At 43.2% G+C, this 72,089-nt stretch overlaps 3 protein-coding genes across 3 annotated transcripts in view; 1 reads left to right on the plus strand and 2 right to left on the minus strand.

Annotated features, from left to right (window-relative positions):
* gcm2 (glial cells missing transcription factor 2) overlaps positions 1–2,918 on the minus strand; it is a gene marked incomplete at both ends in the record, with an annotated part of 14,557 nt that extends 11,639 nt beyond the window's left edge. Inside the window, one exon of the mRNA XM_079259773.1 lies at positions 2,826–2,918. Coding sequence (XP_079115899.1) covers positions 2,826–2,918 — 93 coding nt within the window. The remainder of the gene's footprint in view (positions 1–2,825) is intronic.
* Positions 2,919–5,152: 2,234 nt separating this feature from the next.
* sycp2l (synaptonemal complex protein 2-like) lies at positions 5,153–57,430 on the plus strand (the record flags this gene model as incomplete). Its single annotated transcript, XM_079260007.1, has 22 exons — positions 5,153–5,176; positions 6,620–6,739; positions 8,252–8,365; positions 9,459–9,563; positions 18,323–18,347; positions 18,450–18,529; positions 18,991–19,079; positions 22,690–22,858; positions 22,927–22,979; positions 23,350–23,395; positions 23,660–23,752; positions 25,678–25,818; positions 26,651–26,774; positions 51,666–51,715; positions 51,783–51,849; positions 52,241–52,407; positions 52,484–52,517; positions 54,208–54,386; positions 54,474–54,568; positions 55,647–55,746; positions 55,905–55,967; positions 57,389–57,430. 22 exons carry the CDS (start codon positions 5,153–5,155, stop codon positions 57,428–57,430), a joined length of 1,980 nt encoding a protein of 659 aa, XP_079116133.1.
* Positions 12,295–14,778, minus strand: LOC306770671 (uncharacterized protein; the record flags this gene model as incomplete). Its single annotated transcript, XM_079259568.1, has 1 exon — positions 12,295–14,778. The coding sequence occupies one exon, from the start codon at positions 14,776–14,778 to the stop codon at positions 12,295–12,297; it is 2,484 nt and encodes an 827-aa protein (XP_079115694.1).
* Positions 57,431–72,089: the final 14,659 nt, after the last annotated feature.

The raw sequence follows: 72,089 nt of genomic DNA on the forward strand, positions 1-72,089 counted from the left end.
CTGTGGAGAACATCGTTCTGTTCCTCTGCTCTGGGTTGGGAAAAGGAGCGGACCCGACCTGTCAGTCCCTTCCCTTTGGAAGGTGCCGGACTGGAGTCCAGAGTCTCCATGTTCCATGTCCACCAGCAGGGACAGATAAGCCACGTTGGGGAGCATTTTATATCCAACCATCACTTCATGTTCTGTATCTGCAGGTGGAGGAACCACCTGAGCAGCCTGATGATGGGCTGTTGTCATGGCAACCGCTTCCTTTTACCTGCAGGTCTTCATTTAGACTTCTGTATGACTTATGTGAAATGGTTTTTATAACATGTAGAACTGCTTCGTTTCAGAACAGATTTATTGGTTGATGTTTTACGTGATGGAGGAACAATATCAATACGCTTTTTCTTAATCTTTATAGATACTGTTTATGTTAAATATTCTGTGTAAAAGTTTATATTTAATTTTGAACAAATTTCTTAAATTTCACACCATTTCTTTGGTTTTATTTTCTGCCTTTGGTGTCGCCGTTTCTCCAGATGTTGTTGTACACCAGGGTCAGAGTTGGCGTGGAGGTCGGGACGTTTTACCGCCAGGTCCTGGTTTTATAAATCCTTGGGGGCTTGTGGGGACCCCACTCACCCTGCCGTGGACTGGAGGGTCCGCAGCTCGGTTCCCACATCCTTCTGCTGAACACAAGACTGTAAACATGACACGAACACGCTGTTCGTCACAGAGAGAAATGTGACGCAACAACTCTCTGTTCTGATGTTTACATGTTTGTTTTATTTACATGTTTTATTTACATGTTTGTTTTATTTACATGTTTAATCACATGTATGTTTTATTGACGTGTTCTGATCACTTCAGGTGTTTCGTATCGATCCTGCATCTCTGACGGGATTTTTTCTGAATCAGGATCAAAAATGAATCGGAATCAAAAACTTAAAAGATTCAGATTTTAAAAAACGATCAGATAAAATAGAATCTACAGTAGAAACCTTCCCAAGCTTCACTGTAACTGGATTAAATAGAAACATGTCTGATGTGAGTCTGATTTATTAATCCAGATGTTTATCAGGGTCCCAGAAGCTGGTTTGGGTCTGGAGATCAGGTCCCAGCAGTGCGGCCCTCAGCCCACTGGGAAGCTTTATTTTATTTTATTTTATTTTATTTTATTTTATTTTATTTTATTTTATTTTATTTTATTTTATTTTATTTTATTCTTTAGTTTTATTCGGTGACAGATGCTGCATGTCTTTATCTGTGGGAAGTTCATGATGGTTCGGTTCCGTTCTGCAGTGGGACGGGTTCTCTGCGCGTGCACGCGCCATCAGCTCAGAGGTCAGATTATTATGACGCCATAGCGGGTGATTTGTTGCAAACAAACAAACAAAGCGCCTCCTGAGATCAGATCGATGCTTTGATCCATTGAGCTGATCATTTTCATCGATCAGAGATTTTCACTCAATCAAAACTTAAATCATCATCATTGATTTTAATCTACAGAGTTTTTTATTTCATTCATCTCTCCTCATCATCCTCGCGCTCATGGTGGTCTGGTGGACAAACTGCTCCACGCGGTGGCTTCTGGTTACTGATCAGTGATCAGTGATTAATCATTCGGAACAGGATGAGTCTGACATGCGCTCTTCTTCTTCTTCTTCTTCTTCTTTCCAAACATGAAAAAACGGATAAAACTCTTTCCAGATGTTTTTCTTTAAACATAAAATCTTCTTGTCAATGTTGTTTTTATTGACGCCAGATTAATAATAAATATGATCAATAAAACAAATTATTTCTGATTTTCTGTTTTTTTTTTTTTTTATAGGTAAAATAATAAATAAATAAAATTATTTATAGGCCTATAAAATATCCAAGTTAAAACTTTCTCCATGTTCAACGAGTCTAAGCCTCAGGAAAATAATGATAATAATAATAATAATAATAATAATAATAATAATAATAATAATAATAATAATAATAATAATAATAATAATAATAATAAAAACATCTGTAGTTTTTCTACACATTAATAATAATTTTTAAAAAAAATTCCTCCAGTATCTCAAAAATCGGTCCATATGAAAATTATCAGGAATTTAAAGAGAGAAAAAAGTGAGTTTTCAGAAATTTATTGATGAATTTATTACAACAAAGTTTTTTTCTTTGGATCTTTCATGGATCATTTTCTTTCAACATTTTTCTTTTTTCTGGAAGTTTTATTCATTAATCATGTTTCACGATATTTTCAACTGATTATTAAACATGAATTCAATCATTTTTAATTTTTAATTTTTAAAAGTTAAAACAATTTGATTCTCATATATTTTCCATCAGAAGAAAAACCCAGATTGTTTCATTCCAACACGGCGCGCGCTGCGATCGGGACAGTTAGGTAATCAATATTATTATTATTATTATTATTATTATTATTATTATTATTATTATATTATTATTATTATTGTTGTTGTTGTTGTTGTTGTTGTTGTTATTATTATTATTATTATTATTATTATTATTATTATTATTATTATTATTATTATTATTGTTCTTGACAAACTAAACATATGACGTATTTTCAGAGGTGAATGAAACATTTTATTTGTTGCATCAGTTTTTCTGATTATTGATTATTGATCAGATTTATTTAGAATAGAAATATTTTCATGTTTGTTTACAATCTTTTTATTTTTATTGTTATTAATTAAAAAGTAACGGAACCTAATTAGACTAATAACGTCAGAATGTAATTGATCAGGTTCTGTTGGGATTGACGGGTCCGGGGATCCGCGAGACCCGGTCCGGTTCTGGTCGGTCTGTCCGGTTCCGGTGGATGTTACCTGCGGCAGTTTGGGGTCGTTGATGTCCCACGTTAACTTCATCCCAACCGAACACACACAGTCCGCCTCCTCGCGCTCCGCTGCCCGGGACATGCTCCTGGTCCCGGTACTGGTCCTGGTACTGGTCCCGGTACTGGAACTGGTCCCGGTACTGGTCCCGGTCCTGGTCTTAGTCCTGGTCCTGATACTGGTCCCGGTCCCAAAACTGATCCTGTTTCTCGTCCCAGTCTTCAGTCCTCCTGCTGATTCTGACCCGCTGCTCCAGGTCCAGGTTCGGCTCAGACAGAACCGGAACCAGAACAGTTTTCTCTAAAACTAACCTGGAACATTTCTCCAGTCAGACATTAAAACCCGCGCGCGGCTCCAGGACGGCGCGTGCAGCTCCGCGGGGACTCAGGTAGGACTGAGAGAACAGGTGGGACCTGACATGATCCTCGCGAGGAGGAGGGAGGGGGGAGGGAGGGAGGGAGGGGGGGGGAGGAGGAAAGGGACGGAGTGATTTCATTATTATAATTTACAGGGATATAAAACAAATGTGTCATTTTTATTAAAGAAAAAAAGGTGGAAATAAAATAAATATGATTAAAAGAAATTTAATCTATAATTTTATTACAATTATTAAACAAAATAAAGTAATATGAATAAATACATAAAATACAATTATTAAACAAAATAAAATAATATAAATATATACATAAATAAATAAATAAATGAAGACACAAGTGGTTTGCTGCACATTTGTGACATATGAAGGAATCAAACTGATTTACAGAAACTCTCTGATATTCGGTGTGTGTGTGTGTGTGTGTGTGTGTGTGTGTGTGTGTGTGTGTGTGTGTGTGTGTGTGTGTGTGTGTTGTGTAAACATCACTGTGTTTGTCCCTAAACAAACAAACTCATTAGTCAGCAATCAGAGACGCTGGACTGGTCTCTGTCTGATGGGAGGTCCACGATCAGGTTCTCTCTCATCTGGGTTCTGGTTCTGGTTCTGGTTCCAACCCGACCCCTGAACGTGAGCCCCGCATTGGGGCTGGATTCAGGTCCATGTGGGCCGGACTCTATGAAGGTCCAGATCAGTCGGGTCCTGCAGACTCCTGGTCTCAGCGCACATCCTGGTCTTGTTTCAGTCCATTTAGAACCCTGCTGCCTCGGAACCAGCCGGTCCAGACAGACTGGAGTCGGACCAACAAATGGACAGAACCCAGTTTGTATCTCAGATGAGGTCCAGATGGATGAGGGAGGGTGGTCTAGGCCGCCACCTGCTGACTGCTCCTGGTACCGACCATCACACCAGTAAGGGTGGACTTCAGGAGGAACTGGAACCAGTGATGGAGCCACCAGACTGGTTTCATGTTTTCCTGCGTTTTTCTGACACTTTGTTGCGTGTTGAAGCAGAAACTGAACAATTATTATGATTTTTTTTTCTGTGGACTTCTGGTGGAAGGAAGGCGGAAAATGCAGGTTTTCTGCTGCAGGACATCTGACTGATAACTTTATTCACACACAACCTCCAGCTGATGCTCCAGTAGTTTCTGTTTGGGTTTTACACAACTTTATCTGATCATTTTAAGTTTACAAAAGTACATTTTCATGTATAAGTTTCACACCGGACGGAAAACGCGACACGCGAGGCTCCACGTCGCGTGGGAAATTTCACCCTCGTTCATGCAGACGTAAACGTGGAAGCTTGCTACGTTCCGCGAGGGTTTCAGAAATTTTCTGGATCAAATGTAAAATGATGATTTTCAACGTGTTGTTTGTTTTTAAACGGAGACGAAGCGATTTGTTTGTTTTGTTGTTTTGTAGATTTAACAGCAAAACTTCTGTCAGTTCGAACAAAATCTTTCATTCTTATCAGTCACTGCAGTGAAAAGTCCCGTAAATATCATAACCAATCACATTGGAGACAAGCGATGCACGCGCGCGATGTGCGACACTGCCGTGCGCGTGTGTTGAGCTGTATGGGTTTTAAATGTGATTTCTGGCACGTTGTTCCGCATCAACAACGACAGTGAAAGGAAAGGAGGATTTTTCATCTAAATTTTTTATATGTAATAAATGCTTTAAATGCGCGTGACACAGTTTGTAAAGTTCTAATTACTTTACAAAGTATTTGTACACGCTGCGGGCTGATAAAGTTCTAATTACTTTACAAAGTATTTGTACACGCTGCGGGCTGATAAAGTTCTAATTACTTTACAAAGTATTTGTACACGCTGCGGGCTGATAAAGTTCTAATTACCTCAGGATCTGCTGCAGAAGCTCCACAGCGAGACATGATCCAGTTTTGGGTTCCAGTCTGCTGACTGGTGGAACCTCATGCGGACATGAATGTGTTGTTAACCCTGCAGGTCAGATCCTCTGGTTGTAGAACCACTGACCAGTATCGAGTGCTTCATTTAGTTGTTTGATTTATTTACTTATTAAATGGAAGAAAGAAGAAAAACAACAGTAAGGATAAAAATAGTAGTTAACTGGGACCATTTTAAAGCTTGCAGAGTTTGTTCCTTTAGTTCCCAGCTTTGACTGAATAATGGTTCTGCAGTTCCAGAACAAATCCACTCCTGGTTCTTGTTCTTGATGAGCTGTAAGCAGCAGGAATAAACATGGCGTGTCTCATTACACGCTTCATGCAGAATCTGGGTGCTGAACTGCATGTTTCACAGTTACATCCATAAAGTTTTTACCACTTCTTTAATCTTTTCTACAAATACAAAACGCTCATTTTTAATCATGAATCATTGTATCAAATCCTTTACCGAAAGCAATAAACAGATTATAATATAATATAATATAATATAATATAATATAATATAATATAATATAATATAATATAATGTAATATAATATAATATAATATAATATAATATAATGTAAGATAAGATAAGATAAGATAAGATAAGATAAGATAATGACATATTTACTATGATAATTAACCAGGAGATAATGATTTAGGAGTTAATAATATAACATTGTCAGTGTGATGTTGTAAAACTGCTCCTTCCAGGTCTGACTCCTGATCACTCTGATTGATATTCTGAAAAAAGCCTTTTAGCCCAAACTGAAGCAGCTACTTTGGCCTCATTGTTCAGCCTCCAGTCCTTCATCACACCTGGCTTCAGGTGAAGCTCTTCCTCTACAGGAGATCTGATGTCAGCAGGTAAACCTGTTTGTTTATTTCATCACATATTGATATTTTCATATTTTCCCTCCTTGAAGAAACGCAGAGATATAATCCTGGACTGATACGTCACAGGTGTACCTTACCCACGGCCAAACCACTCTGCGCGTGCCTGATCCCGTGCGGAGACTTGGCTTATCACGTGACGTCACTGTAAAACATGTTACTCCGCGCGGTCGGAACTATTTAGTCTCTGCCGCTGCTGCGCGGCCACGGCGCTGATGAGTTAATCAGCTCCAGCTGTGCGCGCTCCCGACACGCCGAAGCACGCTGTAAGACGAGGAGACACGCGCGATGGTAAATAAAGTGTTTACATGTAAACAACCCTGATCAGAGCAACAGATTTGTTCTTTGTGGATCAGACGGAACCGAAGTGGACGGACATTATAGATCCATGATGACGTCATTGCAATGGTCAATAATCAGCAGATAATGATTTAGCACATCTGTCTTCAGGTGTTTGAGCTCTGATTGGTTATTTTGACAGGTGGACAAATCGATAAAATCCCTCCTGACACGTTTTGTTTAGATGAACGAAGATGACGCAGAATGACGTCACACGTGATGACATCACGTGCTGGTTTGCAGTCAGTTTCTTCTTCTTGTGTTCCAGTTTGAGGTTCAGGTGGACGACTGTCTTCTTCACGGAGACGGTCCTCGTCTGGTTTCTCTGCTTCATTACGAAGGACTGAGCAGCTTCACCATCACCAGACTGGACCAGCTGGTTAAAACGGTACCGGGCCAGAACCACCACATCACTGCAGGTTTACACAGCAGAGCACATCAAAGAACTGATTCTGAACTGGTTCTGAGACGGTCCAGTCACTTAACTCTGGTGCTGGACCAGTTCTGGGCTGGTTCTGAAGTGGTCCAGTCACTTAACTCTGGTGCTGGACCAGTCCTGGGCTGGTTCTGAGACGGTCCAGTCACATAACTCTGGTGCTGGACCAGTTCTGGGCTGGTTCTGAGACGGTCCAGTCACTTAACTCTGGTGCTGGACCAGTTCTGGGCTGGTTCTGAGACGGTCCAGTCACATAACTCTGGTGCTGGACCAGTTCTGGGCTGGTTCTGAGACGGTCCAGTCACTTAACTCTGGTGCTGGACCAGTTCTGGGCTGGTTCTGAGACGGTCCAGTCACTTAACTCTGGTGCTGGACCAGTTCTGGGCTGGTTCTGAGACGGTCCAGTCACATAACTCTGGTGCTGGACCAGTTCTGGGCTGGTTCTGAGACGGTCCAGTCACATAACTCTGGTGCTGGACCAGTTCTGGGCTGGTTCTGAGACGGTCCAGTCACTTAACTCTGGTGCTGGACCAGTTCTGGGCTGGTTCTGAGACGGTCCAGTCACTTAACTCTGGTGCTGGACCAGTTCTGGGCTGGTTCTGAGACGGTCCAGTCACTTAACTCTGGTGCTGGACCAGTCCTGGGCTGGTTCTGAGACGGTCCAGTCACATAACTCTGGGACTGGACCAGTCCTGGGCTGGTTCTGAGACGGTCCAGTCACATAACTCTGGGACTGGACCAGTTCTGGGCCGGTTCTGAAGTGGTCCAGTCACAGAACTCTGGGATTGGACCAGTTCTGGGCTGGTTCTAAGACGGTCCAGTCACATAACCCTGGTACTGGACCAGTTCTAAGCTGGTTCTAAGGAGGTCCTGTGATGGACCTCCTGGTACTGGAGCAGTTCTGGGCCAATTCTAAGGAGGCCCAGGTGACAGAACTCTGGTACTGGAACAGTTCTGGACTGTGTCTGAGGAGATCTGGTCCAAGAACTCTGATACTGGACCAGTACTGTACAGGTTCTGAGGAAGTCTGGTGACAGAACCCTGGTACTGGACCATTTCTTGGCTGGTTCTGAGGCGATCCGGTCACATAACTGTGGCACTGGACCAGTTCTGGACTGGTTCTGAGGAGATCCAGTCACTTAACTCTGGTACTGGACCAGTTCTGGGCTAGTTCTGAGGCGGTCCATTAGACCTACTGGACTGATGGCTTATGTGTTTCCATGGTAACATGACATCACACCCTCATCACCACCATGCAGGTTTCTTCCAGAACGTGTTCTTTCAGTCAGAACCTTGGTTCTGGTTCTGGTTCCAGTTTCTTCCAGATCTGAACATGTGCACATCTTCCTGTCTTTTCCATCAGAACCAGAACCGCCGCCGGAGCTGCGTTGGTTTCCATGGTGATGGAGCTGAGCCTGCTTCTCTGAGTGAATCTGCTTCGTTGTTGTTTGTTTTTTGTTTCAGAACCTGTTTGGATCCGGTCCTGGGAAAGTTCTGGTTGTGCTGAAGGCTCTGGGGATGGTGTCGGAGAACAAAACGGACCTGCAGATGCTCGTCAATAACGGGCTGACAGCGAAAGTAATCACCAATCTATCAGCGACATTGTTTGATCTGATATTTAGAAGCATGATGGAAACGGTCGTCCAGCGGTCGCTCAGCGCCGAGAGCTTCGTGTGGTTCCGTCACGACCCATCACAGGGTCTGTCTGGCTTAGAACCCAGCACTGCTGGTTCTGTAAAAACCCGGCTCAGTTGTGAGGTTTCAGACACATCACGTGATCCAGTAGGTCGATGATGCTGAAGTCCTCTCACTAGATCATCGGAGGGCTGCAGCATCTGTTGCCATGGCGACGGTATGTTTCATTAAGCTGAAAATTCAGGGCTGAACCATAGATTGTATATGTAAGATGGACGGAGCCTCCGGCGGCAAAAAGTGAACCCTATGCAGAAGTGTATAAAACTGCAGTTCCCCCTTCATCCACTAGGGGCTCCTAAACAAAGCAAATCCCCATAGACTCCCATGTTAAAAAGACCAACTTAAACACGTTTACAGCAGGAATAAACATGTTTACAGCCTGGTACAAAAATCCATTTTAGGTTTAATAGGTCAGGTTTATCTTCATGACAACTGTGGGGGGAGTGAATTTTTTTCTAATTCGCCCTTTTAAAGTAATTTAATCTCGAAGTCCGGCATATTTAGGGGCGTGTCCTTTTGATTGACGTGACTTAGCTTTAGCCCCCTTACCTCCATTAGCCGGTTAGCTCCTGTTATCTCCGGGTTAGCTCGGTTAGCTCTTAGCTACAGAAAGCTCAGAGTTCGCTCGATGTCAATCATCCACCATGATGCTCACAGCCCCCTTCTCAGCTCCACCTCTTTGCCCATATTTGTATTTTCTGGGAAATACGACATGCATGCCCCTGCCAAGATGGCGATGGTAGGAACCGCCCACCGAGCTTCAATTCAGCTCTTCAGAAACCTACGGGTGACGTCATGGAGGCTCCATCTATCTTTCTATATACAGTCTATAGTTTGAACCCTGGTAGTGACCTCAGTCAGACCGTGATTCTAGTCCAGATTTCATCTTTCTGCACACAATAATGGTTTGTTCATCAGGTTGTTTTTTGTTTATGTTGAGGTGGTTTTGTTGTTTATCAATCTCGCCATTGGTTAGGTTGTGGCGTGGTTCGAAGCGGTTCGAGACCTGCTGAGCTCTGACCTCCACAGAGGCTCCGCCTCCTTGATCAACCTCTCTGAGGAGTTCTTGGACTACTTCCTGGTGAGTGGCATGCTGGGAAATAAAGTCTGCAACTGACACACTTTACTCTGGCAGACGTGCTCAGCCAATCAGGAGCCATCAAGGTAAGGTCATGTGATCCAGCAGGCCAATGAGCTTCAGACATCTTGGTGTGGCTGTTAGAGGATGAACTCCTCCCATCCAGCTGCTTCCTGACTGAGACGAAGTTTTTAAGGCCTAGTCGTGTCCACCGGCGTCTCAGTTTGTCCCTTCTCATACAGACGTGGCATTTGGAGGGCTGACGGTCAGTTCACGCAAGTCGTCGTGGAAACAAGGCTGTTTCTGTTAGACTAAACACAGACTGACGATGATGATGGAGAATGCATGGTCAGGTATAGGAACTTCCACCGAGCACCGGGTAAACGTGCTGCATAATGTTCCCAGCTGATCCCGCTGAGGACGTTTCCTTTCAGCACGTTTTTACACAGTTTATGTGCAACAAACCTGAACAGGAAACGGTTGCCATGGAGAAAATGCATGTCCACCAGTTGTCCCAGTACATAAACAGAGTTCAAAAGATACCTCAACATAGGTCCAGAAGAACCGCGGTCCTGCGAGTGTTAGGAGTTTCCCTGCTGCAACACACCTGACACACATCCAGCTTCACATCACTGATATGTTGCAGCAGGGAAACTCCTGACAGAACATGCCAAACACGTAAGAGTTCTCGTATCTACAGTTCTGCTGTCACTTTAACGGTCCGGTTCTTCATGGTCTGCAGTAAAATTGAGTTCTGATGCTCTGAGTGACTACCTACAAGTCGTGTGCTCATAAAGTGACACCTTGTGATGACATGTTCAGGAATGTCAGAAATGGTGTGAGGAGCATGTGAATGGATGTTGCCTCCTCCGTGTGCGAGAAACTTCCAGAACTTTTTATCTCTTGAAATGCACAAAACCTGCAGCGCTGGATCCGTTTGGGGACTTGAGCCCATCAAGAGGTCCTTCCACATCTGAGACATCAAAATAACACAGGACCAGCAGAACCTGTAACTGGGGAGACTGGTCCAGAACCATAGACTGTATATAGAGATAGACGAGCCTCCATGAGGTCAGAAATAGGTTTCTGAAGAGCTGAATTGAAGCTTGGTGGGCGGTTCCTACCATCACCATCTGGGCAGGGGCATGCGTGTCGTTTCACCCAGAAAATACAAATATGGGCAAAGAGGTGGAGCTGAGAGGGGGGCTGTGAGCGTCATGGTGGATGATTGACTTCTAGCGAACTTTGAGCTTTATGTAACTAAGAGCTAACCGAGCTAACCCGGAGATAACAGGAGCTAACCAGCTAACAGAGGTAAGCGGGCTAAAGCTAAGTTATGTTGTTAACCGGCTAAAAACCGCGGTTGTTCTACGTTCTTCTGACTTGAAGCAGGAGATCGGGTACCTGTCAATCAAAAGGACACGCCCCTAAATATGCTGAACTTCGAGATTAGATCACTTTCACTTCCCCCACAGTTGTCATGAAGGTAAACGTGACCTATTAAACCTAAAATGTTTTTGTACCAGGCTGTAAACATGTTTATTTCTGCTGTAAACATGTTTATTTCTGCTGTAAACATGTTTATTCCTGCTGTAAACACGTTTATTTCTGCTGTAAACATGTTTATTTCTGCTGTAAACACGTTTATTTCTGCTGTAAACATGTTTATTTCTGCTGTAAACACGTTTATTTCTGCTGTAAACATGTTTATTCCTGCTGTAAACACGTTTATTCCTGCTGTAAACACGTTTATTTCTGCTGTAAACACGTTTATTCCTGCTGTAAACACGTTTATTTCTTATCATCTTTCATATTCGGTCTATGTCCAGAACACATACGTCCAACCTAAATGTGAAGTGATGTTGGAGAACTGCTTGGATTACAGAACCAACAGAACCTTTAAATGAGAACTTTCCAGACCTAAAAGCAAAAATCTTTTGGTGGAAAGCTATTTGGATCAAAGAACCAGCGTAACATTTAGCTGAGAACAATTCTGGACCTGCAACAAAAAGCTGGCTGTGGAGAACTGTTTGGATCGCAACACAGAACCTCTAAAGGAGAACCTTTCAGACCAGAACCGGTAAAACAGATTGCGGAGAACTCTTTAGATCTAAGAACCAACAGAACCTGTACCTCAAAAGATCCACACACCAGTTGGACCGCACATTTGGAAACACACATCAGTCCCTTTCAAAAGAAGAACCTTCTCGACCGGAAATGGTGAAACTGGTGTGAAAAACTGTTCCATTTAGAAGACCAAGAGAACTTTGAAATGATGACTCTGATCCATCACCAATCCTTTATTATATTTAGAAGTGAAACAATCAGCATGTTAATGAGACGTTAACAACATGTCAATAACGATCACCTGCTATTCGTATCAATGACTGAATCAATCTGCTGCCCGTTAGCATCAATAATCGAGGATAAATTTGATCAGCAGGACGCGGACAGCTAAACAGCTTTTACTACTGAAAGGTGGTAAATGGTGGTAAATCCACCTGTGGTCCAGGTGGATGTAGACGTGAACATTTCAGATCTGACTCTAGAAGGTGTAGATCTGGACCCCTGGCAGCAGTTTATCTGCAGAAAAGGTGGCTGTTGCAGAAAATGACAAACATGGCGTCCTGAAACTCCAGAGTGAAGACGATGAGGTTGATGTCCGACACCAGAGTCTCTGGAGGAGGTCCGGACTCTGCTGGACCCTTTCCGGTGCTGCTTGAAGGACTTCTGTTTACAGGAGCTGAAGTATCTCAGCTGATCCAGAACCGACACATAGCCCGACGTACAGGGGCTGCGTGAACGTGGTCTGGATTGTTGAGAGGAGCGTCATGGTTTCGGAGATGCTGTAGAAGGACAGAATACCTGCCCGGTGGTCCACGTACACCCCCACCCTGGAGGACTGTGGACCCGACAGAACCGTGATCTGCCTGTTGTGGATGAATTTATTGTTGTGACAATATAACGCCCACGACTTGTCGTTGTCTCCGAATCCACTGATCATTCCGGTTCTGCTGATACTCCTGTAAGAGACGGCAATGGAGACGACACCGGTCCATTCCACCTCCCAGTAGCAGCGCCCAGTCAGGCTGTCCTTGCTCAGAACCTGAAGGCGGTCGCTGAATCTGTTGGAGTGGTTGAAGTACCATTGCTTCCTCTTGGCCCGCGTCACTCTGCGGTTGTCTCCAGACAAGACCAGCAGTCGGTTCAGTGTGTTCGGATCCAGCGTGATTTGACAGGCGTACTGCAGGAAAGCAGCTGTGGGGTTGGACTTGGCAGGGGGGGTCGGGGTTGGGACCGGGACCGGGACTGGGGTCAGGGTTGGGGCCGGTGCCGGTGCCGGGACCTGGGACACAGACGGAGATGCAGTCCTACATTGTTGGGAGTTCAGATAAACTGGTTGCAGTGGAGAGCTCTCACACTCTTCCACTGTCAGGTAAATCGGTTGTGGTGGTAAAGTCTCTGGTGCATCTGGTTCCAGGTAGATCTGTGGTGGTGGACCCTTGGATTCGGACCGCGTTATCAACGCCCGTGGTGACGGAATAGGCTCAGATTCTGCCCGGGTCAGTGAAGGACGTGGTGATGGTCTGGGCACCGGTTCTGCCTGTGGTGATGGTCTGGGCACCGGTTCTGCCTGTGGTGATGGTCTGGGCACCGGTTCTGCCTGTGGCGATGGTCTGGGCACCGGTTCTGCCTGTGGCGATGGTCTGGGCACCGGTTCTGCCTGTGGCGATGGTCTGGGCACCGGTTCTGCCTGTGGCGATGGTCTGGGCACCGGTTCTGCCTGTGGCGATGGTCTGGGCACCGGTTCTGCCTGTGGCGATGGTCTGGGCACCGGTTCTGCCTGTGGCGATGGTCTGGGCACCGGTTCTGCCTGTGGCGATGGTCTGGGCTCTGGTTCTGCCTGTGGCGATGGTCTGGGCACCGGTTCTGCCTGTGGCGATGGTCTGGGCACCGGTTCTGCCTGTGGCGATGGTCTGGGCACCGGTTCTGCCTGTGGCGATGGTCTGGGCACCGGTTCTGCCTGTGGCGATGGTCTGGGCACCGGTTCTGCCTGTGGCGATGGTCTGGGCACCGGTTCTGCCTGTGGCGATGGTCTGGGCTCTGGTTCTGATGGTGTGAGTAATGCATCCACTTCAGCCTCTGAAACCTGGGTCCAGTCCTGGTTCAGGATGTCCTGCAGGTTCTCTGTGAGATCTGAGATGGCTTTCATCAGCTCCTCGAAGTATCTCAGCGGTCGGACCTTGGTGCTGATCGGGTCCGTGGTCGGGCCGAGAGCCGACAGTGAGGGGAACTTGAGCAGAAACTGGCAGTGGTCGTCTGAGCACGAGAGCTGCTCCAGCTCGGCATCTTTCTTCCTCAGCTCGGAGATCTCCTGCTGCAGCTTCTCCTGAAGCTCTTGGACCCGACCCGTTTCCGTGTCCTGCTGGGATCGGATCTGCTGCTGCACTTTGGCACTTCTTCGCTGCAGGAGCTGGATGAGCTGACTGAAAGTAGCCTGGCTTTCCCTCGCTGCTGCTTCGGCAGAGTCGGTGATGTTCTCCACCTCTTTCTGCAGCAGCTTGACGTCCTTCTCCTTGTTCTGGAGTCTCTCCTGGACCTTCAGCCGACTCGGGCCAAGCTCCCTCTGCCTCTCGGCCCGTTCTGCTGCCGCCGACACCGTGTCGTGGCCTTTGTGTTCCTCCATGGAGCACAGATAGCAGATGCACTGCTGGTCACTGCGGCAGAAGATCTCCTTCACCTTGTTGTGACGAGGGCAGATGTTCTCCTGGATCTTTGCCGAGGCTTCGACCAGCTTGTGCGTCTGGAAAGTGGGCGAGTCGTAGTGCGGCTGCAGGTGGAGCTGGCAGTACGAGGCCAGACACTGCAGGCAGGACTTGGTGGCTTTCAGCTTCCTTCCTGTGCAGAAATCACACGCCACATCTCCGGGTCCGGCGTAGCGGTGAGGCTCAGGTGCCGCTTGGAGACCGCTCTTCTTCATCTCCTCCACCAGGTCTGACAGCATGGTGTTTTTCCCCAGAACCGGCCTCTGTATGAAGGTCTCCCTGCACTGAGGGCAGCTGTAAACACTCTTTGGATCCTCTTCATTCCAGTGGTTTTTAATGCAGCTCATGCAGTAGCTGTGTCCACAGGGAATGGTGACTGGAACTTTCAGCAGGTCCAGGCAGATGGAGCAGCTCAGCTTGTCTTCATCCAGACTTAGTCCAAGATGAGCCATTTCATCTGTTTTAATCTGAGCTCCGGTAAACGTCTGCGACGGCGACGGATCTGAGAGATCTGAGAGTCGGCAGGAAATCTGAGACGTCAGCAGGAGGAGTCTTCAGGTTCAACTTCATTCCTCAGAGAGGAGCGGTTTAACCCTGATCCGTTTCCATGACAACCGCTCACAACACCAAAAGACACAGCTGCTCACAATGTTTTTTTATACTCCATATTTACATATGATTAGCTATTACGAAAATATGTACAAATACTTTTGAAACCAAATGTACTAGAAAATATTTGTATAAGATGTATTTCCTCTGTAGTTCTGTATCCTCCTCAGGTCACATTTTATTACTGGTGAGACGAAGCTGAGAGGGCTTTGAACGCATCACCGATGCCACTGGCGTAACGTCGGGTAAACTGGACGTTTCGCTCAATTGGTCGGGAAACTGAGGAAGATACCGGAACAATGAATCAACTTTCCCACAATGCTGTCTGGTTGTCCCGTCATGTTCTCTACAGACCCTGAACACCTACAGGTTCACTGTGAGGACCGTTTTCACCTGAACCTAAACAATAGGACCTGCAGACATTTACTCAGACACATCTTCACGTACCTTACAAGCAAAACCTTGAAGAAAAGGCATCGCCTCTAAAACAGGTGAAACTGATTCAGGACCGAGTTGCTGTGAATCAAGCATGTGAACTCTGTTAACGTGTGCATTCATAATTTTTCTTTTATAAAAAGTGAACATTTTAAAGCAGCTTGTGAGCAGTTGCCTTGTGAGCCGACCCACACCTCCTCGCCATGACGTATTCCTACGCAGAGGCTTTCATGCTTCAGCGACCTCTGTAAACACCACTATGTGTGAACAGAAAGGAGGCGGCAGAGCGGGGAGAGTTTAACTTCATTCCTTCTCTCAGAATCTCGTCCAGAGAGATTACACCTGAACACTGGAATTTCATCCTTCAGGAAGTCCTAATGCTCGTACTTCCTCTGCTTTATGTGCAGTTGTTTAATCTGCAACGAGAAACTTCGTCGGCTGCAGAGCGAGTTGTGCATGCGGCTGGTACCGGTGTTTAAAGGCCACCTTTTGGTACTTTCTCACCACCTCGATCGGCCGTTTCACGAAAACAATCCGTTTCACCTGCATCAGCAAAAATGTCAGCTTCACGCTTTAACCACGCCCACCTCAGTGTCTGACCAATCACACGATACTTCTCAGATCCCCGCGTGAAGAAAGTTCTGCCAGCCCGATGTGTCAAACTGTCTTCAATCACGTCTGCGGAAACAAAATGGCATCATTTTCTTCTCTGCTTATGACGAGTAAAAAGGTCTTGCTCCATGAAGAACATGTTTAGATTTTCTGATCTTCACTGTTTCTAGATCAGATTTTATCTTCAGGAATAATTAATGAATGAATCATAATGCAGGACAATGATCAACCTGACGTGCTTGGAGCATGTCAGCATGACGAAGGTCTGAACCCAATCCAGAACAGCAAACTTTATAAAGCACTTTTCCTGCCAAAAGCAACACAAAGTTCTTCACAGGTTATAATAAAATAAAAACAAGCTCCCACACATCAAAGTAAACACAGCAGTTTACAAACACACCCAATCCCACATCTACATCCATGTGCAGGATGCCAGCAGTCCCGACAAGGCCAAGCACCGAGGCAGCAACCCCCAGACCAGCAGGCAAAGCTCCTGGTGCGAAGGATTCCCTGTGAGGAAAACCCCGGAGTTACACCGCGAAAACAAAAACCGGATAAGAACTAGAGCGAGGAGAATAGAAGTATATATGTATGCACACATACACGGAAGGAACTTCATAAAATAGTTTGCTAAAACAAAGGAATAAAGTTGTGTGAAGTAAAATAAACAAATTAAACAAAGATTAAGATTTAATAGAATTCAGCTATAAATGAAACTAAAGAGGTCTTGAGCCTTGTTTTAAAACCATTAACAGCCTCTGCAGCCCTGAGGTTTTCTGGCAGGACGTTCCAGTGTCCAGGGCCGTACGTACAACAACGCCTCGCCACAAGTTTTCTCACAACTAAAGTCCAGCCACCAGATGGACCTCAGAGTCGGTGAGGACTCGTGGTTAAAAAGCAGATTAGATAAAAAAAAAAAGCCGATTTATAAACCACTAAAAGAACCTTAAAATCCACCCTGAAACACACGGGGAGCCGGAGCAGCGACATGAGAACCGATGTGTGTCCGCCTCTGGTCCTCGTATCACTAAAGTCATTGTAGGTTTGAAACTCACTTTTTGGGAAGATCAGCGTTCTACTACATCAGCATCTCCATTCTGACGCTGCGTTGCACCCCAGACTGTCCAGGGGCAGCCTGCTGTCCTGATCCAGGTCTGGAGGAGATCCCTCAGGAGAACTGTGCTCTCATCAGCAGAGGGGAAGAAAGAAGTAGAAAGTATAAGTCGTGCCTGGCAGCTCTTTCCAACCATCACTAAACCAGGTGAAACCAGCTCTGCTCCACTGCAGCCTGTTGGTAAAAACACCGGATCTAAATGCACTGGTAGGTCCAAAACCATGGCAGGACTACTCCTTTATTTTTACTTCTACTTTATACACCTCTAGTCACCGGGAGTCCGGATGTTGCAGGGAGTGTGTATGGAGGCCACACACACTGCTGAACCTCATTCTGCAGTTCTGGAGCAGTTTCTACAGAAGGTGCTGCTGTTGCCATCTTCCCACAACCAAAAGCACTTGCAGAACATGGCGAGGCAGAGCCTCGTCCTCAAGCAGGAGTCAGAGCTGATGCTTGGATACCAACGTCCAATCACCTCCTGGTTTACTGTCAGATGTTATTACTGAAGCATGTAAAAAGGTAAATATGCTGTAGACTCTTTATTAGAGAACAGCTGGAGCTGTTAAACTACTTACAATGACTCCAAGTCTGTTCAGTTTCGGCCAGAGATATTTTCTTTTTCAACTGGAAAAAAAACAGAGTAAAATTTCTTCTTCCAGACATAACTCGAGTTCAGGTTTAAAAACTTAATGTCTGTGCCTTTTCTTTGATTCAGCTGTTCACCACAATGTTGCGTTTGGGCGCAAATATGTGATCAAAATGCAAATAATCAAGATTAAGTAAGTACAAAGTTTAATTAATTAGATTAATATATAGATCTGGTGTATCCAAAGGCAGTCTTCCAGGGTCATAATTCTACATGTTAGAATGTATCCCCGCTTCAACACTCATGACTCAAATTAGATGGATCCAGCATCTTATGAAGTTGTGCACAATGACTCCATTTGACTCAAGTAGCAAGGAAACATAGAAAACCTGCAGGATTCAGAGACAAGTGAAGTCAGAGCATCAGCTGTTCAAGCTAACCAGGAAAATCCAGACAAGCAGCAGCTACAGCTGGAAGGAAACAAAGTGGACAATCATCAGGAGCACCTGGAAAGATGAGCTGCAACAAAAACCTCAGTAGAAGGAACAGCTGTTTGAACCAGAGACCAGATCACTTCTGATAGCTGATCTATAACTGATGGCTGAGTCATGCGAGTCTGATTCTGTCTCTGTGTTTTCAGCTTCTGGGTCAAGCTTCTCTTCCAGGTTGGTTTCTTCTTTCTGGTTTGGATTCTGGTTTTCAGTTTTAGGATCTGCCTCGTCTTTCCCGTTTGTCCCATGTGTGCTGTCCGTCTGTCTGTCCCTCAGCCAGTCAGCTGTCTGTGGTCCTGCTTCAGTTGGCCCGGTTCGCTCTGGAACTGGACATTTACTTCCCTCTGAGACTGGAGGTAACAAACCAGAAAACTGAACCATGTCCTGACAATTAGTCTCCAGTGGTCTGTACTGGTTTCAGACGGTCTTCACTGGTCTCTGGTGGTCTGTACTGTTCTTGGGTTGTCTGAACTGGTCTCCGGTGGTCTTCATTGGTGTCTGGTGGTCTGCACTGGTCTCTGGTGGTCTGTACCGGTTTCAGATGGTCTTCACTGGTCTCTGGTGGTCTGTACTGGTTTCAGATGGTCAGCGCCTGTCTCCAGTTGTCTGTACTGTTCTTGGGTTGCCTGCACTGGTTTCTGGAGATCTTCATTGGCCTCTGGTGGTCTGTACTAGTCCTTGGAGACCTCTACTGGCATCTAGTGGTGTGTGCTGGTCTCTGGAGACCTGCACCGGCCTCTGGTGGTCTACGCTGGTCTCTGGAGACCTGCACCGGCCTCTGGTGGTCTGCACTCTCTGAAGTCGTGTCTTGTTTCAGGCCATCAAAACCTTCAACAACATCTTGGAGTCTCTGGGCAGGGACCAGAGGAGACTTATGCAGAACAACCAGAACCAGATCCAGATACTGTAAGACACCCTACTACTCTAGAAGTTGACACTGTAACAACTTGATCTCCTATGGTACCCTGAGGTGGACCAGAACTGAGTCTGGTGTATTTACAGGTGGCAGGTGGCAGCAGCTGTTCTCACCACTGGAGGTGAGTTGATCTGGATGTTTCTCTGTTTATGTTCTGTTGATCATACTCTGGCAGCGATTTACGTCATTGTTCAAAAGATTCCATTTGTTGCATGACCTCTCAGCTGTGAAGGGATTAGGAGGATTCTAAGGGCCAATGACTTGAAAGGGGCCCAAAAAGATGTGCAAACTAAATAAGAACATCATTAAACCTTCATAAAAAAAATAATACATATTTTTTCTTAAAGGTTGTAAAATTTACCAGTAAAATAAAAAATGAATATTGATATTGACCAAACACCCCAGTGGAAGTGCATAAAATGGTTTGGTCCTGTCCTGTGTCCTGCCAGGCGCATCGGTCATCAGTGGCGGTTAGCAAGAGCCGTTTATGAACCTGTAGGTGTCTGAAATGCAGCATGGCCAAAAAGGAAATCTTTTTATGGTCCTTTTTAAAAGGACAAAGGAATTAAGAGACATGGGAGACAGTATAATAGGGGGGTGGGTGGTTGTGGGCAGTTGCAATGTATGACCCAGTTTTTCTCAAAGATGCGCGTTTACTATTGAGTTTGTGATCGGATGAACAAAACCTGTTGCTCTGTGAAATAAGTTTGCTATTTACAGGCTAATGCTAGGTTACATTCACCCACTCCAACATCTGAGGTCAGGCCAAGTGGCAACCTCCGGTGGTAAAAAAGTGAAGCCTATGCGGAAGTGCATAAAACTGCAGTTCCACCTTCATACACTAGAGGCTCCAAAACAGAGCAAATCCCCATAGACTCCCATGTTAAAAAGACCAACTTCACAGCAGAAATAAACATGTTTACGGCAGAAATAAACATGTTTACAGCAGAAATAAACATGATCTAATCTGAATCTAAAACTTGCAATTCAATGGTGGGGTCTATCAAAGGAACCAAAATTTCTGGTGGCACACCTGCTCAGTGTTTTCTCACTCACCACAAAGCCATTGTTTGTTTGTCTTTTTTGGTGTTTTTTGTTTGTTTGTTTGTTTTTTTTTTACAAGAAATGTAATAATGACTAAATATATGCTGAGATGTGTGAACCATGTGAATTAAACCATTTACTGGACAGTTTAAAACAAACAACTAATGTTTCCTGCCACTGGTTGGATTACAGTTAGCTAGTCAGAGTAACAGCTGATAAGGCCTTCAGGTGATTTGGCCGTCTTAATGTTAGATTGAGATATCACAGCATTAAGAACAAAATGGTTTTTAGGTTTTAACAGTTTAAGTTATGAAACCATAGACTGTAAATAAAAAGATGGACGTGGCCTCCATAACGTCACCCATAGGTTTCTGAAGAGCTGAATTGAAGCTCGGTGGGCGGTTCCTACCATCACCATCTTAGCAGGGGCATGCATGTTGTTTCTCCCGGAAAATACAAATATGGGCAAAGAAGTGGAGCTGAGAGGGGGGCTGTGAGCGTCATGGTGGATGATTGACATCGAGGAAACTCTTAGTTTTCTGTAGCTAAGAGCTAACCAAGCTAACCCAGAGATAACAGGAGCTAATCAGCTAACAGAGGTAAGCGGGCTAAAGCTAAGTCACGTTGTTAACCTGCTGAAAACTGCAGTTGTTCTACGTTCTTCTGACTTGAAGCAGGAGATCGGGTACCTGTCAGTCAAAAGGAAACACCCCTAAATATGCAGAACTTCGAGATTAAATTACTTTCAAACGGGCGAGTTAGAAAAATATTTACTCCCCCCACAGTTGTCATGAAGGTAAACCTGACCTATTAAACCTAAAATGGATTTTTGAACCAGGTTGTAAACATGTTTATTTCTGCTGTGAAGTTGGTGTTTTTAACATGGGAGTCTATGGGGGTTTGCTCTGTTTTGCCGCCCCCAGTGGATGAAGGGGGAACTGCGGTTTTATGCACTTCTGCATAGGCTTCACTTTTAACCGCCGCAGGCTCCGTCCATCTTTCATATACAGTCTATGTATGAAACAGATAAAAAAAACAAAAAAAAAACATGCCTTTTAAAATCTCAAATACTGCCAAAGCATTAAGTCTAAAATGTTAACATGAAAATAACTAATTCTGGTATAAGATAAAAATCAGATTATATGCAAAAAAAAAACAAAATAAAAAAAACACTGCCTTGGAAATTATTTTGAGCGTCATGAGAACAGTGGATAGATTGAGTTTGTGGGTACAGATCAATAACAAGTTATTGGTTCCTGATTTGCAAGTCTCCTTGGTTCTGCTGGACTTGTTTCTCAAAAGGCAACAGAGATGACCTCAGCTCCAGTTGCAGGAACCTGAGTGTATCACTCGATTATGAACTGGACCAGTTCAGCTGCATGGAACCAGTTTATATAAAGCACTGGTAGTATGTAATCATCTGCTGTCATTCTTCATACAGGTTGACGTCCACTAAGGAGGAAGTCACGTCGTTTGTATTTACATATAGACCAACGTGTCCGTCCGTCCATCCATCCATTTATCCATCCATACATCCATCCGTTTATCCGTCCATCCTTCTACCCATCAATCCATACATCCATCCATCCATCCGTCCATTTGTCCATCCATCAATCCATTCATCCATCCATCCATCCATCCAACCATCCGTCCATCCATCAATCCATTCATCCATCCATTCGTCCATCCATCAATCAATTCATCCATCCGTCCATTCGTCAATTCATCCATCCATCTGTCCATTCGTCCATCCATCAATTCATCCATCCATCCGTCCATGCGTCCATCCATCAATCAATTCATCCATCCGTCCATTCGTCAATTCATCCATCCATCTGTCCATTCGTCCATCCATCAATTCATCCATCCATCCGTCCATGCGTCCATCCATCAATCAATTCATCCATCCGTCCATTCGTCAATTCATCCATCCATCCGTCCATTTGTCCATCCATCAATCCATTCATCCATCCATCCGTCCATTCGTCCATCCATCAATCAATTCATCCATCCGTCCATCCATCAATTCATCCATCCATCTGTCCATCCATCAATCCATTCATCCATCCATCCGTCCATTCGTCCATCCATCAATCAATTCATCCATCCGTCCATTCGTCAATTCATCCATCCATCTGTCCATTCGTCCATCCATCAGTTCATCCATTCGTCCATCCATCAGTTCATCCATCCATCCGTCCATTCGTCTATCCATCAATCCATCCATCCATCCATCCGTCCACCCATCCGTCCGTCCATCCATCCACCCACCGACTGTCTATCCGTACCTACATACATACATACTTTCATACATACATACATCAATCTATCTGTTCATCCACTCGACCATCTGTTCCAGACGCTGTGAACCATACGGTGGTGATGTGCCATATTTGTCCTCCAGATGACTCGGGATGCTTTTTCTCACCTTCAGGGTTCTTTTTCTGTCATCCTGAGCTTCTGTCTGAGCAGATATTAGTTTATGAGGGCTAACTAAACATACAATGTCATAATCGCTATAGAAACGGTTGTAAACACATATAGACCTGAAGCCAGACTTGTCATGTTTCTATGTGTTTCAGACTACGAGCTGCAGGTCAGCCTATCAGAGGCTCTGTGTCGTCTGACTCCACGCAAAGACCGCAAACAGAGAGCCAATCAGTGGTTCTCCAGTCATGACATCAGCAAAGCGTTCTGTGACATCAGAGATGCAGACTTTGAGGTGGTGAGTGACCTACCTGTCTAAACTCCTCTCTTACCTAGTCTCCACTTACCATATGTGTCCTCCTTCAGGACTGCAGACGTTTCCTAAACGTTGTTAACTGTGACCATGGAGACCCCAGGAGGTAAACAGCTTTAAGGTCCCGGTCTACCGTTTGGTAGAGGTACATTTGCAGTGACTTTGAAACTTTTTCCTTTCAACTAAAACACTTGTGGAAATAAACCTGCCTGAGCATCTCTACCAGTTGGTTTGGGTATGTAAACCCCAAACTGTTATAACACCACTGTTTCACTGTTGTTGAATTATTTTTAACTTCTTCTATTTCACATTTCAACCATTTGCTAAAGACATTTATTCTGTTTATTCTTGTCCAAAACTAATGGAAAAATACAGAAAAACATTTGTTCTGGTCTTTTTGATGGTGTGGAAGTCGGTGTTTAACCAGAACAAATCTGACAACATGGATTCATTACTACCTGTGTTTTGTCTGTCAGGGTCTACACCTTCCCCTGTCTACGAGCCTTTCTCGATTCCACTCAGGTACAGCCAGACCTTTAGCTTTATTTCAAAACTAAATGGTAAATTGTACTTATATAGTGCTTTTCCAGTCATGCTGACCAATCAAAGCGCTTTACACTACTTGTCACATTCACCCATTCACATGCACACTCATACCCTGATAGGCACATCGGGGTGCTGATGGGGTTCAGTGTCTTGCCCCAGGATGACTGGTCTTCCTCCTGTGCTCCAACCTCCCAGAGGACTCTAGAACTGTTAACACTGACATCATGTTTCCTTCTGCAGCTGTTCCAGCCTGAAGACGACAAGCTGGATGAATTCTGGGTTGACTTTAACACGGACTCAGAATGTGTGAGCTTCTTCACTGATGATCCTCAGGTGTGTTCCTCTGAAGTACCGCTGTGGTACCACTATTTAACCTCTGTAGGACAGAGGTACTATAGTGGTACTATACTCTTTGCTTATTTGTTGGAAGACACCAAAGACATGGACTATTGTCCATCTGTGGACATGTAGAGAAGAGTAAGCATGAATCTATCACTGTAAAATTGTCCAGGTCTGCACCAGTTTGCAGAATTTCATGAAGGGATGACTGACCAGCCGATTGAATATGGGGAAAAACTTATTGTGTGTATGTAGCACATAATTGGCTGACTCATATGCTGATCTGTGTAAAAGCCGTTTAGTCTGTGTGTACCAGGTGATTCGTGTGCACTTAAGTAATGGTTTTTTTGAGTGGGAGACTTTTTGAACACAAAACTATTAGAATTGTGAGATTGAAGGTAAAAAAAAAACAAAAAAACAAAAACAAGCATTTTTGTGTAATTTTGTTTTTATGTAATTTCTAAATAATTGTCTGCATTAGAAAAAAATACATTTGCAAACACCCAAAGCTACACACTAAATGGTTTACATGTTTTAAAAACCATGTATTACACACCAAGTGATACTGAGTGAAATTCTTGCTCCATAATTCAATAAATGCTTTAAGTGTACAGCTGAAGGAATTGGTAATAATTAGCTATGTTTACATGTCATCAGTCCAACTGAAATCGATCTTAGCGGACATATTTACATGGCTGCTGGATAAAATGATCCCATCAGCTAGGCTGTGGGGAGATTTTATACCATCGTAATGTGAGAATAGTGTCATTCATTGTCAGAAATACCAATGAAGAATTTCTCAAATCCACCTGTAGACAATCTATGCCACCTTTGTCTCCCTGCTTTACAACAACTTGACCCTCTCCACCACCAAGTTAACTGGTTTGGCTGTTACGACTAAAGTCATCCAACGGCACTTCAACAAAACAGTCCAGTCCAGTTCATTCCCGCATAAATCTAGTTTGTAAACAGTTTTTTTTTTTTTTTTTTACAAACCAGTTCATAGAATAAAGACTAAGATAAAGAAACCAGTGGATTGGATCATATCTTCTCCTTGATTCAATCCTTGGCGTGTTTAGGTTTTGTTCATTCATAATTATATAATTTCGTCTTGGTTTCAGGGTTTCCTCTGGGGCTCAGTCCACATACTGAAGGAAGATGTGGATCATTACACTCTACAACGAAAACATGACGGTAGGAACGGCTATTTTAACCACCATCGTCATCATCACCATGAAACCAAGCAGAGCTGGGTTCCCCTGCCGTGTGAGGGTTGGAGGGTTAACAGTCAAGTGGAGAAAAATAAACACTGTTTAGAGTAATGTATGTGTCTGAGAGCAGGAGAGCTGACAGCCCAGTAAAGACATCCTTTCTGTGATCGATGGAGGCGATTGGTCTGTGCAGCATTTCATCAATATCCACAAATTATTTTCTACACACAAACAAATCTCTTAGCGCCCCCTGGTGGCCCCATCATATAAGTAGCAAACCAGAATTTCCTGCCTGATATGTTCACATGTCACAATTCATGTTTTATGGGTGGTTGTAAAAAAGATAATGCTGTAATTAAAATGGTCAAACTGATATTTACAGGGTTAAAATGGACTGTTTGGTAGTTTTGAGCAGGTTTTAGGCTGTTGATCTTAAAGAAGTTTTTGTGTCTGTGCAACTATGGTGGCCCTGAAGGGTCACAACAATACAAAGCCACCACACAAAGACAAAATCCACAACACTCCACAGTTATGTGTTGTGCTTTTGTATTTGTATGACACTTCAGGGCCACCATATGCAGCGGATACCTGCAGTCTGTCATGATTTATGGCAATGTAATTCTCATTGTGGCCTGTTTGGGGGCAGTGTGCTTGCTGTTTTACCACCTGGCTGTACCACTGTGGTCCTGTTTCTCTGTTTTCCCATGATGCACTGCAACAGAGGTGGTCTTCACTGTCAAGCTGACCAATCCCATCATGCATCACAACCAGCAAGGACAGACTGTCCAGCTGAGCTTCACTGCTGAACACTACAAAGTGCTGGAGGAGGCTACTGGGAGGGTCTTCAAGGTATCTGTCCAAGGCCTTGTCCACATGTAGCCGGGTTTTTGTAAAATGAAATATCTTCCCCCCCTCCGGCCAATTATAAAAAATTTTAAAAAAATAACAAAAAAAAGTCCACATGACCTTGTTTTTTTTAGAAACAAATCCCTCCACACCAATCCACGTAACCACATTGTTAAGCACAGCGGGCAATAGCGCCTCTAATCCTATCCAACCAGAATAAGGTTTTTTTTTTTGTCTTGTCCAGCCTTTAAGGAAGCAGAATGACAGTCTAGATGTTGTGTTCCTCTGAGCACATTTACTTTGCCAAGAGGAGCTTCATAGATATAATGATCCCCTTGATATTCTGGTTTCTTATTTTATTTTTATATTTATTTTTTCATAATTGTTTGTATTACAACCGGAGAAGGTAGAAAAGGAACAGTAAAAGAACCATAAGAAAAAACCAAGAAAACACCTTGTAGAGAGAGGGAGAGAGAGAAACATACATACATATGGATACACATGCCTTTATACGCATGTACATACACATCGTCTGAGGTTTTTTTAAAGAACTGTTTTTGATTGCATAAATCTGCGTTTTTGTGTGAATGACAGGTCAAATGGAAGAAAAATATCTGTTTTGTGAGATACCTGCTACGTGTGGACAAGGCTCAAATAAACAGACCTGAATCTGCACCTGTCCAAGTCCACACATGTGTTTTTCTGTTTGTGAACATGTGTGAGGCCTGAAATGGGCACATTGCTCAGACCTGCTGGTTCTGAGTTCATTACTAGTTCTGTATGACCAACAGCAGCATTTAGAGGTTGGTTGATGTGTGGATTTGACTGTTTGTAGAAAGTACAGAGCTCCCCCCATCCAGCACACACAGATGGTACAGCCCAGACCTCCTCGTCCAATGACCAACGCGGAAGTCGATCTTACAGCCGCAAGAAAACACCAAGCAAGAATCAGCTGAAGAGTGAGTTGGCTGGTTAATGTCATCTAACACGGTGTCTAAAACTAAACCATTAGTAACTGCTGACATGTTACATGCTGAAATGTTACTGCTGACATGTTACTGCTGACATGTTGCATGCTGACATGTTACATGCCGACATGTTACAACTGACTTGTTACTGCTGACATGTTATAGCTGACATGTTACATGCTGACATGTTACTGCTGACATGTGGCATGCTGACATGTTACAACTGACTTGTTACATGCTGACTTGTTACACGCTGACATGTTACTGCTGACATGTTACATGCTGACATGTTACATGCTGACTTGTTACATGCTGACATGTTACAACTGACTTGTTACATGCTGACTTGTTACATGCTGACATGTTACATGCTGACATGTTACTGCTGACATGTTACTGCTGACATGTTGCATGCTGACATGTTACATGCTGACATGTTACATGCTGACTTGTTACATGCTGACATGTTACTGCTGACATGTTACTGCTGACATGTTACAGCTGGCATGTTACAGCTGACATGTTACTGCTGGCATGTTACAGCTGTCATGTTACACGCTGACATGTTACTGCTGACATGTTACAGCTAGCATGTTACAGCTGACATGTTACTGCTAACATGTTACAACTGACTTGTTACATGCTGACATGTTACATGCTGGCATGTTACATGCTGGCATGTTACATGCTGACTTGTTACATGCTGACTTGTTACAGCTGGCATGTTACTGCTGGCATGTTACATGTTGGCATGTTACTGCTGGCATGTTACTGCTGGCATGTTACATGCTGGCATGTTACATGCTGACATGTTACATGCTGACATGTTACATGCTGACTTGTTACATGCTGACATATTACTGCTGACATGTTACATGCTGACATGTTACAGCTGGCATGTTACTGCTGGCATGTTACTGCTGGCATGTTACAGCTGGCATGTTACATGCTGACTTGTTACTGCTGACATGTTACATGCTGACTTGTTACTGCTGACTTGTTACTGCTGACATGTTACTGCTGACATGTTACAGCTGGCATGTTACTGCTGACATGTTACTGCTGACATATTACATGCTGACATGTTACTGCTGACATGTTACAGCTGGCATGTTACTGCTGACATGTTACTGCTGACATGTTACAGCTGGCATGTTACAGCTGACATGTTACTGCTGGCATGTTACAGCTGTCATGTTACACGCTGACATGTTACTGCTGACATGTTACAGCTAGCATGTTACAGCTGACATGTTACTGCTAACATGTTACAACTGACTTGTTACATGCTGACATGTTACATGCTGGCATGTTCCATGCTGACTTGTTACATGCTGACTTGTTACAGCTGGCATGTTACATGCTGGCATGTTACCTGCTGGCATGTTACTGTTGACATGTTACATGCTGACATGTTATAGCTAGCATGTTAGAGCTGACATGTTACAGCTGACATTTTACTGCTGGCATGTTAGTGCTGAAATATTACATGCTGACATATTACATGCTGACATGTTACAACTGACATGTTACAACTGACTTGTTACATGCTGACTTGTTACATGCTGAAATGTTACTGCTGACTTGTCACATGCTGACATGTTACATGCTGACTTGTTACATGCTGACATGTTACAACTGACTTGGTACATGCTGACATGTTACTGCTGACATGTTACTGCTGACATGTTACTGCTGACATGTTACATGCTGACATGTTACATGCTGACATGTTACTGCTGACATGTTGCATGCTGACATGTTACATGCTGACTTGTTACATGCTGACTTGTTACATGCTGACATGTTACTGCTGACATGTTACTGCTGACATGTTACTGCTGACATGTTACTGCTGACATGTTACAGCTGGCATGTTACGGCTGGCATGTTACAGCTGACATGTTACATGCTGACTTGTTACATGCTGACTTGTTACTGCTGACATGTTACAGCTAGCATGTTAGAGCTGACATGTTACAGCTGACATGTTACAGCTGACATGTTACATGCTGACATGTTACTGCTGACATGTTACATGCTAACATGTTACATGCTGACATGTTACTGCTGGCATATTACTGCTGGCATGTTGCTGCTGGCATGTTACTGCTGGCATGTTACATGCTGACTTGTTACTGCTGACATGTTACATGCTGACTTGTTACTGCTGACTTGTTACTGCTGACATGTTACTGCTGACATGTTACAGCTGGCATGTTACTGCTGACATATTACATGCTGACATGTTACTGCTGACATGTTACAGCTGGCATGTTACTGCTGACGTTACAGCTGGCATGTTACAGCTGACATGTTACTGCTGGCATGTTACAGCTAGCATGTTACATGCTGACATGTTACATGCTGACATGTTACTGCTGACATGTTACAACTGACTTGGTACATGCTGACATGTTACTGCTGACATGTTACATGCTGGCATGTTACATGCTGACTTGTTACATGCTGACTTGTTACAGCTGGCATGTTACAGCTGACATGTTACATGCTAACATGTTACATGCTGACATGTTACATGCTGACATGTTACATGCTGACTTGTTACAGCTGGCATGTTACAGCTGACATGTTACATGCTAACATGTTACATGCTGACATGTTACATGCTGACTTGTTACATGCTGACTTGTTACATGCTGACATGTTACAACTGACTTGTTACAACTGACTTGTTACTGCTGACATGTTGCATGCTGACATGTTACATGCTGACATGTTACAACTGACTTGTTACATGCTGACATGTTACTGCTGTCATGTTACATGCTAACATGTTACATGCTGACATGTTACATGCTGACTTGTTACATGCTGACATGTTACAACTGACTTCTTACATGCTGACATGTTACTGCTGACATGTTGCATGCTGACATGTTACATGCTGACATGTTACATGCTGACTTGTTACATGCTGACATGCTACTGCTGACATGTTACATGCTGACATGTTACTGCTGGCATGTTACAGCTGACATGTTACTGCTGGCATGTTATATGCTGACTTGTTACTGCTGACTTGTTACTGCTGACATGTTACATGCTGACTTGTTACTGCTGACATGTTACATGCTGACTTGTTACTGCTGACATGTTACTGCTGACATGTTACAGCTGGCATGTTACTGCTGACATGTTACTGCTGACATATTACATGCTGACATTTTACTGCTGACATGTTACAGCTGGCATGTTACTGCTGACATGTTACTGCTGGCATGTTACAGCTGACATGTTACATGCTGACATGTTACAGCTAGCATGTTACAGCTGACATGTTACTGCTAACATGTTACATGCTGACATGTTACTGCTGACATGTTACAGCTAGCATGTTAGAGCTGACATGTTACAGCTGACATTTTACTGCTGACATGTTACATGCTGACATGTTACTGCTGACATGTGGCACTGCTGACATATTACATGCTGACATGTTACTGCTGGCATGTTACTGCTGGCATGTTACATGCTGACTTGTTACTGCTGACTTGTTACTGCTGACATGTTACATGCTGACTTGTTACTGCTGACTTGTTACTGCTGACATGTTACAGCTGGCATGTTACTGCTGACATGTTACAGCTGGCATGTTACAGCTGACATGTTACTGCTGGCATGTTACAGCTGGCATGTTACATGCTGACATGTTACTGCTGACATGTTACAGCTAGCATGTTACATGCTGACATGTTACATGCTGACTTGTTACATGCTGACTTGTTACAGCTGGCATGTTACAGCTGGCATGTTACAGCTGGCATGTTACTGCTGGCATGTTACATGCTGGCATGTTACTGTTGACATGTTACATGCTGACATGTTACTGCTGACATGTTACAGCTAGCATGTTAGAGCTGACATGTTACAGCTGACATGTTACTGCTGGCATGTTACATGCTGACATGTTACATGCTGACATGTTACTGCTGACATGTTACAACTGACTTGGTACATGCTGACATGTTACTGCTGACATGTTACATGCTGGCATGTTACATGCTGACTTGTTACATGCTGACTTGTTACAGCTGGCATGTTACAGCTGACATGTTACATGCTAACATGTTACATGCTGACATGTTACATGCTGACTTGTTACAGCTGGCATGTTACAGCTGACATGTTACATGCTGACATGTTACATGCTGACTTGTTACATGCTGACTTGTTACATGCTGACATGTTACAACTGACTTGTTACAACTGACTAGTTACATGCTGACATGTTACTGCTGTCATGTTACATGCTAACATGTTACATGCTGACATGTTACATGCTGACTTGTTACATGCTGACATGTTACAACTGACTTCTTACATGCTGACATGTTACTGCTGACATGTTGCATGCTGACATGTTACATGCTGACATGTTACATACTGACATGTTACTGCTGACATGTTACAACTGACTTGGTACATGCTGACATGTTACTGCTGACATGTTACATGCTGGCATGTTACATGCTGACTTGTTACATGCTGACTTGTTACAGCTGGCATGTTACAGCTGACATGTTACATGCTAACATGTTACATGCTGACATGGTACATGCTGACATGTTACATGCTGACTTGTTACAGCTGGCATGTTACAGCTGACATGTTACATGCTAACATGTTACATGCTGACATGTTACATGCTGACTTGTTACATGCTGACTTGTTACATGCTGACATGTTACAACTGACTTGTTACAACTGACTTGTTACTGCTGACATGTTGCATGCTGACATGTTACATGCTGACATGTTACAACTGACTTGTTACATGCTGACATGTTACTGCTGTCATGTTACATGCTAACATGTTACATGCTGACATGTTACATGCTGACTTGTTACATGCTGACATGTTACAACTGACTTCTTACATGCTGACATGTTACTGCTGACATGTTGCATGCTGACATGTTACATGCTGACATGTTACATGCTGACTTGTTACATGCTGACATGCTACTGCTGACATGTTACATGCTGACATGTTACTGCTGGCATGTTACAGCTGACATGTTACTGCTGGCATGTTACTGCTGGCATGTTATATGCTGACTTGTTACTGCTGACTTGTTACTGCTGACATGTTACATGCTGACATGTTACTGCTGACATGTTACATGCTGACTTGTTACTGCTGACTTGTTACTGCTGACATGTTACTGCTGACATGTTACAGCTGGCATGTTACTGCTGACATGTTACTGCTGACATATTACATGCTGACATGTTACTGCTGACATGTTACAGCTGGCATGTTACTGCTGACATGTTACTGCTGGCATGTTACAGCTGACATGTTACATGCTGACATGTTACAGCTAGCATGTTACAGCTGACATGTTACTGCTAACATGTTACATGCTGACATGTTACTGCTGACATGTTACAGCTAGCATGTTAGAGCTGACATGTTACAGCTGACATTTTACTGCTGACATGTTACATGCTGACATGTTACTGCTGACATGTGGCACTGCTGACATATTACATGCTGACATGTTACTGCTGGCATGTTACTGCTGGCATGTTACATGCTGACTTGTTACTGCTGACTTGTTACTGCTGACATGTTACATGCTGACTTGTTACTGCTGACTTGTTACTGCTGACATGTTACTGCTGACATGTTACAGCTGGCATGTTACTGCTGACATGTTACTGCTGACATGTTACAGCTGGCATGTTACAGCTGACATGTTACTGCTGGCATGTTACAGCTGGCATGTTACATGCTGACATGTTACTGCTGACATGTTACAGCTAGCATGTTACAGCTGACATGTTACTGCTAACATGTTACAACTGACTTGTTACATGCTGACATGTTACATGCTGACATGTTACATGCTGACTTGTTACATGCTGACTTGTTACAGCTGGCATGTTACAGCTGGCATGTTACAGCTGGCATGTTACTGCTGGCATGTTACATGCTGGCATGTTACTGTTGACATGTTACATGCTGACATGTTACTGCTGACATGTTACAGCTAGCATGTTAGAGCTGACATGTTACAGCTGACATGTTACTGCTGGCATGTTAGTGCTGACATATTACATGCTGACATGTTACAACTGAGTTGTTACATGCTGACTTGTTACATGCTGACATGTTACTGCTGACATGTCACATGCTGACATGTTACATGCTGACTTGTTACATGCTGACATGTTACTGCTGACATGTTACATGCTGACATGTTACATGCTGACATGTTACATGCTGACTTGTTACATGCTGACATGTTACATGCTGACATGTTACTGCTGACATGTTACTGCTGACATGTTACCTGCTGACATGTTACCTGCTGACATGTTACCTGCTGACATGTTACATGCTGACATGTTACATGCTGAAATGTTACATGCTGACATGTTGCATGCTGACATGTTACATGCTGACATGTTGCATGCTGACATGTTACATGCTGACTTGTTACATGCTGACATGTTACTGCTGACATGTTACAGCTGGCATGTTACTGCTGACATGTTACAGCTGACATGTTACTGCTGGCATGTTACAGCTGACATGTTACTGCTGGCATGTTACAGCTGGCATGTTACATGCTGACATGTTACATGCTGACATGTTACAGCTAGCATGTTACAGCTGACATGGTACTGCTAACATGTTACAACTGACTTGTTACATGCTGACATGTTACATGCTGGCATGTTACATGCTGACTTGTTACATGCTGACTTGTTACATGCTGACTTGTTACAGCTGGCATGTCACAGCTGGCATGTTACAGCTGACATGTTACATGCTAACATGTTACATGCTGAATTGTTACATGCTGACTTGTTACATGCTGACATGTTACAACTGACTTGTTACATGCTGACATGTTACTGCTGACATGTTACTGCTGACATGTTGCATGCTGACATGTTACATGCTGACATGTTACAACTGACTTGTTACATGCTGACATGTTACTGCTGACATGTTACATGCTGACATGTTACATGCTGACATGTTACAACTGACTTGTTACATGGTGACATGTTACTGCTGACATGTTGCATGCTGACTTGTTACATGCTGACATGTTACATGCTGACATGTTACATGCTGACTTGTTACATGCTGACTTGTTACAGCTGGCATGTTACAGCTGGCATGTTACAGCTGGCATGTTACTGCTGGCATGTTACATGCTGGCATGTTACTGTTGACATGTTACATGCTGACATGTTACTGCTGACATGTTACAGCTAGCATGTTAGAGCTGACATGTTACAGCTGACATGTTACTGCTGGCATGTTAGTGCTGACATATTACATGCTGACATGTTACAACTGAGTTGTTACATGCTGACTTGTTACATGCTGACATGTTACTGCTGACATGTCACATGCTGACATGTTACATGCTGACTTGTTACATGCTGACATGTTACTGCTGACATGTTACATGCTGACATGTTACATGCTGACATGTTACATGCTGACTTGTTACATGCTGACATGTTACATGCTGACATGTTACTGCTGACATGTTACTGCTGACATGTTACCTGCTGACATGTTACCTGCTGACATGTTACATGCTGACATGTTACATGCTGAAATGTTACATGCTGACATGTTGCATGCTGACATGTTACATGCTGACATGTTGCATGCTGACATGTTACATGCTGACTTGTTACATGCTGACATGTTACTGCTGACATGTTACAGCTGGCATGTTACTGCTGACATGTTACAGCTGACATGTTACTGCTGGCATGTTACAGCTGACATGTTACTGCTGGCATGTTACAGCTGGCATGTTACATGCTGACATGTTACATGCTGACATGTTACAGCTAGCATGTTACAGCTGACATGGTACTGCTAACATGTTACAACTGACTTGTTACATGCTGACATGTTACATGCTGGCATGTTACATGCTGACTTGTTACATGCTGACTTGTTACATGCTGACTTGTTACAGCTGGCATGTTACAGCTGGCATGTTACAGCTGACATGTTACATGCTAACATGTTACATGCTGAATTGTTACATGCTGACTTGTTACATGCTGACATGTTACAACTGACTTGTTACATGCTGACATGTTACTGCTGACATGTTACTGCTGACATGTTGCATGCTGACATGTTACATGCTGACATGTTACAACTGACTTGTTACATGCTGACATGTTACTGCTGACATGTTACATGCTGACATGTTACATGCTGACATGTTACAACTGACTTGTTACATGGTGACATGTTACTGCTGACATGTTGCATGCTGACTTGTTACATGCTGACTTGTTACTGCTGACTTGTTACTGCTGACATGTTACATGCTGACTTGTTACTGCTGACTTGTTACTGCTGACATGTTACAGCTGGCATGTTACTGCTGACATATTACATGCTGACATGTTAATGCTGACATGTTACAGCTGGCATGTTACTGCTGACATGTTACAGCTGGCATGTTACAGCTGACATGTTACTGCTGGCATGTTACAGCTGGCATGTTACATGCTGACATGTTACTGCTGACATGTTACAGGTAGCATGTTACAGCTGACATGTTACTGCTAACATGTTACAACTGACTTGTTACATGCTGACATGTTACATGCTGACTTGTTACATGCTGACTTGTTACAGCTGGCATGTTACATGCTGGCATGTTACATGCTGGCATGTTACAGCTGGCATGTTACTGCTGGCATGTTACTGTTGACATGTTACATGCTGACATGTTACTGCTGACATGTTACAGCTAGCATGTTAGAGCTGACATGTTACAGCTGACATGTTACTGCTGGCATGTTAGTGCTGACATATTACATGCTGACATGTTACAACTGAGTTGTTACATGCTGACTTGTTACATGCTGACATGTTACTGCTGACATGTCACATGCTGACATGTTACATGCTGACTTGTTACATGCTGACATGTTACTGCTGACATGTTACATGCTGACATGTTACATGCTGACATGTTACATGCTGACTTGTTACATGCTGACATGTTACATGCTGACATGTTACTGCTGACATGTTACTGCTGACATGTTACCTGCTGACATGTTACCTGCTGACATGTTACATGCTGAAATGTTACATGCTGACATGTTGCATGCTGACATGTTACATGCTGACATGTTGCATGCTGACATGTTACATGCTGACTTGTTACATGCTGACATGTTACTGCTGACATGTTACAGCTGGCATGTTACTGCTGACATGTTACAGCTGACATGTTACTGCTGGCATGTTACAGCTGACATGTTACTGCTGGCATGTTACAGCTGGCATGTTACATGCTGACATGTTACATGCTGACATGTTACAGCTAGCATGTTACAGCTGACATGGTACTGCTAACATGTTACAACTGACTTGTTACATGCTGACATGTTACATGCTGGCATGTTACATGCTGACTTGTTACATGCTGACTTGTTACAGCTGGCATGTTACAGCTGGCATGTTACAGCTGACATGTTACATGCTAACATGTTACATGCTGAATTGTTACATGCTGACTTGTTACATGCTGACATGTTACAACTGACTTGTTACATGCTGACATGTTACTGCTGACATGTTACTGCTGACATGTTGCATGCTGACATGTTACATGCTGACATGTTACAACTGACTTGTTACATGCTGACATGTTACTGCTGACATGTTACATGCTGACATGTTACATGCTGACATGTTACAACTGACTTGTTACATGGTGACATGTTACTGCTGACATGTTGCATGCTGACATGTTACATGCTGACATGTTACATGCTGACTTGTTACATGCTGACTTGTTACTGCTGACTTGTTACTGCTGACATGTTACATGCTGACATGTTACATGCTGACTTGTTACTGCTGACTTGTTACTGCTGACATGTTACAGCTGGCATGTTACTGCTGACATATTACATGCTGACATGTTAATGCTGACATGTTACAGCTGGCATGTTACTGCTGACATGTTACAGCTGGCATGTTACAGCTGACATGTTACTGCTGGCATGTTACAGCTGGCATGTTACATGCTGACATGTTACTGCTGACATGTTACAGGTAGCATGTTACAGCTGACATGTTACTGCTAACATGTTACAACTGACTTGTTACATGCTGACATGTTACATGCTGACTTGTTACATGCTGACTTGTTACAGCTGGCATGTTACATGCTGGCATGTTACATGCTGGCATGTTACAGCTGGCATGTTACTGCTGGCATGTTACTGTTGACATGTTACATGCTGACATGTTACTGCTGACATGTTACAGCTAGCATGTTAGACCTGACATGTTACAGCTGACATGTTACTGCTGGCATGTTAGTGCTGACATATTACATGCTGACATGTTACAACTGAGTTGTTACATGCTGACTTGTTACATGCTGACATGTTACTGCTGACATGTCACATGCTGACATGTTACATGCTGACTTGTTACACGCTGACATGTTACTGCTGACATGTTACATGCTGACATGTTACATGCTGACTTGTTACATGCTGACATGTTACATGCTGACATGTTACTGCTGACATGTTACTGCTGACATATTACATGCTGACATGTTACATGCTGACATGTTACTGCTGACATGTTGCATGCTGACATGTTACATGCTGACATGTTGCATGCTGACTTGTTACATGCTGACATGTTACTGCTGACATGTTACAGCTGGCATGTTACTGCTGACATGTTACAGCTGGCATGTTACAGCTGACATGTTACTGCTGGCATGTTACAGCTGACATGTTACTGCTGGCATGTTACTGCTGGCATGTTACATGCTGACATGTTACATGCTGACATGTTACATGCTGACATGTTACATGCTGACATGTTACAACTGACTTGTTACATGCTGACATGTTACTGCTGACATGTTACTGCTGACATGTTGCATGCTGACATGTTACATGCTGACATGTTACAACTGACTTGTTACTGCTGACATGTTACATGCTAACATGTTACATGCTGACATGTTACATGCTGACATGTTACAACTGACTTGTTACATGCTGACATGTTACTGCTGACATGTTGCATGCTGACATGTTACATGCTGACATGTTACATGCTGACTTGTTACATGCTGACATGCTACTGTTGACATGTTACATGCTGACATGTTACTGCTGGCATGTTACTGCTGGAATGTTACAGCTGGCATGTTATATGCTGACTTGTTACTGCTGACATGTTACAGCTGGCATGTTACATGCTGGCATGTTACTGCTGGCATGTTACATGCTGGCATGTTACTTTTGACATGTTACATGCTGACATGTTACAGCTAGCATGTTACAGCTGACATGTTACTGCTGGCATGTTAGTGCTGACATATTACATGCTGACATGTTACAACTGACTTGTTACATGCTGACTTGTTACATGCTGACATGTTACTGCTGACATGTCACATGCTGACATGTTACATGCTGACATGTTACATGCTGACATGTTACATGCTGACTTGTTACATGCTGACATGTTACAACTGACTTGGTACATGCTGACATGTTACATGCTGACATGTTACTGCTGACATATTGCATGCTGACATGTTACATGCTGACTTGTTACATGCTGACATGTTACTGCTGGCGTGTTACTGCTGACGTGTTACATCTGGCATGTTACAGCTGACATGTTACAGCTGGCATGTTACATGCTGACATGTTACAGCTAGCATGTTACAGCTGACATGTTACTGCTAACATGTTACAACTGACTTGTTACATGCTGACATGTTACATGCTGGCATGTTACATGCTGACTTGTTACAGCTGGCATGTTACAGCTGGCATGTTAAAGCTGACATGTTACAGCTGACATGTTAGAGCTGACATGTTACAGCTGACATTTTACTGCTGACATGTTACATGATGACATGTTACTGCTGACATGTGGCATGCTGACATATTACATGCTGACATGTTACAACTGACATGTTACATGCTGACTTGTTACATGCTGACTTGTTACAGCTGGCATGTTACAGCTGGCATGTTACTGCTGGCATGTTACATGCTGGCATGTTACTGTTGACATGTTACATGCTGACATGTTACTGCTGACATGTTACAGCTAGCATGTTAGAGCTGACATGTTACAGCTGACATGTTACTGCTGGCATGTTAGTGCTGACATATTACATGCTGACATGTTACAACTGACTTGTTACATGCTGACATGTTACTGCTGACATGTCACATGCTGACATGTTACATGCTGACATGTTACATGCTGACTTGTTACATGCTGACATGTTACAACTGACTTGGTACATGCTGACATGTTACTGCTGACATGTTACTGCTGACATGTTGCATGCTGACATGTTACATGCTGGCATGTTACATGCTGACTTGTTACATGCTGACATGTTACTGCTGACATGTTACAGCTGGCATGTTACTGCTGACATGTTACAGCTGGCATGTTACTGCTGACATGTTACAGCTGACATGTTACTGCTGACATGTTACATGCTGACATGTTACAACTGACTTGTTACTGCTGACATGTTACATGCTAACATGTTACATGCTGACATGTTACATGCTGACATGTTACATGCTGACATGTTACAGCTGACTTGTTACATGCTGACATGTTACTGCTGACATGTTGCATGCTGACATGTTACATGCTGACATGTTACATGCTGACTTGTTACATGCTGACTTGTTACATGCTGACATGCTACTGTTGACATGTTACATGCTGACATGTTACTGCTGGCATGTTACTGCTGGCATGTTACAGCTGGCATGTTATATGCTGACTTGTTACTGCTGACATGTTACTGCTGACATGTTACAGCTGACATGTTACTTCTGGCATGTTACAGCTGGCATGTTACTTTTGACATGTTACATGCTGACATGTTACTGCTGACATGTTACAGCTAGCATGTTACAGCTGACATGTTACTGCTGGCATGTTAGTGCTGACATATTACATGCTGACATGTTACAACTGACTTGTTACATGCTGACTTGTTACATGCTGACATGTTACTGCTGACATGTCACATGCTGACATGTTACATGCTGACATGTTACATGCTGACATGTTACATGCTGACTTGTTACATGCTGACATGTTACAACTGACTTGGTACATGCTGACATGTTACTGCTGACATGTTACATGCTGACATGTTACATGCTGACATGTTACATGCTGACATGTTACTGCTGACATATTGCATGCTGACATGTTACATGCTGACATGTTACATGCTGACATGTTACTGCTGACATGTTACTGCTGACATGTTGCATGCTGACATGTTACATGCTGGCATGTTACATGCTGACTTGTTACATGCTGACTTGTTACATGCTGACATGTTACTGCTGACATGTTACAGCTGGCATGTTACTGCTGACATGTTACAGCTGGCATGTTACTGCTGACATGTTACAGCTGACATGTTACTGCTGACATGTTACATGCTGACATGTTACAGCTGACTTGTTACTGCTGACATGTTACATGCTAACATGTTACATGCTGACATGTTACATGCTGACATGTTACAACTGACTTGTTACATGCTGACATGTTACTGCTGACATGTTGCATGCTGACATGTTACATGCTGACATGTTACATGCTGACTTGTTACATGCTGACATGCTACTGTTGACATGTTACATGCTGACATGTTACTGCTGGCATGTTACAGCTGGCATGTTATATGCTGACTTGTTACTGCTGACATGTTACATGCTGACTTGTTACTGCTGACATGTTACTGCTGACATGTTACAGCTGACATGTTACTGCTGGCATGTTACAGCTGGCATGTTACTTTTGACATGTTACATGCTGACATGTTACTGCTGACATGTTACAGCTAGCATGTTACAGCTGACATGTTACTGCTGGCATGTTAGTGCTGACATATTACATGCTGACATGTTACAACTGACTTGTTACATGCTGACTTGTTACATGCTGACATGTTACTGCTGACATGTCACATGCTGACATGTTACATGCTGACATGTTACATGCTGACATGTTACATGCTGACATGTTACATGCTGACTTGGTACATGCTGACATGTTACAACTGACTTGGTACATGCTGACATGTTACTGCTGACATGTTACTGCTGACATGTTACATGCTGACATGTTACATGCTGACATGTTACTGCTGACATATTGCATGCTGACATGTTACATGCTGACTTGTTACATGCTGACATGTTACTGCTGGCGTGTTACTGCTGACGTGTTACAGCTGGCATGTTACAGCTGACATGTTACAGCTGGCATGTTACATGCTGACATGTTACATGCTGACATGTTACAGCTAGCATGTTACAGCTGGCATGTTACATGCTGACATGTTACATGCTGACATGTTACAGCTAGCATGTTACAGCTGACATGTTACTGCTAACATGTTACAGCTGACATGTTACTGCTAACATGTTACAACTGACTTGTTACATGCTGACATGTTACATGCTGGCATGTTAAAGCTGACATGTTACAGCTAGCATGTTAGAGCTGACATGTTACAGCTGACATTTTACTGCTGACATGTTAGTGCTGACATGTTACATGATGACATGTTACTGCTGACATGTGGCATGCTGACATATTACATGCTGACATGTTACAACTGACATGTTACATGCTGACTTGTTACAGCTGGCATGTTACAGCTGGCATGTTACAGCTGGCATGTTACTGCTGGCATGTTACATGCTGGCATGTTACTGTTGACATGTTACATGCTGACATGTTACTGCTGACATGTTACAGCTAGCATGTTACAGCTGACGTTACTGCTGGCATGTTAGTGCTGACATATTACATGCTGACATGTTACAACTGACTTGTTACATGCTGACATGTTACTGCTGACATGTCACATGCTGACATGTTACATGCTGACATGTTACATGCTGACTTGTTACATGCTGACATGTTACAACTGACTTGGTACATGCTGACATGTTACTGCTGACATGTTACATGCTGACATGTTACTGCTGACATGTTGCATGCTGACATGTTACATGCTGGCATGTTACATGCTGACTTGTTACAGCTGGCATGTTACAGCTGACATGTTACATGCTAACATGTTACATGCTGACTTGTTACATGCTGACTTGTTACATGCTGACATGTTACAACTGACTTGTTACATGCTGACATGTTACTGCTGACATGTTGCATGCTGACATGTTACATGCTGACATGTTACAACTGACTTGTTACATGCTGACATGTTACTGCTGACATGTTACATTCTAACATGTTACATGCTGACATGTTACATGCTGACTTGTTACATGCTGACATGTTACTGCTGACATGTTACTGCTGACATGTTGCATCCTGACAAGTTACATGCTGACATGTTACATGCTGACATGTTACATGCTGACTTGTTACATGCTGACTTGCTACTGCTGACATGTTACATGCTGACATGTTACTGCTGGCATGTTACAGCTGACATGTTACTGCTGGCATGTTACTGCTGGCATGTTATATGCTGACTTGTTACTGCTGACTTGTTACTGCTGACATGTTACATGCTGACTTGTTACTGCTGACTTGTTACTGCTGACATGTTACTGCTGACATGTTACAGCTGGCATGTTACTGCTGACATGTTACTGCTGACATATTACATGCTGACATGTTACTGCTGACATGTTACAGCTGGCATGTTACTGCTGACATGTTACAGCTGGCATGTTACAGCTGACATGTTACATGCTGACATGTTACAGCTAGCATGTTACAGCTGACATGTTACTGCTAACATGTTACATGCTGACATGTTACTGCTGACATGTTACAGCTAGCATGTTAGAGCTGACATGTTACAGCTGACATTTTACTGCTGACATGTTACATGCTGACATGTTACATGCTGACATGTTACTGCTGACATGTGGCATGCTGACATGTGGCATGCTGACATATTACATGCTGACATGTTACAACTGACTTGTTACATGCTGGCATGTTACAGCTGGCATGTTACATGCTGACTTGTTACTGCTGACTTGTTACTGCTGACATGTTACATGCTGACTTGTTACTGCTGACATGTTACTGCTGACATGTTAGTGCTGGCATGTTACTGCTGACATGTTACAGCTGGCGTGTTACTGCTGACATGTTACAGCTGGCATGTTACATGCTGACATGTTACAGCTGACATGTTACAGCTAGCATGTTACAGCTGACATGTTACTGCTAACATGTTACAACTGACTTGTTACATGCTGATTTGTTACATGCTGACTTGTTATATGCTGACATGTTACAGCTGGCATGTTACAGCTGACATGTTACAGCTGACATGTTACTGCTGGCATGTTACTGCTGGCATGTTACTGTTGGCATGTTACTGCTGACATGTTACATGCTGACTTGTTACATGCTGACATGTTACAACTGACTTGTTACATGCTGACATGTTGCATGCTGACATGTTACATGCTGACATGTTACAACTGACTTGTTACATGCTGACATGTTACTGCTGACATGTTACATGCTAACATGTTACATGCTGACATGTTACATGCTGACTTGTTACATGCTGACATGTTACAACTGACTTGTTACATGCTGACATGTTACTGCTGACATGTTACTGCTGACATGTTGCATGCTGACATGTTACATGCTGACATGTTACATGCTGACTTGTTACATGCTGACATGCTACTGCTGACATGTTACATGCTGACATGTTACTGCTGGCATGTTACAGCTGACATGTTACTGCTGGCATGTTACAGCTGACATGTTACTGCTGGCATGTTACTGCTGGCATGTTATATGCTGACTTGTTACTGCTGACATGTTACATGCTGACTTGTTACTGCTGACTTGTTACTGCTGACATGTTACTGCTGACATGTTACAGCTGGCATGTTACTGCTGACATGTTACTGCTGACATATTACATGCTGACATGTTACTGCTGACATGTTACAGCTGGCATGTTACTGCTGACATGTTACAGCTGGCATGTTACAGCTGACATGTTACATGCTGACATGTTACAGCTAGCATGTTACAGCTGACATGTTACTGCTAACATGTTACATGCTGACATGTTACTGCTGACATGTTACAGCTAGCATGTTAGAGCTGACATGTTACATGCTGACATTTTACTGCTGACATGTTAGTGCTGACATGTTACATGCTGACATGTTACTGCTGACATGTGGCATGCTGACATATTACATGCTGACATGTTACAACTGACTTGTTACATGCTGGCATGTTACAGCTGGCATGTTACATGCTGACTTGTTACTGCTGACATGTTACATGCTGACTTGTTACTGCTGACATGTTACTGCTGACATGTTACTGCTGGCATGTTACTGCTGGCATGTTACTGCTAGAATGTTACAGCTGACATGTTACTGCTAACATGTTACAACTGACTTGTTACATGCTGACATGTTACATGCTGACATGTTACATGCTGACATGTTACAACTGACTTGGTACATGCTGACATGTTACTGCTGACATGTTACATGCTGACATGTTACTGCTGACATGTTGCATGCTGACATGTTACATGCTGGCATGTTACATGCTGACTTGTTACATGCTGACTTGTTACATGCTGACATGTTACTGCTGACATGTTACAGCTGGCATGTTACTGCTGACATGTTACTGCTGGCATGTTACAGCTAGCATGTTACAGCTGACATGGTACTGCTAACATGTTACAACTGACTTGTTACATGCTGACATGTTACATGCTGGCATGTTACATGCTGACTTGTTACATGCTGACTTGTTACAGCTGGCGTGTTACAGCTGGCGTGTTACAGCTGGCATGTTACAGCTGACATGTTACATGCTAACATGTTACATGCTGACTTGTTACATGCTGACTTGTTACATGCTGACATGTTACAGCTGACTTGTTACATGCTGACATGTTACTGCTGACATGTTGCATGCTGACATGTTACATGCTGACATGTTACAACTGACTTTTTACATGCTGACATGTTACTGCTGACATGTTACATTCTAACATGTTACATGCTGACATGTTACATGCTGACTTGTTACATGCTGACATGTTACAACTGACTTGTTACATGCTGACATGTTACTGCTGACATGTTACTGCTGACATGTTACTGCTGACATGTTGCATGCTGACATGTTACATGCTGACATGTTACATGCTGACTTGTTACATGCTGACATGCTACTGCTGACATGTTACATGCTGACATGTTACTGCTGGCATGTTACAGCTGACTTGTTACTGCTGACTTGTTACTGCTGACATGTTACATGCTGACTTGTTACTGCTGACATGTTACTGCTGACATGTTACAGCTGGCATGTTACTGCTGACATGTTACTGCTGACATGTTACTGCTGACATATTACATGCTGACATGTTACTGCTGACATGTTACATGCTGACTTGTTACTGCTGACTTGTTACTGCTGACATGTTACTGCTGACATGTTACAGCTGGCATGTTACTGCTGACATGTTACTGCTGACATATTACATGCTGACATGTTACTGCTGACATGTTACAGCTGGCATGTTACTGCTGACATGTTACAGCTGGCATGTTACAGCTGACATGTTACATGCTGACATGTTACAGCTAGCATGTTACAGCTGACATGTTACTGCTAACATGTTACATGCTGACATGTTACTGCTGACATGTTACAGCTAGCATGTTAGAGCTGACATGTTACATGCTGACATTTTACTGCTGACATGTTAGTGCTGACATGTTACATGCTGACATGTTACTGCTGACATGTGGCATGCTGACATATTACATGCTGACATGTTACAACTGACTTGTTACATGCTGGCATGTTACAGCTGGCATGTTACATGCTGACTTGTTACTGCTGACATGTTACATGCTGACTTGTTACTGCTGACATGTTACTGCTGACATGTTACTGCTGGCATGTTACTGCTGACATGTTACAGCTGGCATGTTACATGCTGACATGTTACAGCTGACATGTTACAGCTAGAATGTTACAGCTGACATGTTACTGCTAACATGTTACAACTGACTTGTTACATGCTGACATGTTACATGCTGACATGTTACAACTGACTTGGTACATGCTGACATGTTACTGCTGAAATGTTACATGCTGACATGTTACTGCTGACATGTTGCATGCTGACATGTTACATGCTGGCATGTTACATGCTGACTTGTTACATGCTGACTTGTTACATGCTGACATGTTACTGCTGACATGTTACTGCTGACATGTTACAGCTGGCATGTTACAGCTGACATGTTACTGCTGACATGTTACTGCTGGCATGTTACAGCTAGCATGTTACAGCTGACATGGTACTGCTAACATGTTACAACTGACTTGTTACATGCTGACATGTTACATGCTGGCATGTTACATGCTGACTTGTTACATGCTGACTTGTTACAGCTGGCGTGTTACAGCTGGCGTGTTACAGCTGGCATGTTACAGCTGACATGTTACATGCTAACATGTTACATGCTGACTTGTTACATGCTGACTTGTTACATGCTGACATGTTACAGCTGACTTGTTACATGCTGACATGTTACTGCTGACATGTTGCATGCTGACATGTTACATGCTGACATGTTACAACTGACTTTTTACATGCTGACATGTTACTGCTGACATGTTACATTCTAACATGTTACATGCTGACATGTTACATGCTGACTTGTTACATGCTGACACTTTACAACTGACTTGTTACATGCTGACATGTTACTGCTGACATGTTACTGCTGACATGTTACTGCTGACATGTTGCATGCTGACATGTTACATGCTGACATGTTACATGCTGACTTGTTACATGCTGACATGCTACTGCTGACATGTTACATGCTGACATGTTACTGCTGGCATGTTACAGCTGACTTGTTACTGCTGACTTGTTACTGCTGACATGTTACATGCTGACTTGTTACTGCTGACATGTTACTGCTGACATGTTACAGCTGGCATGTTACTGCTGACATGTTACTGCTGACATGTTACTGCTGACATATTACATGCTGACATGTTACTGCTGACATGTTACAGCTGGCATGTTACTGCTGACATGTTACAGCTGGCATGTTACAGCTGACATGTTACATGCTGACATGTTACAGCTAGCATGTTACAGGTGACATGTTACTGCTAACATGTTACATGCTGACATGTTACTGCTGACATGTTACAGCTAGCATGTTAGAGCTGACATGTTACAGCTGACATTTTACTGCTGACATGTTAGTGCTGACATGTTACATGCTGACATGTTACTGCTGACATGTGGCATGCTGACATGTGGCACGCTGACATATTACATGCTGACATGTTACAACTGACTTGTTACATGCTGGCATGTTACAGCTGGCATGTTACATGCTGACTTGTTACTGCTGACTTGTTACTGCTGACATGTTACATGCTGACTTGTTACTGCTGACATGTTAGTGCTGACATGTTACATGCTGACATTTTACTGCTGACATGTTAGTGCTGACATGTTACATGCTGACATGTTACTGCTGACTTGTGGCATGCTGACATATTACATGCTGACATGTTACAACTGACTTGTTACATGCTGGCATGTTACAGCTGGCATGTTACATGCTGACTTGTTACTGCTGACGTTACATGCTGACTTGTTACTGCTGACATGTTACTGCTGGCATGTTACTGCTGACATGTTACAGCTGGCATGTTACATGCTGACATGTTACAGCTGGCATGTTACATGCTGACATGTTACAGCTAGAATGTTACAGCTGACATGTTACTGCTAACATGTTACAACTGACTTGTTACATGCTGACATGTTACATGCTGACATGTTACATGCTGACATGTTACAACTGACTTGGTACATGCTGACATGTTACTGCTGACATGTTACATGCTGACATGTTGCATGCTGACATGTTACATGCTGGCATGTTACATGCTGACTTGTTACATGCTGACTTGTTACATGCTGACATGTTACTGCTGACATGTTACAGCTGGCATGTTACTGCTGACATGTTACAGCTGGCATGTTACAGCTGACATGTTACTGCTGACATGTTACTGCTGGCATGTTACAGCTAGCATGTTACAGCTGACATGGTACTGCTAACATGTTACAACTGACTTGTTACATGCTGACATGTTACATGCTGGCATGTTACATGCTGACTTGTTACATGCTGACTTGTTACAGCTGGCGTGTTACAGCTGGCATGTTACAGCTGACATGTTACATGCTAACATGTTACATGCTGACTTGTTACATGCTGACGTGTTACATGCTGACATGTTACAACTGACTTGTTACATGCTGACATGTTACTGCTGACATGTTGCATGCTGACATGTTACAACTGACTTTTTACATGCTGACATGTTACTGCTGACATGTTACATTCTAACATGTTACATGCTGACATGTTACATGCTGACATGTTACAACTGACTTGTTACTGCTGACATGTTACTGCTGACATGTTGCATGCTGACATGTTACATGCTGACATGTTACATGCTGACATGTTACATGCTGACTTGTTACATGCTGACATGCTACTGCTGACATGTTACATGCTGACATGTTACTGCTGGCATGTTACAGCTGACTTGTTACTGCTGACTTGTTACTGCTGACATGTTACATGCTGACTTGTTACTGCTGACTTGTTACTGCTGACATGTTACTGCTGACATGTTACAGCTGGCATGTTACTGCTGACATGTTACTGCTGACATGTTACTGCTGACATATTACATGCTGACATGTTACTGCTGACATGTTACAGCTGGCATGTTACAGCTGACATGTTACATGCTGACATGTTACAGCTAGCATGTTACAGCTGACATGTTACTGCTAACATGTTACATGCTGACATGTTACTGCTGACATGTTACAGCTAGCATGTTAGAGCTGACATGTTACAGCTGACATTTTACTGCTGACATGTTAGTGCTGACATGTTAGTGCTGACATGTTACATGCTGACATGTGGCATGCTGACATGTGGCATGCTGACATATTACATGCTGACATGTTACAACTGACTTGTTACATGCTGGCATGTTACAGCTGGCATGTTACATGCTGACTTGTTACTGCTGACTTGTTACTGCTGACATGTTACATGCTGACTTGTTACTGCTGACATGTTACTGCTGACATGTTAGTGCTGGCATGTTACTGCTGACATGTTACAGCTGGCGTGTTACTGCTGACATGTTACAGCTGGCATGTGACATGCTGACATGTTACAGCTGACATGTTACAGCTGACATGTTACTGCTAACATGTTACAACTGACATGTTACATGCTGACATGTTACATGCTGACATGTTACATGCTGATTTGTTACATGCTGATTTGTTACATGCTGACTTGTTATATGCTGACATGTTACAGCTGACATGTTACAGCTGACATGTTACAGCTGACATGTTACTGCTGGCATGTTACTGCTGGCATGTTACTGTTGGCATGTTACTGCTGACATGTTACATGCTGACTTGTTACATGCTGACATGTTACAACTGACTTGTTACATGCTGACATGTTACTGCTGACATGTTGCATGCTGACATGTTACATGCTGACATGTTACAACTGACTTGTTACATGCTGACATGTTACTGCTGACATGTTACATGCTAACATGTTACATGCTGACATGTTACATGCTGACTTGTTACATGCTGACATGTTACAACTGACTTGTTACATGCTGACATGTTACTGCTGACATGTTACTGCTGACATGTTGCATGCTGACATGTTACATGCTGACTTGTTTCATGCTGACATGCTACTGCTGACATGTTACATGCTGACATGTTACTGCTGGCATGTTACAGCTGACATGTTACTGCTGGCATGTTACAGCTGACATGTTACTGCTGGCATGTTACTGCTGGCATGTTATATGCTGACTTGTTACTGCTGACATGTTACATGCTGACTTGTTACTGCTGACTTGTTACTGCTGACATGTTGCTGCTGACATGTTACAGCTGGCATGTTACTGCTGACATGTTACTGCTGACATATTACATGCTGACATGTTACTGCTGACATGTTACAGCTGGCATGTTACTGCTGACATGTTACAGCTGGCATGTTACAGCTGACATGTTACATGCTGACATGTTACAGCTAGCATGTTACAGCTGACATGTTACTGCTGACATGTTACAGCTAGCATGTTAGAGCTGACATGTTACATGCTGACATTTTACTGCTGACATGTTAGTGCTGACATGTTACATGCTGACATGTTACTGCTGACATGTGGCATGCTGACATATTACATGCTGACATGTTACAACTGACTTGTTACATGCTGGCATGTTACAGCTGGCATGTTACATGCTGACTTGTTACTGCTGACATGTTACATGCTGACTTGTTACTGCTGACATGTTACTGCTGACATGTTACTGCTGGCATGTTACTGCTGACATGTTACAGCTGGCATGTTACATGCTGACATGTTACAGCTGACATGTTACAGCTAGAATGTTACAGCTGACATGTTACTGCTAACATGTTACAACTGACTTGTTACATGCTGACATGTTACATGCTGACATGTTACATGCTGATTTGTTACATGCTGACTTGTTATATGCTGACATGTTACAGCTGGCATGTTACAGCTGACATGTTACAGCTGACATGTTACTGCTGGCATGTTACTGTTGGCATGTTACTGCTGGCATGTTACTGCTGGCATGTTACATGCTGACATGTTACTGCTGACATGTTACAGCTAGCATGTTACAGCTAGCATGTTACATGCTGACATGTTACAGCTGACATTTTACTGCTGGCATGTTAGTGCTGACATGTTACATGCTGACATGTTACAGCCGGCATGTTACTGCTTACATGTTACTGCTGACATGTTACTGCTGACATGTTACAGCTGGCATGTTACATGCTGACATGTTGCTACTGACATGTTACTGCTAGCATGTTACAGCTAGCATGTTACAGCTGACATGTTACTGCTGACTTGTTACATTCTGACATGTTACTGCTGACTTGTTACATGCTGACTTGTTACATGCTGGCATGTTACATACCGACATGTTGCTACTGACATGTTACATGCTGACATGTTACATGCTGACATGTTACTGCTGTCATGTTGCAGCTGACACATTACATGCTGTCACATCACTACTGACATGTTACAACTGACAGGTGAATGCCACGCCTCCACATAGACTTTACATGGAAACCTGCCGCTCTTGACACTCAAAATGCGTTTGGTCTGAACACACCGTTATTCTGTGCCCTCTGGCTTGTCAGGATGTTACGCTGCTGTCCCACGCCTACCACTAGATGACAATCAAACTCTTCATGTTACAGGTTCAATGCCTCAGCTGTGTGGTTTGTTGTGAGGTTTACTGAGCAGCACAGCAGCTGGATCTCTGGTCTTTTCATCATTTTATTTAGGTTCTTTCCGCTCTTTAAACATAATTTGTCAACAACTTTATACATCCTCAAAGACAAACAGTACCTGTGTGACATCATCACTGAGCATGGCTGATATCAGTCATCACGTTTCCTCTGCAAATGTTTACACTTGTATCATCAACATGCAAACAAGATGTCAGCTTTATGACATCAAACATCTCCTCCATTATGCTGCGGTTGCACACACACAAACAAAAACCAACAAATCACATGACCCTCTGTACATAAACACCAGATTGTGTGTAAACCCACCAACATCATCTTGTGTCTCTCTAGTTTTACCTCTGTCGTCTCCAAGCAGTGAAGAAGACTCCTGTCCATCCATGGTGAGGACAAACAAACAAGTAAAAGAAAGTTGTTTATATGTAAATTGTCTGATAATTCATTTTTCAGCCTGCAGCCAAAAGCCGAGCCGAGATCCTGTTTGACCAGATCAGAACCTCGACCCCCTCCTATAACTGTGAGTCACCAAGTTTTTTGCAAGCCGAGCTTCAACCCCGGTCCAGGGACCCCCTGCTCTGCAGGTTTTATGGGTTTCCATACTTTGACACGCCTGTCAGGAATGAATCAACAAACTTTCATGAGCAGCGAGAAATTAATCTGAATCACGTGATCACATGTACTGGAGACGGTAAAACATGCTGTGTCTCCTGAGGACCAGAGGCCCGAACTACTGTATATCTCTCCATTCCCCGGGTTGACTCACCCAGACATTCAGGACCTGAATGTCTCAATGGGAGAAAATCCAGCTTCGTATTACAGGCCTAAGAAACCCTGCTATGAACAGGTTGTACTCAAACAAGCTGTACGTTGATGACCAATCAGAACCTAAGTCTTGTCTCTGGATTCAGCTGGTTTACAGATGCCACATGATTTTATGGAAGATGTAAGCATCTCAGAAAGCCACCAGTCGGAGCCAGTCCAACCTGTGTCCGGTGTTGCAGTGGGGATGGAGCCACAAGTCTCAGAGAAGGAGACGGTGCAGGCTGGAGGAGCAGCCAGCTCTGCTGCGGGGAAGGTTCACTTCACCTCACTTCATCACACAACATGAAGACGTTCATGTTTCTGAAAACCTTTTTTGTTTCTGTTTCCAGGAAGTTCAGAGGAAGAGGGAAGCGTCGGACTCAGGTTTCACCAGTTTCTTCATTTTTCATTCCTCTGTATGTCCATCTGTTGGATTAATTCTTCCTTTATTTATTCTGGACTCATGGGCCAATTAAAAGATACACAGACAAGACACACAAACAATAAAATAAATAGACATTTTCAAACAATCATGCCAATGCCTCCACAAGTCAGAATGGTTACCAGTTACACTCCATGACATATTAGTGAGATACATTATTATTTAATTTCCTGAAATTTTGAGACAGTACATGAAATTGTACATGTAAGATCAAAGTGAAGGCCTGAAGTGCCTTCACACCGGCTCTGACAAACATTTCTGTGGCACTTGTCCATGTCAGCCTCCTCAAGAGTATCTTAAGCCACCTGCAGCCTGCGCAGACTGGCTTTCTTATATTTAGTCCAAAGGTGAGCTGTATACAGAGGACAATATGCCTTGAACAGAGACAGTTTCACTTTCTCTACAACAACCAAACTTCCTAGCCAGAGTATTAACCTGGCATTACAACAGTCTACATTGTCTATAGATGTGCTCATCATCTGACATGTCCTCAGTGATGTAGTGTCCAAGGAACTTGATTTTATTTCCAATGTGCAAGACATCATTTAAAAGACAAAAAATAGGAAATATGTCTCTATCCTCCTTAGTTTCTCAGATCATTGCCATACTCTTATATGTATTACATTTGATATCATGCTCCAGAGCATATGCTGATATAGATATTGAACTGCTGCTACAAGATGGCCGTACTCAGATTAAACACAACTAGATCATCTGCATATATCCGATGATTCAGTACAATGGTTCCAACCACAAAACCTGTGTTACAGGCTCTGAGTTTAGTGGACTGGTCATCCAGATACAGATTAAATAACTCCACCCTGTCTGACCCCATGGCTAACAGTAAAGGAGGCAGACATCCTATTTCCCCATTTGATCTGCACATTTTGCTTTGCATACCAGTATGTCAGAAAGCGTGCAATATAACTGGGTCCAACTTTTTGAATCAATTTCCAAAACAATTTCCTATGATTCACCCTGTCAAATGCTTTGGAAGCATCCAAGAAACACATAAAAACGGAAGGGTTTTGTTTTCTGTATTTAGTAATTGTTTAAGAGCCTATATACACATAGCAGTGCCCAACATGGTTGTAAAACCAAACTGGTTTACAGAAGATTAACATATTCTGCATCATTCTGCTGACACTCATATGGGTGTACACATTCAGGATCACACATTCTTTTCCATTCTGTATTAGGTGAATAACTATATAGTATAACCAGTATATAACCAGTCTACCTCAAGTCTGATGACACTGACCCACGGATCAAGAGAAAAGCTACTGCACCATGAGGAGTCCCCAGGTCCTGTTTAGTCAAAAGAGCTTCTTGCAGGCATAGAACATCACAGTGTTCCAGTTGCTGGACAACAACAACCTGCCAAGCTTGATCCTCAGAGAAGCAGTCTAAACTTTAATAGTTTCAGATAAACTCAATGTTTGTTTCTGAATTGTGAGCAGGATATCTGTCAGACCAGACCAGAAATGATCCACCCCAGAAGAGGAAGATGGAGGAGTCTGCCTCAGTACTGTCCGGTTAATGTTTTATTTTTTGTAAATTGTTTAGATTTAACATTTGTGTACATGTGTGGGCTTTTTATTTATATATTTAGTTATGCTTATCTGGTCACAGAAAACTCACCTGAGGGGGTGGAGCCAACTCCAGTGGAGAGTCTGTTCAACGAGGAGATTTGGTCGATTAAAAAGGCGCAGGCTATGACAATGCAGGGGGCAGACCCAGAATCACACCTGACATCTGACATCACCGCAGCCTTCAAAACCTTCAAAGAACAGCTGGAGGAGCACTTTGCGGTTTGTAACCACATGTGGTTAAAAAGGGTGGGGCTTGTTGGCTAACGACTGGTTCCCAACATCCCACAAAACAAATCGTGATTTCAGGGTTGTTGGAAGAAAGTTGAAGCTGAGGTTCTTCTGTCTGTAAAAGAATGTCAAGAACATGTCTCCTCGTTGCTCACAGCTGTACATCAACAAAGGTACCTCACAACTTTACACACCTGTCCATAAACAGTTACCGCCCACCTTCACACACCTGTCCATAAACAGTTACAGTCCACCTTCACACACCTGTCCATAAACAGTTACCGTCCACCTTCACACACCTGTCCATAAACAGTTACAGTCCACCTTCACACACCTGTCCATAAACGGTTACCATCCACCTTCACACACCTGTCCATAAACGGTTACCGTCCACCTTCACACACCTGTCCATAAACGGTTACCGTCCACCTTCACACACCTGTCCATAAACGGTTACCGTCCACCTTCACACACCTGTCCATAAACGGTTACCGTCCACCTTCACACACCTGTCCATAAACGGTTACCGTCCACCTTCACACACCTGTCCATAAATGGTTACCGTCCACCTTCACACACCTGTCCATAAACGGTTACCGTCCACCTTCACACACCTGTCCATAAACGGTTACCGTCCACCTTCACACACCTGTCCATAAACGGTTACCGTCCACCTTCACACACCTGTCCATAAACAGTTACAGTCCACCTTCACACACCTGTCCATAAACGGTTACCATCCACCTTCACACACCTGTCCATAAACGGTTACCGTCCACCTTCACACACCTGTCCATAAACGGTTACCGTCCACCTTCACACACCTGTCCATAAACGGTTACCGTCCACCTTCACACACCTGTCCATAAACGGTTACCGTCCACCTTCACACACCTGTCCATAAACGGTTACCGTCCACCTTCACACACCTGTCCATAAACAGTTACCACCCATTACTACACACCTGTCCATAAACGGTTACCACACACCTTTACATAACTTTCTGTAAACAGTTACCGCCCATCTTTACACACCTATCCATAAGCAGCCGCCTACCTTTACAAATCTGTCCAAAAACACAGATACCACCTATCTTTTTACACCTGTCTATTTACACATATTTACCACCCACCTTTACACACCTATCTATGAACACAGGTACCATCCACTTCTACATACCAATAATTGTTCAGAGCTGCTAAGAACCAGAAAATCCAGAAATGCTGAAATTGTTTGTTGGTTTGTTTACAGGTTGTTTCTGCTACAGCAGTTTGAAAACAGCGTCACTGATCAGCTGAAACAGCTGGAAGAAAACTCGGCAAACCTGAACGACATAAACACTGGGATTCTGGTACCGTAGAATCTCTTGATAAGAATTATCTTATGGGATTACAAAGTTGCAGGATGTTTAAAAAAAACCTTTACAGAATCTTTCTTCAGAAACATTCTATTAAACCAGGTTTAGATTTCAGAACTAAACCAGGACTGACTGTCCCTGTTTGTTTTCAGAACTTCTTCCAGTCTGAGATGCAGAGATTTGGCTCCTTCTGTGAAGAACATCTGCAGAAGTCAGTGCTCCACACTTTTTAATATTGTCACACATTCAGGACTTTCTGGATCCAGTCTGGACATGTTTGGACTTTCAGGATCCAGTCTGAACATGTCTGGACCTTCAGGATCTAGTCTGGACATGTCTGGACTTTCAGGATCCAGTCTGAACATGTCTGGACCTTCAGGATCCAGTCTGGACATGTTTGGACTTTCAGGATCCAGTCTGAACATGTCTGGACCTTCAGGATCTAGTCTGGACATGTCTGGACTTTCAGGATCCAGTCTGGACATGTCTGGACTTTCTGGATCCAGTCTGGCCATGTCTGGACTTTCAGGATCCAGTCTGGACATGTTTGAACTTTCAGGATCCAGTCTGGACATGTCTGGACCTTCAGGATCCAGTCTGAACATGTCTGGACCTTCAGGATCTAGTCTGGACATGTCTGGACTTTCTGGATCCAGTCTGGCCATGTCTGGACTTTCAGGATCCAGTCTGGACATGTTTGAACTTTCAGGATCCAGTCTGGACATGTCTGGACCTTCAGGATCCAGTTTGAATATGTCTGGACCTTCAGGATCTAGTCTGGACATGTCTGGACTTTCAGGATCCAGTCTGAACATGTCTGGACCTTCAGGATCTAGTCTGGACATGTCTGGACTTTCAGGATCCAGTCTGGACATGTCTGGACTTTCTGGATCCAGTCTGGCCATGTCTGGACTTTCAGGATCCAGTCTGGACATGTTTGAACTTTCAGGATCCAGTCTGGACATGTCTGGACTTTCTGGATCCAGTCTGGACATGTCTGGACTTTCAGGATCCAGTCTGGACATGTTTGAACTTTCAGGATCCAGTCTGGACATGTCTGGACCTTCAGGATCCAGTCTGAACATGTCTGGACCTTCAGGATCTAGTCTGGACATGTCTGGACTTTCAGGATCCAGTCTGGACATGTCTGGACTTTCTGGATCCAGTCTGGCCATGTCTGGACTTTCAGGATCCAGTCTGGACATGTCTGGACTTTCTGGATCCAGTCTGGCCATGTCTGGACTTTCAGGATCCAGTCTGGACATGTTTGAACTTTCAGGATCCAGTCTGGACATGTCTGGACCTTCAGGATCCAGTTTGAATATGTCTGGACCTTCAGGATCTAGTCTGGACATGTCTGGACTTTCAGGATCCAGTCTGAACATGTCTGGACCTTCAGGATCTAGTCTGGACATGTCTGGACTTTCAGGATCCAGTCTGGACATGTCTGGACTTTCTGGATCCAGTCTGGCCATGTCTGGACTTTCAGGATCCAGTCTGGACATGTTTGAACTTTCAGGATCCAGTCTGGACATGTCTGGACTTTCTGGATCCAGTCTGGACATGTCTGGACCTTCAGGATCCAGTTTGAATATGTCTGGACCTTAAGGATCTATATTTCTTGTGGTCCTGACAGGTTGAAGTCTTTGAGACATCCAACCAGCCAGTGAATAAGTGAAGACCTGGTCCAAACCCACAGGACTGGACCATCAGAACCAGCACCATGATGGAAACAGAACTCTGATCATTTGCCTTTCTTTAGAGTTTCACTGATTTCTGTTTTCAATTCTTCATCTTTCCATAAAAGTTTCTGTATCCAACAGATTAAAAATGGAAAGTGACTCCATCTGTTGTTGTAACTGTTGACTTCAGCCTGGTTACCATGGTGACGTTACGACAGGATGCTGTAAATTAAGTTGGACACAAATGGACCAGATGGAGACAGTGAGCCCGGCCAGACTTTTCATTATTATTATTATTATTATTAGTAGTAGTAGTAGTAGTAGTAGTAGTAGTAGTAGTAGTAGTAGTAGTAATGATAGTAGTATAGGTCAATTGGTTACTAATGTGGAGTTAGGCCTTGTCCACACGTAGCTGGGTTTTCATAAAACCGAATATCTTCCCCCCTCTGGCCAGTTATAAAAAAAAAAAGTCCACACGACCTGTTTTTCTGAAACAAATCCATCCACACACATCCACATAACACATTCAGAAGGCGGCGGTAGCGGCTCTAATCTTATCCAATCAGAATAACCTTCCATCTTACAACGTCACTTTCACAAAACGGGAAACGTGCCTCCAACGTGATATGATTAGGTGAGGACTCCCGGTTGGATGGCAAACGGAGCACACTGAATACTCTGTCTGCCTGGTCCCAGACTTCATTCAAAACATGTGTTCTCCCGAAAACTTTGCTGCAGCAGCTCACCAAAAACATTAACAAAACAAGAAGAGAAGAGTAGGGACACAAATACGGAAAATGTCAACTCTTAACGACAAAAACTTCCTTTCCCCAGCCTTAGTTAAAGGGAAACTCCTCTTTTTTCTTACATTGTTCTTTATTTACTTTCCTAATATTTGCTTTTCTAGATTTAAATATCGGTTGGCCTTAATGTCTTTAAAACACAACCTGAAGCTCTTGTCAGTAAATGCTAGGGGCCTCTGTGATAGGCTAAAAAGAAAAGCCATATTCTTCTTCTTCAAAAATATAAATCCACAATATGTGCTCCTCCAAGAAACCCATTCAAATACTGCAGATGAGACATTCTGGTCCACACAACGAGGAGACAAGATCATATTTGAACATAGCACAACTAGATCTGCAGGGGTAGCAATTTTATTTAATAATTGCCGTGGGAAATTAGCAACAGTTAAAATTGGGGAAGACAGTCACTGGATTGTCTGCGTGCTCAACTTTGAAAGCTCACTACTAATTCTTGTAAAATATATATGGGTACTGTAACGTGGCACAAAATAGAAATTTTCTCATAGATATTGAAGCAAACATACTAGAACTTAGAAACAGATACTGTACAGACAATGTTATAATAGGAGGCAACTGTAACATGGTCTTAGATGAGTGGACGGACAGATCCCCAAGTAGATTTATAAGTCCTCAACCTAATGTAAACTTCTGTAACAGTTTAAATCTACAGGATCCATGGAGAGAGAAATACCCAAACCACAAACAGTTCCCCTGGATCAAACCAGACGCCTCATCCAGATCCAGACTAGATTATTGGCTAGTTACTAATGCAGTGTTAGATCACACCTCATAATGTGAAATAATACCTACACCACTTACTGATCATTGCTCTATTGGCTTATCAGTAACACCTGCAACACAGGACATCAGAAAAAAGGGATATTGGAAACTTAATCCAAACCTATTAAAAAAAATGAGGAATACTACAAAGGCATTAAGACCTAGTCCAAAATATTTTACAAGATAACAGCATAACATTGTACACTCTGAAATGGTCATTTTAATATTATAAAATTTGTCAGTACTCTATTCATTACATTAAGAACATGAATGAATTTGATGAAGAAAACACAGTTAGAAAAATAAACGCAATTACCACCAAAAAATAACTAACAGAGAATGACCAGACTGAACTCTCCTCATTACAGTCTAAACTTGATAACATTTATGAAAGAAAAGTCAAAGGAAGCATACATTAGGTCAGGAGCTAAATGAATAGAGGAAGGGGAGAAAAATTCAGCATGCTTCTGTAGACTTAAGAAAAAAAGATCAGAAAGGAACTCTATTCACACTCTTACAGTTAATGATGCAGACTGCACTGATCCCCAGTTAACTGCAAAAGAAATAGCATTTTACCAAAACCTATACAGTTCATCATTTTCCTTAACTGACTGATTTCTTTCACCAAAAATTTAAAGATCTGATCCCCCAAATTAATAACAATTTCAAGGACGAATATGATGCAGACCTAGAAGAATTAGACAGAGCAGTCATGCAGTTAAAATTAGAAAAATCTCCAGGAACTGATGGTGCGACTGTCAACTTTTATAGACATTTTTGGGACTTAGTTAGAGATTTTAAGGAATTTACATCAAATCTGTCCCTGCCAAGTAACATAAAACAAGGCATCATTACACACATTCCAAAGCCGGGAAAATGAAACAAGGTTATAGACAACTACCACCCAATTTCTTTACTAAACAATGATTACAAATTACTAACTCATATTTATACAAATAGATTAAAAAGAGGACTAGACCAAATAATCAGCAAAACCCAAACAGTTCATTCATTCATTTATTCATGTTTCTAACCGCTTAATCCATTCAGGGTCGTGGGGAAGCTGGAGCCCATCCCAGCAGTCTTTGGGCGAAAGGCAGGGTACACGCTGGACAGCTCGTCAGTCCATTGCAGGGCCACACAGAAACAAACAACCACTCACTCCTAGGGGCAATTTAGAGTAACCAGTTAACCTAACATGCATGTCTTTGAACGGTGGGAGGAAGCCGAAGAACCTGGAGAGAGCCCACACATACACAGGGAGAACATGCAAACTCCAAACAGGTTTTATGAAAAACAAATCTATACACAACATTATAAGATTGGTGCACGATCTACTATAGTCACCTTATAGAAGACCAAGGATTTATTTTATTCCTCAACTTCTATAAGGCCTTTGATTCACTAGAACATACATTTTTATTTAAAATTCTACATATGTATGGATTTGGATCTAAATTCTGTGACATAATTGAATCCTTCTATCAAGATACATCAAGTTCAGTTATACTTCCCCAAGGAATGACTCCCCGCTTCACCATTAATAGAGGACTGAAACAAGGTTGCAACCTCTCACCCTTCTTATTTATTACGGCAGCAGAAATGTTAGCCATCTATATAAAGAATTCAGATTTTACCAAGTTGAATGTTTTTGAGGAGCAAATAGTAATAAGCCAACTGGCAGAAAATACCACCATCTTTGTAAAACACTTGGAGCAGATCCCTGAAATTCTTGAGCTAATTGATACATTTTCTAAAGCATCAGGATTAATACTCAACCTTACATTCTAGATTGCACCGTCTGTTGGCAGCAGATTGTAGTAGTTCTGACTTGCTATCTTGATTTTTTTTTAAAGTACAAAGTCTTCTTGCACAGATATTACTTCAAATTAGGTATTTCTTTTCTGAGGATTTCATGCCAGTTCGGAGGGTGTGCTGCAAGGAGGATTTTTTTGCACATTTTCACCCTTTCAAGACTTGTTATGATTCTCCATGGCAACGAAAGACTTGTTTACAATTGGGATCAACTGATTAAACTCTCCCAATTCAGGATTATTAGCGAAACAACACATCAAATCCTGATGGAGTTGAAAAGAAAGAGAAGAGGATACAGAGCAGGATTCAGAGAGCGGAAAAAGCAATGAGATTTAAACCATTTCTCCCGACCGTCCTCATGGGTAATGTGAGATCGCTAGCTAACAAAACGGACGAGCTCGAGATGCTAACAAGGTCTCAGAAAGAATACAGAGAGTGCAGTATTATGTGCTTCACCGAGACATGGCTGCATGAACACATCCCTGACTGTAATGTGTCTGTACCGGGCTTTAAAACGGTCCGTGCAGACCGCAGTAGACAACACAGCGGAAAGCTAAAGGGTGGTGGAATTGCAGTGCTGGTTAACCAGCGTTGGTGTCATCCTGGACATGTTACTGTCAAGGAGAAGAAGATATGCACAAGGGACATGGAACTGTTAGCTGTGAGCTTCCGTCCATATTATTTACCCAGAGAGTTTACCTGTGTTATTCTGGTAGCGGTTTATATAATACCTGGTACCGCACCAGACACAGCCTGTGACGTCATCAGCTCCGTCGTTGCTCGGCTACAAACACAGCATCCAAACTCATTCATGGCGATCTCCGGAGACTTCAACAACGTCTCCCTCTCTGCAACTCTACCAACATTCCAGCAGTTTGTCAGCTGCTCCACCAGAGAAAATAAGATGTTGGACTTATTTTATGCAAATATGAATAATGGATCCAGTTGTTCTGCCCTGCCTCCTTTAGGAAGATCTGACCATAATCTGGTTCTTCTCACCTCCACCTACAAGCCCATCGTTCAGCAGCAACCAGTCATCACAAAGACTATCAAAATCTGGTCTGCTGAAGCTGAAGATGCTCTTAGAGGAGGCTTTGAGGCTACAGACTGGAACGTCCTCTGTGAACCTCATGGAGACGACATCAACGCCATGACTGAGTGTGTGACAGATTACATAAACTTCTGTGTGGACAGCATCGTCCCAACAAGAACAGTGAGGTGCTTCCCCAATAACAAACCCTGGATCACCAGTGACCTGAAAAAGCTGCTGAACATCAAAAAGAAAGCCTTCAGGGATGGAGACACGGAGTTATTGAGGGCAACACAAAAACAACTTAAAACACAAACTAAGAAGTGCAAGGAGGACTACAGGAAGAAGTTAGAAAGTCAGCTCCAGCAGAATAACCTGAGGGATGTGTGGTCTGGAATGAAGAAGATCACCGGCTTCAAGTTAAAGGGGGACCAGCCTGATGGAGGTCTGGACAGAGCTAATGAGCTGAACATATTCTTCAACAGGTTCAGTTCACCCCCTACCTCCAGCCCAACAGACCACACACCCTCCATAAGCCCACTGCTTTCCTGTCACGCCTCCAATCTGTCACCCTGCAGCTCAGTCATGGACCAGAACACAGCTTCATCTCCCTCCACATCAGGACATCCTGAGACCTCCACCTTGTTTGTCTCCTGCAATCAGGTTAAGAAGCAACTTGAGAAACTGAACTAGAACAAGGCTGCAGGTCCAGATGGTGTCAGGCCCAGAGTTCTCAAGACCTGCTCAAAACAACTATGTCCGATTCTCCAGCACCTTTTCAACACCAGTCTGAGACAAAATAGAGTCCCAGTGCTGTGGAAAACCTCCTGCCTTGTTCCAGTGCCTAAAAAAACACAACCAGCTGAACCAAGTGACTACAGACCAGTTGCCCTGACATCTCACATCATGAAAGTCCTGGAGAGACTCTTACTGGCTCACCTCAACAAGCAAGTAAACACCTTTCAGGACCCATTCCAGTTTGCATATCGTAATGGACTTGGGGTTGAAGATGCCATCATATACCTGCTCCAGAGAGCACACGCTCATCTGGACCATTCAGGCAGCACTCTGAGGGTCATGTTCTTTCATTTCTCAGTGCTTTTAATACCATTCAGCTGCTTTGTTATGTGAGAAGCTCCATAAATTCCAGGTGGATACCTCCACAACCACCTGAATCTATGACTACCTCACAAACAGACCCCAGTTTGTGAGACTGAAAGGTTGTGTGTCTGAGATGGAGGTCAGCAGCACTGGTGCACCACAAGGAACTGTACTCTGGCCATTCCTCTTCACTCTGTACACCTCAGACTTCCAGTACAACTCTGAGTCCTGTCATCTGCAGAAATACTCTGATGACTCTGCAGTTGTGGGGTGTATCAGGGATGGACAAGAAGCAGAGTACAGAGAACTGGTCAGTCAGTTTGTTAAATGGTGCGGTGACAATCATCTCATATTAAATAGCAGCAAAACAAAAGAGATGATTGTTGACTTCAGGAGGAAGAAGAATAAACAAAGCACTGTTTCCATCCTGGGAGAGGAGGTGGAGGTGGTGGAGGAATACAAGTATCTTGGAGTTCAGCTGGACAACAAACTGGACTGGAAATGCAACACTGACTACATCTACAAGAAAGGTCAGAGCAGACTGTACTTCTTAAGGAAGCTGAGATGGTTTAACGTCTGCACCAAGATGTTGCATATCTTCTATAAGTCTGTTGTGGAGAGTGCAGTCAGCTTTGCAGCATCTGCTGGGGTAGTAGCATCAGAACCAGAGACTTGAAGAGAATCAACAAACTGATCCAGAAAGCTGCTTCTGTGCTTGGAGTAACTCTGGAGCCGCTGGAGCTGATTGTCCAAAGAAGAATGCTGCACAAGCTGATGAAGATGATGGAGGATTCTTCACACCCTCTCCACAACACAGTGATGAAACAACTGAGTGTGTTCAGTGAGAGGCTTCTTCAGGTCCGATGTAAGACTGAAAGATACAGAAGATCATTCCTGCCAGCAGCCATCAGCCTCCGGAACAAGACCGCCTCAAATGAATTATTATTATAAACTACAATATTGAATTTCCCTTTGGGGATTAATGAAGTATTTTTCATTTTCATTTAATTTCAAATAAATGTGAATTAATAGCCATACATGATTGCAACCTTACAAGTGCCTACAATATACCTATCAAGCATTCAGTTAAATATCTTGGTATTCACAAAATAAAGATCAATCAAAACTAAATATGTGGCTTCAAAGAGACTTGACTATTTTCGGAAGAACATATTTAACCAAAATGGAAACCCTATCTAGGTGCATTTATCCAGCATACTCTATGGCTAGCCCTGAAAATGATATAAAAACCATCAACCAATTAAACTTTAATTTAATCTGGAAAAACCAGGTTCATTACATTAAAAAGCCTGAAATAGTTAAAGGTTACGAAGATGGGGGTATAAAAGCCATTGACTTCAAATGTTTAAATGCTGTCCTGAAATTATAATGGCTACAATCTTCTCTGCTGAACAAAAGCAGCATCTGATACTGTCTCACCAGCGTTTATTTAAAAAACTAGGTGGTATAGATTTTGTTCTTAAGTGTGACTTTACAATTGAAAAACTACCAATTATATCATCTTCCATAAATAGGTTCTCCTCTGTTGGAAACTCATGTACACACAATTTCTCTCCACAGCAAACCCCATCTGGAATAATAGATACGTGCTGTCAGCAGGCAAATCTCTCTATATAGAACAACGGATGGAAAAATATCTGGTCAGTAGCTCATCTCCTAGATCAGGGGTAGGCAACTCCGGTCCTCGAGTGCCACAGTCCTGCCAATGTCAGGACTTTCCCTGCTGCAACACCCCTGACTCAAATCAATGGCTAATTAGAAGACTTGTGCAGCGTTTGATCATGCCATCACACTGTCAAGGACATCCATGCTGTTGTAAATGTAAAAGATTTCATGTGTTCAGTAAGCGGTGTGCCTACAGTTTTATTTTGAAAAGGCCAGACAGGAAATTTGCGCTCTGTTGTTGGCATAGACCGTATATGAAAAATGGACGGAAAGTGAAGCCTATGTGGAAGTGCATAAAACTGCAGTTCCCCCTTCATCCACTAGGGGCTGCAAAACAGAGTAAATCCCCATAGACTCCCATGTTAAAAAGACCAACTTCACAGCAGAAATAAACATGTTTACAGCAGAAATAAACATCTTTACAGCAGAAATAAACATGTTTACAGCCTGGTTCAAAAATCCATTTTAGGTTTAATAGGTCAGGTTTAACTTCGTGACAACTGTGGGGGAGTGAATTTTTTTCTAACTCGCCCGTTTAAAAGTAATTTAATCTCAAAATTTGGCATATTTAGGGGCGTGTCCTTTTGATTGACAGGTACCCAATCTCCTGCTTCAAGTCAGAAGAACGTAGAACAACCGCGGTTTTTAGCCGGTTAAAAACGTGATTTAGCTTTAGCCCGCTTACCTCCGTTAGCTGGTTAGCTCCTGTTATCTCTGGGTTAGCTCGGTTAGCTCTTAGCTACAGAAAGCTCGGAGTTCACTCGATGTCAATCGTCCACCATGACGCTCACAGCCCCCCCTCTCAGCTCCACCTCTTTGCCCATTTTTGTATTTTCAGAGTGAGATGACACACATGATGCTGCCAAGATGGCGATGGTAGGAACCGTCCACCGAGCTTCAATTCAACTCCTCAGAAACCTATTTGTGACGTCACGGAGGCTACGTCCATCTCTAAATACAGTCTATGGTTGTTGGTGAAATTTTGACAGTGCTGACTAATTAAAGACGGTAGCTGTGCCAGTTCCACAGAACTTATTTGTGTTCTTGTTTTATATATTATAAAAGTAAAGGTACATGAACAAGACCTTTGGTTACATAAACAAATTAACGTTGCACATGTGACGTCATGGTATTTTCTGTCGCACACTGTTTTAAAACATAAAACCTCTGCTTATATAGGTCCACATGTTTGGACTCAAGTGCAAGAATGGTTGGGTCACAAAAAGATACCGGTGAAACCTCTGTTTCATGGAGAAGTTTTATATAGAATTGTTCTGGATAATAATATTGAGTTGATGGTAAACGCAGTTTTCATATTGGCAAAACAATATATACACAAATCTAGATTCTTAAAGTATCCACCCATCTTTAAATGTTTTTATAATGACTTCAGATTTTGTAATAAATCTTCAAAATATGACCACAAAAGGTGCAGCTGAGCCACTTAAGCATATACAGCAATATAAACTAATTGACCCCCGACCCTTAAACCTATGAATCAATTTATCATTATTTTTGTTTGTTCTATTATCCTTATTTATTCAAATTTTTCTGTTTTATTTTTTAGTTTATATGGATTAAATCCTACTTTTTGTATTTATTTTGCTTATTTTCTATTCATTGTTCCTTCACTTGATGTTGTTTATTGACAACTGTTCGACTACGCAAAGAACTTTGAAATGATTCTGAAATGTAAAATGTGCCTTATTGTTTGTACATTGATGATTTAAATAAAATATGTCTGCATCCAGACATGCAAATGGAGTATTCGCACATCTTCACTTTGATCGGAGGTTTTTAAGACCATCGTTTTTGATGCAGAAATCTGTGTTTTAGTGTGGATGACAGACCAAATGGAGACAATATCTTGGTTTTGTCAGATACCTGCTACGTGTGGAGAAAGCCTTAATATAATGCAGAAAAACTTTTTTTTTTAATTGATTCCAACAGTTTATCACAGCAGCATCTCATAAACGTGAAGCATAACGTCAAGATATCTTGATTAAAGGAAAAATATAATGTTGATCAACAAACAATCTGTCCTCTCGAAGGCTGCTGGGATGGGCTCCAGCTCCCCCGCTACTCTTACTTGGATTAAGCGGGTTCAGAAAATGAATGAATGAATGAGACAACCTGACCATTCATGGCCATCTGTTTTCCACACCTGCTTCCTCCAGAATCAGACAGAACACTCAATATGCAGACAGAAAGAACCAAGTTGTACAGAACCGGGTCACACTGACCCACTCACTCCCATACAGAACCAAGGGAGGGTGGGGGGGTTCAGTGGGTCACCACAACACCTTTATTCCTTCACCAGTCAGAAAAGAGAAGCTTCAGGTGGATGACTCGTCATCCTCCCGTCTGAAGCTCGGGGTTCCCCAACGTGTCGATGGCTTCAGAGTTCTGGTGAGAACCGACTGTGGAACATTGCTGCTGATGTTCTGATGTTCTTTAGTTTACCTGCAGATCCACAACTGTCTTTCACAGAACCCACGCCCCCACACCAAGCAAACGCCTGATCTAACGGGACAGATTCATCTGTTTTCTGCTGTTTCACCTGCTGGTCCTAAACCAGTTCTGGCCCAGCAGGGTCTGGGCTGAAACCAGGAGGAAACCAGTTTGTTTGTGAATCCGGTTGCTGGTTGTCAGGCAACAAAGTGACACAAGAGGAAAACAGTAAATCCCCCAAAGAACAAGAAGAGAGAGGAAGACGGCTAATGAGTCGCTGTTAGGGACTGGGGGAGGGGGCGGACAGGTGGGAGAGACGGAGCTGCTCAGGTGTTTCACTCCTCAACAACAGGAAACTGGAGAGCTGGAGCTCTGGTTCTGCTCCTGAACCAGACCTGGACTGGACTGAACCGCAGGGGATGCTGACTGGTTGAAGAGCAGCCAACACTCTGATTTAGCCTTTGTGGACTTTCGATGGACATCAGGAAGGCGGACTGATCTGGACCTGCAGAGACGTGACGGGTCAGTGATCACCAGCAGCTTCAGGTCAGTAGACTGGGAGGGAACTGGACTGGATTAGGTGGTTCCAGCAGAGTCAGACTTTAAGAACCAGAGCAGAGGTGTTAGAACGTCTCTGAACTCGTCAGTCTGGTTCATTTCAGATTAGCCTGACAGAACCAGTTTGCAGCAAAGTCCCTGTCCACATGACATCCAATCAAGCCGATTTATCGTGATGCAGTAAATCAACCACGTGTCCCTCCTACAAGGTCAGGCTAATTCTGGTAAATCTGTGGTTTCATCCACCGACGACTCACAACAGTTTATTCTCCTCTCTCTTTGGTCTTGTAAACTTCATTAAAAGCTGAACAGTCTGACATTATTTGTCTGATTGACATGATGGATGTTAAAGCCAATCTCTGGCCAGTTACACCCCGATGCGCACGCATACACATGCACGTGACCGCATGTGATCACTCTTCTGCCAGCAGATAGAGTAAACACATCTGAAAAAGTAGACCACCTGGAAATCAGACAAAATTATCAGCATTTTTAATTCTCCCAGAGAGGAGAAGATGAAAGCGTCTGGCTCCGGTGAGGAGCTGACGGAGTGTCTGTCCTCTGGGGTCAAACCGACAACCCATCACAGAACAGCTGAACACGCTGAATCTACGTCGTTGTAGGAGTTTTGGAGTTGTATTACAGCTTAAAGTTTTTAGGTTTTCTTACAGTATCTGAGATCTGAACATTTAGACTCCTGAATGAGAGTTTTCGTTAAGACAAAACATTTTTTTTATTGTTTTCTGTCCTTAGTGGGGTTTTTTACATCACAGGATTTCACTCATTTAGGGAAATTAGTTGTTGATCAGCTTTGAAGATACAAAGTCACAATGTTTAAATGACTTAGTCATCATGTGTCATGTTGCTACTGTCAGTGGGAAGGTGGATGCATCATGAAGAAAGGATTCAGCTCAGATGACTTAACCCTTTATGGGGCACTCAGTGAAATTCCTTGAAATGAGAAATTTTAACCTAAAATTGTCCTTCTGGTATGAACCAATACCTCCATTCTGTTGTTACATTACAAAAAAAAATAGTTTCATGCTGAATATGAAAGAAAACAAGGTGATTAAAAATAGTCACTTCCCCCCATAAAGTGTTGATCATATTAACATGCCTTTTATTTAGCACCAGGAAGGTTGCCGGTTCGAGTCTGGGCGTGGATTCATGTGCGTGGGTTCTTTCCTGGTACTCTGGCTTCCTCCCACCATCCAAATTGGTTAAATGGATACTATAAATTCGCTGTAGGTATTAATTTGTGAGCATAAATGGTTGTTTTTCCTTCTGTGTGACCCTCTGATGGACTGGCAACCTGTCCAGGTGTACCTGCCTCTCGCTGGGATCGGTTCCAACTTCCCCACAACCCTTACTTCCACTAAGCAGTATTGATAATGAATGAATATTTATGTAGCCTTTATGGAAGTTACAGGTATGAAATTAACACCAAAGAGTCAGAACTATGAGGCCAGATCATCTAAAAACTCAGACATGTACAGTTTCTGTTTCACAAATGCACGTGCTCTGATTCACATGTACACTAATGATGACTTTTAGCCATGTCCCACAATGTTGCGTCCTCTCCTGGTGCATGAAGGACGTGACGTAAAATAGCTTGATCGTCAATGAATGATGACTTAATCCATTATTACTAATAAAGTGGAAAGCATCTGGAGCTAATTAGCAGAAAACAAGTGTCTGACCTGTTGTCCACGACCATTTGACAACGGCCACTGTGACTAACAGAATGGCTAATACTGTTACACAGACAGACATAGATCTTCATTAATCACTGATCATTAAGCTGGAAATCAGGCAGGCAAAATGTTAAAAAAATGAAAAATAAAACCTCCAGACTTTATTATTATATTACCAAAGATGATGCAAAAGATCAAACGTGTGTGTGTGTTTTTTTTTACTCCAGTTACATTGTTCATTTTTCCAACAGACAATGTGGACAAATCCCTGTAAAACTACTGTTTTATGTTGTAAACAAAGCTGTCGCTGCAAACCAGTTGGAGGGGAAGTTCGCTGTTGGGCAGTGGCGTTGGCCGTTTCACAGCAGTCATTTACAAAACAGCAACTGCCGTGCCATATGCCGGCACAGAATTGGCATATACCAAAACAGGATTGGCATATGCCGGTACAGGATCGGCATATGGCGGTACACGATCAGCATATATTGCGGTACACGATCGGCATATGGCGGTACAGGGACGGCATATAGCGGTACAGGGTCGGCATATGGCGGTACACGATCGGCATATGGCCGTACAGGGTCGGCATATGGCGGTACAGGATCGGCATATGGCGGTACAGGGTTGGCATATGGCGGTACACGATCGGCATATGGGGGTACAGGGTCGGCATATGGCGGTACACGATCGGCATATGGCCGTACAGGGTCGGCATATGGCGGTACAGGGTCGGCATATGGCCGTACAGGGTCGACATATGGCGGTACAGGGTCGGCATATGGCCGTACAGGGTCGGCAAATGGCCGTACAGGGTTGGCAAATGGCGGTACAGGATCGGCATATGGCAGTACAGGGTCGGCATATGCCGGTACAGGATCGGCATATGGCGGTACAGGGTCGGCATATGGCGGTACAGGGTCGGCATATGCCGGTACAGGGTCGGCATATGGTGGTACAGGATCGGCATATGGCGGTACAGGGTCGGCATATGGCTGTACAGGGTCGGCATATGGCGGTACAGGGTCGGCATATGGCGGTACAGGGTCGGCATTAGGCCGTACAGGATCGGCATATGGCGGTACAGGGTCGGCATATGCCGGTACAGGATCGGCATATGGCGGTACAGGGTCGGCATATGGCGGTACAGGATCGGCATATGGCGGTACAGGGTCGGCATATGGCCGTACAGGGTCGGCATATGGCGGTACAGGGTCGGCATATGGCGGTACAGGATCGGCATATGGCGGTACAGGGTCGGCATATGGCCGTACAGGGTCGGCATATGGCGGTACAGGGTCGGCATATGGTGGTACAGGATCGGCATATGGTGGTACAGGGTCGGCATATGGTGGTACACGATCGGCATATGGCGGTACAGGATCGGCATATGGCGGTACAGGGTCGGCATATGGTGGTACAGGATCGGCATATGGCGGTACAGGGTCGGCATATGGTGGTACACGATCGGCATATGGCCGTACAGGGTCGGCATATGGCCGTACAGGGTCGGCATATGGCCGTACAGGGTCGGCATATGGCCGTACAGGGTCGGCATATGGCCGTACAGGATCGGCATATGCGCGTACGAGATTGGCATATGCCGGTACAGGATCGACATATGGCGGTACAGGATCGGCATATGGCGGTACAGGATCGGCATATGGCGGTACAGGGTCGGCATATGGCCGTACAGGATCGGCATATGGCGGTACAGGGTCGGCATATGGCCGTATAGGGTCGGCATATGGTGGTACAGGGTCGGCATATGGCCGTACAGGGTCAGCATATGGCGGTACAGGATCAGCATATGGCCGTACAGGGTCGGCATATGGTGGTACAGGATCGGCATATGCCGGTACAGGGTCGGCATATGGTGGTACAGGATCGGCATATGCCGGTACAGGGTCGGCACATGGTGGTACAGGATCGGCATATGCCGGTACAGGATCTGCATATGGCGGTACAGGGTCAGTATTTGCCGTTGCAAGATTTGCATTTGCTATTTGCAGTTTTTGGATCTCGGTGTTTCTCAATAGCAGTAGCTCTGCAACTGGGTTTAAAAGTGTGGAGAAAATATAAGGAGCCGTACCATTGGCTGAACGCAAACACACTTGTTTTTTTTTCTAACAAAACTTTATTGAAACTACAAAAAATACATATATATATATACACAATTGAACAACATAGGTACAATAAGTCAATACAGATAAAACAAACAAGGTTATATACAAATTAAAATTCAGCTTGAAGCAAGAACAAAACCACAAGAGGATACAATTTTATGTGACAATAAAATATAAAGTATAAATTATGAAGAGGTGGGATCTACACAATTAAAAATATTTTCATAAAACTTGTGAAGCCTCATATTCTTTATATTGTTTTTAGGAGTTTCAGAGATTTAAAAAGTGAGTTAATTTCAATTTGGAATAAGGGAAATAGCAGGTGTTTGAGGAATCATTGTTTATGAATGAAAAATTTGGCTTGTAATGTGAAATAGTTAACTAACTGTTCAAGAGGTTTATTGTTAGGGTTCTCATAATAGAAAATTATATCTATTAGTTTAAAGAAGTACACAAGGGCAAACACACCTAGTTAACTGATGAATCTGCCAATCAGTAATAAATTTGATAGACAGCTCAATAAGCCAATGAGTGACATTTGTTGACCTGTGACGTCAGGGGAGTCCCAAAATCCACCGTATAGATTTCTCTCACAAATGCAGAGATGTTCATAA

Source organism: Telmatherina bonti (assembly GCF_933228915.1).
Source record: "Telmatherina bonti genome assembly, chromosome: 20".
Lineage (NCBI taxonomy): Eukaryota > Metazoa > Chordata > Actinopteri > Atheriniformes > Telmatherinidae > Telmatherina > Telmatherina bonti.